General features: G+C 40.4%; 1 protein-coding gene across 2 annotated transcripts; it reads left to right on the top strand.

The window, feature by feature from the left end:
- The first annotated feature begins 16,321 nt into the window (after positions 1-16,321).
- ptbp1a (polypyrimidine tract binding protein 1a) lies at positions 16,322-65,203 on the top strand. Of its 2 annotated transcripts, none has more exons than XM_061969211.1 (16): positions 16,322-16,388; positions 32,491-32,544; positions 35,306-35,336; positions 47,981-48,041; positions 48,227-48,399; positions 48,520-48,666; positions 49,820-49,993; positions 50,104-50,214; positions 52,517-52,697; positions 53,840-53,914; positions 54,037-54,194; positions 55,380-55,413; positions 56,332-56,424; positions 60,051-60,267; positions 62,998-63,075; positions 63,156-65,203. In XM_061969211.1, exons 1-16 carry the CDS (start codon positions 16,381-16,383, stop codon positions 63,286-63,288), a joined length of 1,728 nt encoding a protein of 575 aa, XP_061825195.1. In that variant the 5' UTR covers positions 16,322-16,380; the 3' UTR covers positions 63,289-65,203. The 2 variants fall into 2 exon arrangements, with proteins under 2 accessions (XP_061825195.1, XP_061825194.1); XM_061969210.1 differs by having other exon boundaries at positions 53,840-53,932.
- Positions 65,204-72,089: the final 6,886 nt, after the last annotated feature.

Raw genomic sequence — 72,089 nt, 5'->3', positions numbered from 1 at the left:
AGTCCCGAGTGGATCTAACATAATAGTGAGAGTCCAGTCCATAGTGGATCTAACATAATAGTGAGAGTCCAGTCCATAGTGGGGCCAGCAGGAGACCATCTCGAGTGGAGACAGGTCAGCAGCGCAGAGATGTCCCCAACTGATGCACAGATGAGCGGTTCACCCCGGGTCCCAACTTTGGACAGCCAGTGCCTCATCCGTGGCCACCGAACCTGTGCCCCCCACCCCCCCTCCACGAAGGAGAGGGGGGCAGAGCAGAGAAGAAACGGCAGATCAACTGGTCTAAAAGGGGGGCTATTTAAAGGCTAGAGTATACAAATGAGTTTTAAGATGGGGCTTCTACTGAGGTAGGTCTTAAGGTAGGTCTTAAGAAAGGTTTTGAAGACCCCCAGGCTCTGGGCTGACCTAATGTGGAGGGGAAAGGCTGTTCCAGAGCTTAGGGGTGGCAACGGAGAAGACTCTGTCCTCTCTGGTCTTTAGCCTGGATCTGGGGACCACCAACAGCAGTTGGTCAGCTGACCTTAGGGCTCTAGATGAGGTATGATGGTGCAGGAGCTCGGTCAGGTATTGTGGGGCCAGGCCATGTAGGGATTTAAAAACAATTAAAAGTAATTTAAAATCAATGCGGTGACGGACAGGGAGCCAGTGGAGCGAGGCCAGGACTGGGGTGATGTGCTCGCGTTTTTTGGTACTGGTGAGGAGACGGGCAGCCGGGTTTTGCACAAGCTGCAGACGGCGGAGGGATGCCTGATCAATGCCAGCGTGCAGTGAGTTGTTGTTGTGTGACGAAGGTGTGGATAGCAGTCTCCAGGTTGCTCTGGGAGAGATAGGCCTTGGTCTTTGCTAGGGTTCTGAGATGGTAAAAGCTGGTACTAACCACTGAGCACCATCGAAGATCACTCCGAGATTTATCACGGAGGACCGGATGTTTTCACCCAGAGGACCTAGAGCACTGACAAACGAGACTGGAGATGTTTCGCCGAAGACGATGATCTCGGTCTTGCTCTCGTTGAGGTTGAGGAAGTTAGCACTCATCCATGCTTTGTCAGTCAAGATATTGGCTGAAGTGCGAGCTGTCCTGTGGCCTCGAGAGGTAAGATCTGAACATCATCGGCGTAATAATGGAATGAGACATACGCCAAGCGCTGTCTGTGTGTATGTGTGTGTGTGTGTGTGTGTGTGGGAGGGGGCGTGTCTGTGTTTACTAACAAGACATTGTGGCGAAGCCCGAAGCCGAGTTTCTTAACATGGAGATATTCTCAATACTTTACTTTTGTCGACCACAAAGAAAAGAACATTTTAGTTGAATGTAAGTTGTGTCTTGGATCAAAGATCCTATCCCAGCAATTCAAATCTGCTGAAACAGCTACAAAAGCAACATGCTTCGATGAAGCTAGTAAAGAGAGACACACTTCACCTCCACCTCCAACAGCGGCTGGATTTTAACGAGGCACTGCGCACTGAAGGTACACACACTCTGTCAATTCTCTTATACAGGTAAAAGCCAGTAAATTAGAATATTTTGAAAAACTTGATTTATTTCAGTAATTGCATTCAAATCTCCATCTCCATAGAGCAGGTCAGCAGCAGGAAGCATGAAGTGCTCTAAAACTTGCTGGTAGACGGCTGCGTTGACCCTGGATCTCAGGAAACAGAGTGGACCGACACCAGCAGATGACATGGCACCCCAAACCATCACTGATGGTGGAAACTTTACACTAGACTTCAGGCAACGTGGATCCTGTGCCTCTCCTGTCTTCCTCCAGACTCTGGGACCTCGATTTCCAAAGGAAATGCAAAATTTGCATGGTTGGGTGATGGTTTGGGGTGCCATGTCATCTGCTGGTGTCGGTCCACTCTGTTTCCTGAGATCCAGGGTCAACGCAGCAAGTTTTAGAGCACTTCATGCTTCCTGCTGCTGACCTGCTCTATGGAGATGGAGATTTCAAGTTCCAACAGGACTTGGCGCCTGCACACAGCGCAAAATCTACCCGTGCCTGGTTTACGGACCATGGTATTTCTGTTCTAAATTGGCCCGCCAACTCCCCTGACCTTAGCCCCATAGAAAATCTGTGGGGTATTGTGAAAAGGAAGATGCAGAATGCCAGACCCAAAAACGCAGAAGAGTTGAAGGCCACTATCAGAGCAACCTGGGCTCTCATAACACCTGAGCAGTGCCAGAAACTCATCGACTCCATGCCACGCCGCATTAACGCAGTAATTGAGGCAAAAGGAGCTCCAACCAAGTATTGAGTATTGTACATGCTCATATTTTTCATTTTCATACTTTTCAGGTGGCCAACATTTCTAAAAATCCCTTTTTTGTATTAGCCTTAAGTAATATTCTAATTTTGTGACACACGGAATTTTGGATTTTCATTTGTTGCCACTTCAAATCATCAAAATTAAATGAAATAAACATTTGAATGCATCAGTCTGTGTGCAATGAATAAATATAATGTACAAGTTACACCTTTTGAATGCAATTACTGAAATAAATCAAGTTTTTCAAAATATTCTAATTTACTGGCTTTTACCTGTAGTGCTTGACCAGGATTGGGCAGTGAGACCTTCAAGGCATCAGATGTTTTTCTGTACCCTTCCCCAGATTTGTGCCCTGAGACAATCCTGTGTCGCAGGTCTACATACAGTTCCTTTGACTTCATACGTGGTTTGTCATTCCAAATCATGTCCAACCAACTGAATTTGGATTTTTGATTTTTTTTTATTGGATTTGAAAAAAAATCTCTTAAAAAAAGGGCTAGGGGCTCACATTGTATTTATGTGGAATTTTCAGAAGAATTGTAAGGAGAAAAAAATGACTATTTTCTCAAGTTTGAGCCTCTTTAGGGAGCAATTTTGAAGTAAATAAGGTAACCTGAGGGTTGCAGTTGCACACACATGCCACTAGAGGGCGGACTTAAACCAGGTTAGAAAAATACCATTACAGAAAAATCAACACCTAGTTTTGTCAAAATGTACACACACTTCCCCATTCCAGTGATTAAAAAAAAAAAACTTTTTAGACTTTTATATGACATATGTAAGTGTCATATAATACAAATATTACAACTATACAGAGCATTTGCACATCACTGCAAAAATGTCATGAAAATGAAACGATAGTGTTAAGCATTGGTGTTGTTAGACCTATTTTAGGGGGGCTCAAGCCCCCCTAAAATATTCTTAAGCCCCCCTAAATAATTTGGTGTTAAAAAAAATAAAAACATTTTTTTTTTATTTTTTTTTTTTACAAATACATGCCGACATATTTATTATAAAGTGGCCCGAATATGAGTTTAAATCAATAACCATATAACCTGTCATTATTCACTCAGTTTCCCCTCACTTCATAGCGTAAGGTAGAGAGCCCCTTTAGTGCGTCAGTATCCAATCCATTCCACTTGTTCACATAGAAAATGCCCACATCACTCAAAATCCATCCATCCATCCATCCATCCATCTTCTTCCGCTTATCCGAGGTCGGGTCGCGGGGGCAGCAGCTTAAGCAGGGAAGCCCAGACTTCCCTCTCCCCAGCCACTTCGTCCAGCTCTTCCTGTGGGACCCCGAGGAGTTCCCAGGCCAGCCGGGAGACATAGTCTTCCCAACGTGTCCTGGGTCTTCCCCGTGGCCTCCTACCGGTCGGACATGCCCTAAACACCTCCCGAGGGAGGCGATCGGGTGGCATCCTGACCAGATGCCCGAACCACCTCATCTGGCTCCTCTCCATGTGGAGGAGCAGCGGTTTTACTTTGAGCTCCCCCCGGATGACAGAGCTTCTCACCCTATCTCTAAGGGAGAGACCCGCCACCCGGCGGAGGAAACTCATTTCGGCCGCTTGTACCCGTGATCTTGTCCTTTCGGTCATAACCCAAAGCTCATGACCATAGGTGAGGATGGGAACGTAGATCGACCGGTAAATTGAGAGCTTTGCCTTCCGGCTCAGCTCCTTCTTCACCACAACGGATCGATACAGCGTCCGCATTACTGAAGACGCCGCACCGATCCGCCTGTCGATCTCACGATCCACTCTTCCCCCACTCGTGAACAAGACTCCGAGGTACTTGAACTCCTCCACTTGGGGCAAGATCTCCTCCCCAACCCGGAGATGGCACTCCACCCTTTTCCGGGAGAGAACCATGGACTCGGACTTGGAGGTGCTGATTCTCATCCCAGTCGCTTCACACTCAGCTGCGAACCGATCCAGTGAGAGCTGAAGATCCTGGCCAGATGAAGCCATCAGGACCACATCATCTGCAAAAAGCAGAGACCTAATCCTGCAGCCACCAAACCAGATCCCCTCAACGCCTTGACTGCGCCTAGAAATTCTGTCCATAAAAGTTATGAACAGAATCGGTGACAAAGGGCAGCCTTGGCGGAGTCCAACCCTCACTGGAAACGTGTCCGACTTACTACCGGCAATGCGGACCAAGCTCTGGCACTGATCATACAGGGAGCGAACTGCCACAATCAGACAGTCCGATACCCCGTACTCTCTGAGCACTCCCCACAGGACTTCCCGAGGGACACGGTCGAATGCCTTCTCCAAGTCCACAAAACACATGTAGACTGGTTGGGCAAACTCCCATGCACCCTCAAGGACCCTGCCGAGAGTATAGAGCTGGTCCACAGTTCCACGACCAGGACGAAAACCACACTGTTCCTCCTGAATCCGAGGTTCGACTATCCGGCGTAGCCTCCTCTCCAGTACACCTGAATAGACCTTACCGGGAAGGCTGAGGAGTGTGATCCCACGATAGTTAGAACACACCCTCCGGTTCCCCTTCTTAAAGAGAGGAACCACCACCCCGGTCTGCCAATCCAGAGGTACCGCCCCCGATGTCCACGCGATGCTGCAGAGTCTTGTCAACCAAGACAGCCCCACAGCATCCAGAGCCTTAAGGAACTCCGGGCGGATCTCATCTACCCCCGGGGCCTTGCCACCGAGGAGTTTTTTAACTACCTCAGCAACCTCAGCCCCAGAAATAGGAGAGCCCACCACAGACTCCCCAGGCACTGCTTCCTCATAGGAAGACATGTTGGTGGGATTGAGGAGGTCTTCGAAGTATTCCCTCCACCGATCCACAACATCCGCAGTCGAGGTCAGCAGAACACCATCCTCACCATACACGGTGTTGATAGTGCACTGCTTCCCCTTCCTGAGGCGGCGGATGGTGGACCAGCATTGCTTGGAGAGTGGATCGAAGCAATTCTGGTCCACTCAAAATCCAGTCCGCATTTTCTCTGCGACCGTGCTTGCGGTCCTGCAGGTGTACGAAGCACATTAGCACACAGCACTGCAGAACAAGAACGTGAACGGATGCAAAATGGACATAAGAAACTTTTTCAAGAAAGTATCATCACTGCTTGTAGTAAAATGTATTAGCTCCACTTTACACCAGGTCTGTGTTTGACAAAAAGTTACATTCCCGCTCTAAAACAATGCTGCTACTTAGTTAGCCTGAAATGCACCATGAAGGTCCTGGTTTTTATAAAGTTAAATGTGCACTCTTTTTTTACCATTTGCTATCTTTGGGGTTACTTCCTTCTGGAGCATCAGCTGTGTTCCTCACTTTACACATGGAGGAGAACAGGAGCTGAGCTCATTCACGTATGACTATCATCAGTAGATAATAATAATAATCACTCCACAACCCCTATTGGCCTGTAGGAGTCAGGGCAGAGGAGCACAGAAAGTGAGAGGGGAGAGGCCTCTACTGGAAAGGTGAGTAGGAGAATAATGATACATATAAATAAATACTAAAACATTTTTTTTTAAATGGCATTTCGATAAGCCATTTGTTTTATTTATTTATGGGTGGATCAGGTTGACTATTGGTCCTCCTAATTGTCAATCATTCTGGTGATGTTACGTAATATTATTTATATAATAGATTGTATTTGTAATCTACTTTACATTTGATTCCAAATCTCAAAGTGCAACAGAATTCCAACCATTGGCGTTGTTAGGCCTATTTTGGTGTTGTAATAAATAAATAAATAAATAATGGCTTATCGATAAGCCATTTGTTTTATTTGATATATATATATATATGTATATATATGTCCTTACGTAACATCATCAGAATGATTGATAATTAGGAGGACCAATAGTCAACATGATCCACAACATCCTCTAGTATACCTTTATGTCTTTCATACATATATATATATATATATATGTATGTGTGGGAAAAAAAATCACAAGACTATTTCATCTCTACAGGCCTGTTTCATGAGGGGGGGTACCCTCAATCATCAGGAGATTTTAATGGGAGCATTCGCATACCATGGTTTATATAGGGCACAGAGTGGGTGGGTACAGGCTGGCCTAGGGGCGTGGTGATTGGTTCATGTGTTACCTAGGAGGTGTTTCCGTCTATGGCGGCATGTTGTTACAATTTCGCTGCGCTTGTTGAGGGATGACAGGTCTGGACGGTAGATAATAAACAGTTTCTCTTTCAAGCATAGGTTGCATCTTTTATTACCACTATTGTAAGGTGTGCTGGATGCAAGAATTTGCCATGTTATTGAATATTCAACATTATTGTCTTTGAGGTCCCAAATGTGTTTGCTGAGTTCTGTGGTATTTCGCAGGTTTTTGTTCCTGAAAGAAGCCTTGTGGTTGTTCCATCTGGTTTTGAATTCACCCTCGGTTAATCCTACATATGTGTCGGATGTGTTAATGTCCTTGCGTATTACCTTAGATTGGTAGACAACTGATGTTTGTAAGCACCCCCCGTTGAGGGGGCAATCAGGTTTCTTTCGACAGTTACATGCTTTGTTGGTTTTGGAGTCGCTCTGACTGGGGGTCGACGGCTCATTTGCAATTGTTTTGTTGTGGTTTGAGATGATTTGTCGTATATTGTTCATGCAGCTGTAGCTCAATTTAATGTTGTTCTTGTTGAATACTTTTCTTAGGTTGTTGTCTTTGGGAAGTGTTTGTCAATCAGATTGAGGAATTTGTGTCCAATGTTCGTTGAGACGTTTTTGCTGTATGGGGGGTTGTACCAGATGATGTCGTTTCGTTTTCTGTTCTTTTTTGGCTGGTTTCCTGGCGTGGGTTCATAGGTGAGGGTGAAATTGTATCCGCTTTCATCAAGGGCTTTTTGGTACGGGGGGGTTGCTTGGTCAAATTCAGCTTTGCTAGATGACAGCATCGATAGCCTTTTATTGATTCCGGTAGGTATTCTTTTCGTGGTGGTGGGTGGGTGGTTGCTGTCATGGTGCACGTATTGGAGTGTTGTGTTGGGTTTCGTGAATGGTTGGTAGCTGTTATTTCTCAGGTTGAAAGTGACGTCAAGGAAGTTGACGGTTTGCTTGTTGGCTTCAATCGTGATCCGTAGGCCGTTCTCTTTGAAAATTTGGCATATGCGCTTCTTGGTATTCTCGCTGCTCCTTGGCGAGGCGCGACACACTGCCAGTCCGTCATCACGGTAAATACCAAGGTTCAGATTGAGGCTATATATATATATATATATATATATGTATGTATGTATGAAAGACTTAATATGTATATATATATATATATATATATATACATATAAGAAAAACCCAGACACCATCTTTGTAGTCACTTTTCTCCTGCGCACAATGAGTGAAGCTGCACGGAACCTTGTGTGTGCAATTGTAAATAATTTAGTTTTTAAGTTTTGTGTTTCTTGTAGAATCCATATGAAGTAATATACATTAGCCTATTGTTAAAATAATGGGGAAAAAAAACATTATTAAATATATTAGTTTTATTGTATTGTTACATTAATAGCTGTTTTATTATTATAGGATGGCTTGTTAAACATTTCATAGGATTTTCAGAGGGAGGAAAAACCAAGACATTTAATATAAAATGTAAAATGAATAAATACATAAAAAGAAAAAGAAAAAAAAATGGTTAAAAGCCATCGTCCAGGGGAGCATTTAATTTCGTCCCGTGCATTTTTTTTTACCGTCCCCGGGACGACGGGACTACGTTAATCTCAAGCCCTGGAAGTTACATTTTATTGTTTGCATTATTTGTTTCAGCATTGCACTTTGAAGATGGTCCCTCAGCTCTTTGACAGCTTTGACAGATCAGCAGACGGACTCTAAGTCTTTCTTATTTACAGTATATATAAACGTTTCTCATTTCTATTCAGACTTCCATATATACTTCCATATTTTCCAAAACTTCTTTGGGTGTTTGAGATTTTCAGTTGTTGTGGAGAAATAAAATTCTCAATTTACCTCTCTCCTTCGGAAAGTCAAATCAGAATTTTATTTCTCCACAACAACTGAAAATCTCAAACACCCAAAGAAGTTTTGGAAAATCATCAAATCTTTGTCCAGCTGCTGTAATTCAGTCAATCTCCCACCTAGTATACTTGTTGATGGTGTCAGAGTAAGTGACAGAAGAGAAATGGGTAGTCATTTTAATAATCATTTTATTTCCTCTGGTTTTCTCTACAATTCTGACAACTCTACTGAAGCTCCGCTAACTCCGGAAAGAACCGTTGAAAATACCCAGGTTTTTAACTTTACGCCCTTTACCACAACAGAGGTTACAAGGGCTCTAAAACAACTTAAACCTAGAAAGCCAGCTGGCTCAGATAAGTTGGAGCCGCTCTTTTTAAAGTTAGCAGCTGAAATTATAGCTGAACCACTGACTCACATTTTTAACCTTACTCTAATTTCAAATGAAATCCCTTTGGATTGGAAATCTGCCCTTGTAATCCCCCTATTAAAAGGAGGTGACCCTAGTAATTTAAATAATTACAGACCGATCTCTAAACTCTCTGTTCTGGCAAAAGTGCTTGAATCCCTTATCAGTGAACAGATAAAAGACTTTTTGGACACCAATTTTATTCTGTCACCATTTCAGTCAGGTTTTCGTAGAAATCACAGTACTGTTACTGCTGCTATGAAGTTTATAAATTATGTAACTGAAGCTCTTGACAAGAAGCAGTGCTGTCTGTCCCTCTTTATTGACTTTTCAAAGGCATTTGATACTGTTGATCATGTCATTTTAATCAAACGTCTTTCAGCTATTGGTTTTTCTCAGCAAGCAGTTGGATAGTTTGCAAATTACCTCACAAGTAGAACTCAGGCTGTTCAGATAGAAGGTTCCTCCTCGGACGTACTAAAAGTGAAAAAGGGTGTCCCTCAAGGTTCTGTGTTGAGCCCCTTATTATTCACTATTTACATAAATAATCTTGGACAGAATATTCCGAACTCAACTTTCCATTTCTATGCTGATGATACTGTCATATACTGCACAGCACCCACTCTTGCTGAGGCTTTTAAATATCTACAACATGCATTTGACAGAGTACAAGAACAACTTTGCTATCTTCAACTGCTTTTAAATGCAGAGAAAACAAAGTGTATGCTCTTTACCACATCAAAAACTGTAAGATCATCACTGTGTGAGAACATTTTAACAAGAAATGGGCAACAAATTATGTTAGTATCTGCTTTTAAATATTTAGGATTTTTAATTGATGACCACTTGAGTTTCAAGGAGCACATTCAGTATGTTGTAAAAAAACTGAAACTTTTACTGGGATTTTATTATAGAAACAAGTCTTGCTTTTCTTTTACTGTGAAACAGAAATTGGTGGAAACAACCTTTTTACCTGTTATTAACTATGGAGATGTGTTGTACATGAATGCTACTGCTGCTTGTCTCCACAAGCTGGATAGTGTGTACCACGGGGCACTGAGATTCATCACCAACTGCGCTCCCCTTACTCACCATTGTGTGTTATACTCAATGGTTAACTGGACATCTTTATGTGCTCGACGCCTCAATCATTGGTATGTTTTCATCTACAAAACCATTCTGGGTATCACTCCATCTTATCTGTCTTGTCTTTTAACAAAGAAACAAGGAAGTCACAATCTTCGTTCAATGGATGTTCTGCAATTTGTCGTCCCCAAAGTAAGAACTGAACTGGGCAAGAAAGCATTTAGGTTTTCAGCACCGAAGGCTTGGAATAACCTACAATCGAACATTAAACTTCAAACCCTAGTTACGTTGAATGAGTTTAAAGCTTCTGTGAAAGGATTGCAGTCTACCTTGTCTGTATGCACATGTGTCATGTGAGCAAGTTTTAATGTTGTAAATGTGATGTTTTATGTATTTGTTTACTGTTTTTAATGTAACCTTGCTGCTGCCCTCTTGGCCAGGTCTCCCTTGGAAAAGAGATCTTTGATCTCAATGGGATTTTACCTGGTTAAATAAAGGCTAATAATAATAATAAATATATATATATATATATTTAATTTCCTTAACGGCTTGCCATAATATATATATATATATATATATATATATATATATATATATATATATATATATATATATATATATATATATATATATATATAAAATATATAAGCCAAATTATCCTGATCCAGATATTACTTTAATTCAAGTAATTAAGTAATATTTCCAGGGCTTGAATTTACAACCATTTTAGTCACATATGTGCCCAAAATGTAATCTGTGCAACTTCAAAATATTTGGGAACAAACAATTATTGTATTGTGAGCGAAAGTGGTGGCATTAGCCTCTATAACATAGAGGCTAATGCCATGACTTTCATTGTGTTTCAGTGTATCTTGAAGGATCATGCAAGTCATTGTTTCTTGTTGATGCTGTAAACAAAATGTCACCATGTTTGTTGTTGTACTGCACACAGATTGAAAATTAACCGACTGAAATTATAATAATAACAATGAATCATTTCTAAGTCTTTGTTAGCCGTTTGTGAAGTTTTGTGCTCTTGCGCTACGTTCGCTCGCATCCTGTGCATCTCCTGGGGGCTAAGCCCCCCCCTGTCCTTAAAAGCTAGTGACGCCCCTGGTGTTAAGCCACCCTTAAGATTCACTCGAAACCATCCTTGCCCAGGCACACCCTCCTGGTTTGTGGAGTATACAGTTACTATTTTGGGTTTTGGCACCAGCCGCTACACTCTTAGAAATAAAAGTGCTAAGTAGAACCATATATGGTTCTTCGGCTCGTCCTCATAGGAGAACCCTTTTTGGCTCCAGGTAGAACCTTTTTATAAAGGTTCCACCTGGAACCCTTTTGGAGGGTTCTACCTAGAACTGTGTGTGTAAGGTTCCACCCAGAACCCCCCATGAGAGGTTCTACAAAGAACCCACGCAGGGAGTTCCACTAAGAACCCTTTCGTATTTCAAGGGTTTCATCTAGAACCCACACAGGGAGTTCCACTAAGAACCCTTTTGTATTTCAAGACTTTCATCTAGAACCCACGCAGGGAGTTCCACTAAGAACCCTTTCGTATTTCAAGGGTTTCATCTAGAACCCACACAGGGAGTTCCACTAAGAACCCTTTTGTATTTCAAGACTTTCATCTAGAACCCACGCAGGGAGTTCCACTAAGAACCCTTTCGTATTTCAAGGGTTTCATCTAGAACCCACACAGGGAGTTCCACTAAGAACCCTTTTGTATGTCAAGGGTTTCATCTAGAACCCACGCAGGGAGTTCCACTAAGAACCCTTTCGTATTTCAAGGGTTTCATCTAGAACCCACACAGGGAGTTTCACTAAGAACCCTTTCGTTTGTCAAGGGTTTCATCTAGAACCTATGCCGGGAGTTCCACTAAAAACCCTTTCATGTTTCAAGGGTTTCATCTAGAACCCACACAGGGAGTTCCACAAAGAACTCTTTCATGTTTCAAGGGTTTCATCTAGACCTGACACAGGGGGTTCTAAAAACATCCCTTTTCAAAGGTTTTCACCGATAACCGTCTTGTCTTCTGAGGGTTCTATAAAGAACCATATTGTATTCTACAGATCAGTTTAGTTCATATTATATTGTGGTCATTTATCATGTTGACATTGAACAAACATTTTAATGAGAAAAACATTTATTTAAAGATAGGCACCATTATTGGCAAATGTTATCAGGAAGTGACACAGGATCTTACCCATGCTTTCAACAATCCCTGAAGAACTCTTTCTTCCAAAAACGGTTCTCTGGATCAAAATAGTTCTTACTGGAACCCTTAGTGTTAGTGAGAACCCTTTTAAAACCAATTATTCAGAAAAGGGGTTTTAAAGGGTTCTCTGGATCAAAATGGTTCTTACTGGAACCATTAGCGTTACCAAGAACCCTTGAAAAACCCTTTCTTTGGGAAAGGGTTTTTCAGAAGCAAATGGTTCCAGTTAGAACCTCAGCCCTTGTAGAAGAACCCTTTTAGAACCCTTATTTCTAAGAGTGTAGACCGGATCTGACCAATCTAAGTTCATGTGTACGAACTGATGAAGTTTACTTGGATTAGAGGCCAAACAAACGTCTTCTAAGACAAACCAAACAGTCCATTTGCGATCGGTTGAATGACCTGGATAACCTGGATGAATGAAAACCTTCATATTTCACTTCCACTGTGACTTGGGTTTGAAACCCATCTGCTTTGTAGTCCCACGCAACACCATGGACACAGTGGGGAGACATTTCTGTGAATAGGATCAGGTGATGTTTAGAGTAAAAGTAGACTTCATTGTGTAACCCAGCTGTGCATGACCAAAGATGGTATATTGGGAGATATTGTGATGTACACTATTTGCAGTCAGTTATATCATATATATATATACATATATATATATATATATATATATATATATATATATATATATACAGTACAGGCCAAAAGTTTGGACACACCTTCTCATTCAATGCGCTTTCTTTATTTTCACGACTATTTACATTGTAGGTCAGACCTGGGCAAATGAAGGCCCGGGGGCCACATGCGGCCCGTTAAGCTTTTCAATCTGGCCCGCCAGGCATTCCCAAATAATGTTTTTATATCTTTAAGATGGAAAGTGTAGCTGCCATTATGATGTGCAGTGATGTTTTGTAATGACCGTAAGTCATACTTGCCAACCCTCCCGGATTTTCCGGGAGACTCCCGAAATTTAGCGCCTCTCCCGAAAACCTACCGGGACAAATTTTTTCCCGAAAATCTCCCGAAATTCAGGCGGACTCAGGTCCTCATCCGCTAACCCACAATATAACCAGCATACCTGCCCAATCACGTTATAACTGTAGAATGATGGAGGGCGAGTTCTTGGTTTCTTATGTGGGTTTATTGTTATGCAGTTTCATTAAAGTCCGAGTCCATGGTTCTCTCCCGGAAAAGGGTGGAGTGCCATCTCCGGGTTGGGGAGGAGATCTTGCCCCAAGTGGAGGAGTTCAAGTACCTGGGAGTCTTGTTCACGAGTGGGGGAAGAGTGGATGGTGAGATCGACAGGCGGATCGGTGCGGCGTCTTCAGTAATGCGGACGCTGTATCGATCCGTTGTGGTGAAGAAGGAGCTGAGCCGGAAGGCAAAGCTCTCGATTTAGCGGTCGATCTACGTTCCCATCCTCACCTATGGTCATGAGCTTTGGGTTATGACCAAAAGGACAAGATCACGGGTACAAGCGGCCCAAATGAGTTTCCTCCGCCGAGTGGCGGGGCTCTCCCTTAGAGATAGGGTGAGAAGCTCTGTCATCCGGGGGGAGCTCAAAGTAAAGCCGCTGCTCCTCCACATGGAGAGGAGCCAGATGAGGTGGTTCGGGCATCTGGTCAGGATGCCACCCGATCGCCTCCCTCGGGAGGTGTTTCGGGCACGTCCGACCGGTAGGAGGCCACGGGGAAGACCCAGGACACGCTGGGAAGACTATGTCTCCCGGCTGGCCTGGGAACGCCTCGGGATCCCCCGGAAGGAGCTGGACGAAGTGGCTGGGGAGAGGGAAGTCTGGGCTTCCCTGCTTAAGCTGCTGCCCCCGCGACCCGACCTCGGATAAGCGGAAGAAGATGGATGGATGGATGGAGTTTCATTAAAGTCCTCCCAGCGCGGCAACAACACACAACAACAGCAGTCACGTTTTTTTATATACCGTAAAGCAGTTCGTCTGCCGTAAACAGCAATGTTGTGACACTCTTAAACAGGACAATACTGCCATCTAGTGCATTTGATGAAAGCACTTTTGTGCGTGCCACACAGCAATGCATCATCAGAGTTCAGCATGGTTAGAAAAATAGTGACAGAGAATAGAACAAGGATGCACAATTCAACCCTTAACTCAACAATGAGTAGATGAGTGTTATGTGTGTGTATATGTGTAAATAAATGAACACTGAAATTTAAGTATTTATTTTATATATATATATATATATATATATATATATATATATATATATATATATATATAATAAAATTAATATATATATGTACGTATATATATATATATATATATATATATAATAAAATTAATATATATATGTACGTATATATATATATATATATATATATATATATATATATATATATATATATATATATATATATATATATATATATATATATATATATATGTCTTAATAAGGTTATCCAAAAAATAGTGCTCGATACCGTAGTAGAGCGCAATATATGTATGTGTGGGGAAAAAAAATCACAAGACTATTTCATCTCTACAGGCCTGTTTCATGAGGGGGGGTACCCTCAATCGTCAGGAGATTTTAATGGGAGCATTCGCATACCATGGTTTATATAGGGCACAGAGTGGGTGGGTACAGGCTGGCCTAGGGGCGTGGTGATTGGCTCATGTGTTACCTAGGAGGTGTTTCCGTCTATGGCGGCATGTTGTTACAATTTCGCTGCGCTTGTTGAGGGATGACAGGTCTGGACGGTAAATAATAAACAGTTTCTCTTTCAAGCATAGGTTGCATCTTTTATTACCACTATTGTAAGGTGTGCTGGATGCAAGAATTTGCCATGTTATTGAATATTCAACATTATTGTCTTTGAGGTCCCAAATGTGTTTGCTGAGTTCTGTGGTATTTCGCAGGTTTTTGTTCCTGAAAGAAGCCTTGTGGTTGTTCCATCTGGTTTTGAATTCACCCTCGGTTAATCCTACATATGTGTCGGATGTGTTAATGTCCTTGCGTATTACCTTAGATTGGTAGACAACTGATGTTTGTAAGCACCCCCCGTTGAGAGGGCAATCAGGTTTCTTTCGACAGTTACATGCTTTGTTGGTTTTGGAGTCGTTCTGACTGGGGGTCGACGGCTCATTTGCAATTGTTTTGTTGTGGTTTGAGATGATTTGTCGTATATTGTTCTTGCAGCTGTAGCTCAATTTGATGTTGTTCTTGTTGAATACTTTTCTTAGGTTGTTGTCTTTGGGAAAGTGTTTGTCAATCAGATTGAGGAATTTGTGTCCAATGTTCGTTGAGACGTTTTTGCTGTATGGGGGGTTGTACCAGATGATGCCGCTTCGTTTTCTGTTCTTTTTTGGCTGGTTTCCTGGCGTGGGTTCATAGGTGAGGGTGAAATTGTATCCGCTTTCATCAAGGGCTTTTTGGTACGGGGGGGTTGCTTGGTCAAATTCAGCTTTGCTAGATGACAGCATCGATAGTCTTTTATTGATTCCGGTAGGTATTCTTTTCGTGGTGGTGGGTGGATGGTTGCTGTCATGGTGCACGTATTGGAGTGTTGTGTTGGGTTTCGTGAATGGTTGGTAGCTGTTATTTCTCAGGTTGATTATTTACCGTCCAGACCTGTCATCCCTCAACAAGCGCAGCGAAATTGTAACAACATGCCGCCATAGACGGAAACACCTCCTAGGTAACACATGAGCCAATCACCACGCCCCTAGGCCAGCCTGTACCCACCCACTCTGTGCCCTATATAAACCATGGTATGCGAATGCTCCCATTAAAATCTCCTGACGATTGAGGGTACCCCCCCCTCATGAAACAGGCCTGTAGAGATGAAATAGTCTTGTGATTTTTTTTCCCCACACATACATATATATATATATATATATATATATACATATAAATATATATATGTAATATATAAATAGTACATATTTATCTCTCCCGGCTGGCCTGGGAACGTCTCGGGATCCCCCGGGAAGAGCTGGACGAAGTAGCTGGAGAGAGGGAAGTCTGGGCTTCCCTGCTTAGGCTGCTGCCCCCACGACCCGACCTCGGATAAGCGGAAGAAGATGGATGGATGGATGGATTTTCTACCTGTCAACTGTCAGTTTAGGCTGCTCGCCGGCTCCTCATTACCACTTCAAGATGGCGGCCCAATTTCTCGCGTCACAGCAGCCAATGCTGCGTCTACTTATCACGTGTCTATGTGCCTAATGTTTTGGCTGGTGAATGGCCTTGTTATTTTTTATGAAGCTCCGCCTCCTCCACAAATGACGGCCGTCTTGACCAATGGCGTACCGACGAGCCCTCAAGCCCCGCCCACGCCAGGCCCGGGGAGGCGAGTGGACCAATCAGCGGTCGCCTCCGCGCGTTCAGCCATTTTGTAAGAAAATCAAGCAAGTGTGCCGCCCAACCTTCGCCTCAGACCTGCAGTTTTTTTCTTGTGCAATGGACGGGTAAGTTAAGAAAGAGCCACTCTCCAGACTCCATTTTACCCCCTAAATTACACCGCAAACTCACTTTTGTGTCGGCAATTCGTCGCCGTTTGCATGTCGCCCGCGTGTTTGACCGCGAAAGTTGGACTTGAATTACTTTTTTGTTTTTTCTTGTCGAGCGCGCGTATCTGTTGAACATGCAACAGTTAGCACGGCCGAGCTAGCCTGTTAGCATCCGTCAAGTTTACGCCGAGGGACGCTTTTTTTTTTTTTGGAAAGTACATTTATTGTAAAAGACGCTATTCAAAGTCGGCGGATGTGTGGTAATGTGAGTTAAAGGAGGTTGCGGCGGAGTAAGTAGTGTTAACTAGTAAGTGGCGCTAAAGCAACGTGTCTCATTTCCGCCTTCATGTTTGTCACTGAGGGCCATGTTGCACCATCGTGTCTGCAACTTGCATTAATCACCGTATTTCTACTACTCGTTGGAATATCAAAGCCCAGTTAAGATTACTTTATGACGAAGACACACTTTTTAAAGGGGAACTTGCACTTTTGGGGAATTTTTGCCTATCATTCGCGATCCTTTTGAGGGACAGGAAGACAAAAGGTTGTTTTTTTGTTGCCATTCTAACATGTACAAATCGTTTAAAAATGCGTTCAAAAACCGTCAACAATACTTTATTTACGCTCCGTAAACTGTATAATAACCAAACTGCAGCGGCATTATTGTAAGCGCGCACGCCGAGGAACTATTTTTTTTCTAGCGTTGTTGCACATCGACGGCATACCTGCCAACTACTCCGGTTTTCCCGTAATTAGTACGGTTTTCATCAACCTATTCCGGGTTACGGTTGCAGTGATGAAAAATAAGATTTTTCATTAATTAAAACATTTTTTTAGTTTTATTCACGAAATCGCGTAACAACAATGACAATCGACACTGCTTCCCGTAACTTCCTATCGAGCCATTCCGAATGCCATGCGCGAGGCTATTTATAGCACCGCTGCCAAGCTCGAGGCACCTGTTGCCATTGTTTCCAAACGAGCGAACGATCATGGAATCAGCCGGAGAAAAATCGCATACGAGTCTTAAACCGAAATGAAAACTGCAGTCATTCCGTGAAGAATATTCAAAAGCCTATCCAGGAATAATTATCCGTTCCAAAAAAGGGTGAAAACTACGCGAATTGCACCTTGTGCAGACAAGATTTTTCGATCGGACACGGAGGAATTAGCGATGTAAAAGACCACGTTGGGACAAAAAAACACAAGTCTAATGCCGTTGCTAGCGATACAAGTGGAAAACTTTCAACGTTTTTCGTCGCCCAAACAGATTTTTTGGATATGATAAATGCCGAAGTTTTATTTACGGAGGCAATAATTGAGCAAACAAAAAGGTAATGACACCAATGTTAAATGTTAAAAAATATTCTGTGCCTAAAATTCACATTTCTATCACAATTATCATACTGTAAACATGGTAAGCTAACTTCATTAAAATTAATAGTCCTGTCAATAGCATGGAATTACAATTCAAATGTAGTTTTTTTGTAAGCCTTTCAAAAGAATTCAAAATGTGAAAAATTAATGAAAATTAATTTAAGCCATCAGACACTTGAAAAGTGGCACATCACATCTCTAATGTAATCATTTGAACTTTTCAACAGAAATAGCACTGCAAAAATATTAAGGACATACTTCTGTATTTTGGTAGTTATGCTGTCAACATTTAACAAGATTTCTTCAACTTGGACTTGAAAGCATAAATAGTATAAACACTTTTAACAGTATAACAGTACTAAACAATTCCAATAGATAACATTGGTGTCATTACCTTTTTGTGGCTAAAATCTAAATTTATTCTAGTCCATGCTCAATTATTGCCTCCGTAAATAAAACTTCGGCATTTATCACATCCAAAGAATCTGTTTGGGCGACGAAAAACGTTGAAAGTTTTCCACTTGTATCGCTAGCAACGGCATTAGACTTGTGTTTTTTTGTCCCAACGTGGTCTTTTACATCGCTAATTCCTCCGTGTCCGATCAAAAAATCTTGTCTGCACAAGGTGCAATTCGCGTAGTTTTCACCCTTTTTTGGAATGGATAATTATTCCCAGATAGGCTTTTGAATATTCTTCACGGAATGACTGCAGTTTTCTTTTCGGTTTAAGACTCGTATGCGATTTTTCTCCGGCTGATTCCATGATCGTTCGCTCGTTTGGAAACAATGGCAACTGCTTGGCAGCGGTGCCATAAATAGCCTCGCGCATGGCATTCGGAATGGCTCGATAGGAAGTTACGGGAAGCAGTGTCGATTGTCATTGTTGTTACGCGATTTCGTGAATAAAAGTAAAAAAAAAATTATTTTTTTTAATTAATGAAAAAACATATTTTTTATCACTGCAACCGTAACCCGGAATAGGTTGATGAAAACCGTACTAATTACGGGAAAACCGGAGTAGTTGGCAGGTATGAGATTGGTGTCCTATCGCGGTGTTGTGCGTTACAAACTCAAAACGCGGTTTTTGTACTGACTGAAATACATAAACAATCGTTACGGGTAAGCTATCCATTTATGTTGGGGAATTTTGCCTATCATTCGCGATCCTTTTGAGGGACAGGAAGACAAAAGGTTGTTTTTTTGTTGCCATTCTAACATGTACAAATCGTTTAAAAATGCGTTCGCAAACCGTCAACAATACTTTATTTACGCTCCGTAAACTGTATAATAACCAAACTGCAGCGGCATTATTGTAAGCGCGCACGCCGAGGAACTATTTTTTTTCTAGCGTTGTTGCACATCGACGGTATTAGCCGTAAAACTACCTACGGAAAGCGATAAGCTAGCTTCTACATCAACAAAAACCGCGTTTTGAGTTTGTAACGCACAACACAGCGATAGGACACCGATCTGTACTGACTGAAATACATAAACAATCGTTACGGGTAAGCTATCCATTTATGTTGGGGAATTTTGCCTATCATTCGCGATCCTTTTGAGGGGACAGGAAGACAAAAGGTTGTTTTTTTTGTTGCCATTCTAATGTACAAATCGTTTAAAAATGCGTTCGCAAACCGTCAACAATACTTTATTTACGCTCCGTAAACTGTATAATAACCAAACTGCAGCGACATTATTGTAAGCGCGCACGCCGAGGAACTATTTTTTTTTTTCTAGCGTTGTTGCACATCGACGGTATTAGCCGTAAAACTACCTACGGAAAGCGATAAGCGAGTTTTGACAAAAAGGGCATAAAACAAAATAAACAGGGAAAAAAACTATAAAAACGTATAATCGACAGATAAATTAAGCTTGAGATTAATGTGTTGAAAGTAAAAAAAAGACTTATTTGATACTTTTGGATCCCTAAGAATTTTCATGGAATTGGTTTTAAAATGTCATAACTCAAAATATAATAATGAATCAAAATCAATGTTTATATGAATTATTGCTCCAAAGACCTCACATCAAATATTGCATTTTGAAATATTTTTTGGGTAAAATATTGCATATTTTGCATGTTTGCCATATAAAAAACAAAGTTTTATTTGACAAAAAAGGCATAAAACAAACAAAATAAAAAGGGGGAAAAAATCGTTAAAACTTATAATCGACAGATAAATTAAGCTTGAGATTAATGTGTTGAAAGTAAAAAGAAGAAAAAAAAAAGACTTATTTGATACTTTTGGATCCCTAAGAATTTTCATGGAATTAGTTTTAAAATGTCATAACTCAAAATATAATAATGAATCAAAATCAATGTTTATATGAATTATTGCTCCAAAGACCTCACATCAAATATTGCATTTTGAAATATTTTTTGGGTAACAAATATTGCATATTTTGCGTGTTTGCCATATAAAAAAACAAAGTTTTATTTGACAAAAACGGCATAAAACATGTACAAATCGTTTAAAAATGCGTTCAAAAACCGTCAACAATACTTTATTTACGCTCCGTAAACTGTATAATAACCAAACTGCAGCGACATTATTGTAAGCGCGCACGCCGAGGAACTATTTTTTTTTTCTAGCGTTGTTGCACATCGACGGTATTAGCCGTAAAACTACCTACGGAAAGCGATAAGCGAGTTTTGACAAAAAGGGCATAAAACAAAATAAACAGGGAAAAAAACTATAAAAACGTATAATCGACAGATAAATTAAGCTTGAGATTAATGTGTTGAAAGTAAAAAGAAGAAAGAAAAAAAAGACTTATTTGATACTTTTGGATCCCTAAGAATTTTCATGGAATTAGTTTTAAAATGTCATAACTCAAAATATAATAATGAATCAAAATCAATGTTTGTATGAATTATTGCTCCAAAGACCTCACATCAAATATTGCATTTTGAAATATTTTTTGGGTAAAAAATATTGCATATTTTGCGTGTTTGCCATATAAAAAAACAAAGTTTTACTTGACAAAAAAGGCATAAAACAAACAAAATAAAAAGGAGAGAAAAATCGTTAAAACTTATAATCGACGGATAAATTAAGCTTGAGATTAATGTGTTGAAAGTAAAAAGAAGAAAAAAAAAGACTTATTTGATACTTTTGGATCCCTAAGAATTTTCATGGAATTAGTTTTAAAATGTCATAACTCAAAATATAATAATGAATCAAAATCAATGTTTATATGAATTATTGCTCCAAAGACCTCACATCAAATATTGCATTTTGAAATATTTTTTGGGTAAAAAATATTGCATATTTTGCGTGTTTGCCATATAAAAAAACTAAAGTTTTATTTGACAAAAAAGGCATAAAACAAACAAAATAAAAAGGGGGAAAAAAATCGTTAAAACTTATAATCGACAGATAAATTAAGCTTGAGATTTATGTGTTGGAAGTAAAAAGAAGAAAAAAAAAGACTTATTTGATACTTTTGGATCCCTAAGAATTTTCGTGGAATTAGTTTTAAAATGTCATAACTCAAAATATAATAATGAATCAAAATCAATGTTTATATGAATTATTGCTCCAAAGACCTCACATCAAATATTGCATTTTGAAATATTTTTTGGGTAAAAAATATTGCATATTTTGCGTGTTTGCCATATAAAAAAACAAAGTTTTATTTGACAAAAAAGGCATAAAACAAACAAAATAAAAAGGGGGGAAAAAATCATTAAAACTTATAATCGACAGATAAATTAAGCTTGAGATTTATGTGTTGGAAGTAAAAAAAAAAAAAAAAAAAAAAAATACTCATGGATCCCTAATTTTAGTATAATTTGTTTTAAAATGTCATTGCTCAAATCAAGATCTCAGCGTCGCTAGTGGATAAAATAGAACGAATTTTAGCGATATTACGGAGATGAAAGAAGGCCGTTTTAGTAACACTCTTAATGTGTGACTCAAAGGAGAGAGTTGGGTCGAAAATAATACCCAGATTCTTTACTGATTCGCCGAAGAATTTTCATGGAATTAGTTTTAAAATGTCATAACTCAAAATATAATAATGAATCAAAATCAATGTTTATATGAATTATTGCTCCAAAGACCTCACATCAAATATTGCATTTTGAAATATTTTTTGGGTAAAAAATATTGCATATTTTGCGTGTTTGCCATATAAAAAAACAAAGTTTTATTTGACAAAAAAGGCATAAAACAAACAAACAAAATAAAAAGGGGGAAAAAAATCATTAAAACTTATAATCGACAGATAAATTAAGCTTGAGATTTATGTGTTGGAAGTAAAAAAAAAATTAAAAAAAAAGATACTCATGGATCCCTAATTTTAGTATAATTTGTTTTAAAATGTCATTGCTCAAATCAAGATCTCAGCGTCGCTAGTGGATAAAATAGAACGAATTTTAGCGATATTACGGAGATGAAAGAAGGCCGTTTTAGTAACACTCTTAATGTGTGACTCAAAGGAGAGAGTTGGGTTGAAAATAATACCCAGATTCTTTACTGATTCGCCTAAGAATTTTCATGGAATTAGTTTTAAAATGTCATAACTCAAAATATAATAATGAATCAAAATCAATGTTTATATGAATTATTGCTCCAAAGACCTCACATCAAATATTGCATTTTGAAATATTTTTTGGGTAAAAAATATTGCATATTTTGCGTGTTTGCCATATAAAAAAACAAAGTTTTATTTGACAAAAAAGGCATAAAACAAACAAAATAAAAAGGGGGGAAAAAATCATTAAAACTTATAATCAACAGATAAATTAAGCTTGAGATTTATGTGTTGGAAGTAAAAAAAAAAAAAAGATACTCATGGATCCCTAATTTTAGTATAATTTGTTTTAAAATGTCTTTGCTCAAATCAAGATCTCAGCGTCGCTAGTGGATAAAATAGAACGAATTTTAGCGATATTACGGAGATGAAAGAAGGCCGTTTTAGTAACACTCTTAATGTGTGACTCAAAGGAGAGAGTTGGGTCGAAAATAATACCCAGATTCTTTACTGATTCGCCTAAGAATTTTCATGGAATTAGTTTTAAAATGTCATAACTCAAAATATAATAATGAATCAAAATCAATGTTTATATGAATTATTGCTCCAAAGACCTCACATCAAATATTGCATTTTGAAATATTTTTTGGGTAAAAAATATTGCATATTTTGCGTGTTTGCCATATAAAAAACAAAGTTTTATTTGACAAAAAAGGCATAAAACAAACAAACAAAAAAAAAAAGGGGGAAAAAATCATTAAAACTTATAATCGACAGATAAATTAAGCTTGAGATTTATGTGTTGGAAGTAAAAAAAAATTTAAAAAAAGATACTCATGGATCCCTAATTTTAGTATAATTTGTTTTAAAATGTCATTGCTCAAATCAAGATCTCAGCGTCCCTAGTGGATAAAATAGAACGAATTTTAGCGATATTACGGAGATGAAAGAAGGCCGTTTTAGTAACACTCTTAATGTGTGACTCAAAGGAGAGAGTTGGGTCGAAAATAATACCCAGATTCTTTACTGATTCGCCTAAGAATTTTCATGGAATTAGTTTTAAAATGTCATAACTCAAAATATAATAATGAATCAAAATCAATGTTTATATGAATTATTGCTCCAAAGACCTCACATCAAATACTGCATTTTGAAATATTTTTTGGGTAAAAAATATTGCTTTTTTGCGTGTTTGCCATATAAAAAAACAAAGTTTTATTTGACAAAAAAGGCATAAAACAAACAAACAAAATAAAAAGGGGGAAAAAAATCATTAAAACTTATAATCGACAGATAAATTAAGCTTGAGATTTATGTGTTGGAAGTAAAAAAAAAAAAAAAGATACTCATGGATCCCTCATTTTAGTATAATTTGTTTTAAAATGTCATTGCTCAAATCAAGATCTCAGCGTCCCTAGTGGATAAAATAGAACGAATTTTAGCGATATTACGGAGATGAAAGAAGGCCGTTTTAGTAACACTCTTAATGTGTGACTCAAAGGAGAGAGTTGGGTCGAAAATAATACCCAGATTCTTTACTGATTCGCCTAAGAATTTTCATGGAATTAGTTTTAAAATGTCATAACTCAAAATATAATAATGAATCAAAATCAATGTTTATATGAATTATTGCTCCAAAGACCTCACATCAAATATTGCATTTTGAAATATTTTTTGGGTAAAAAATATTGCATATTTTGCGTGTTTGCCATATAAAAAAACAAAGTTTTATTTGACAAAAAAGGCATAAAACAAACAAACAAAATAAAAAGGGGGAAAAAAATCATTAAAACTTATAATCGACAGATAAATTAAGCTTGAGATTTATGTGTTGGAAGTAAAAAAAAAATTAAAAAAAAAGATACTCATGGATCCCTAATTTTAGTATAATTTGTTTTAAAATGTCATTGCTCAAATCAAGATCTCAGCGTCGCTAGTGGATAAAATAGAACGAATTTTAGCGATATTACGGAGATGAAAGAAGGCCGTTTTAGTAACACTCTTAATGTGTGACTCAAAGGAGAGAGTTGGGTCGAAAATAATACCCAGATTCTTTACTGATTCGCCGAAGAATTTTCATGGAATTAGTTTTAAAATGTCATAACTCAAAATATAATAATGAATCAAAATCAATGTTTATATGAATTATTGCTCCAAAGACCTCACATCAAATATTGCATTTTGAAATATTTTTTGGGTAAAAAATATTGCATATTTTGCGTGTTTGCCATATAAAAAAACAAAGTTTTATTTGACAAAAAAGGCATAAAACAAACAAAATAAAAAGGGGGAAAAAATCATTAAAACTTATAATCGACAGATAAATTAAGCTTGAGATTTATGTGTTGGAAGTATAAAAAAAAAAAGATACTCATGGATCCCTAATTTTAGTATAATTTGTTTTAAAATGTCATTGCTCAAATCAAGATCTCAGCGTCGCTAGTGGATAAAATAGAACGAATTTTAGCGATATTACGGAGATGAAAGAAGGCCGTTTTAGTAACACTCTTAATGTGTGACTCAAAGGAGAGAGTTGGGTTGAAAATAATACCCAGATTCTTTACTGATTCGCCTAAGAATTTTCATGGAATTAGTTTTAAAATGTCATAACTCAAAATATAATAATGAATCAAAATCAATGTTTGTATGAATTATTGCTCCAAAAACCTCACATCAAATATTGCATTTTGAAATATTTTCTGGGTAAAATATTGCATATTTTGCGTGTTTGCCATATAAAAAAGAAAGTTTTATTTGACAAAAAAGGCATAAAACAAACAAACAAAATAAAAAGGGGGAAAAAAATAATTAAAACTTATAATCGACAGATATATTAAGCTTGAGATTTATGTGTTGGAAGTAAAAAAAAAAAAAAAATACTCATGGATCCCTAATTTTAGTATAATTTGTTTTAAAATGTCATTGCTCAAATCAAGATCTCAGCGTCGCTAGTGGATAAAATAGAACGAATTTTAGCGATATTACGGAGATGAAAGAAGGCCGTTTTAGTAACACTCTTAATGTGTGACTCAAAGGAGAGAGTTGGGTCGAAAATAATACCCAGATTCTTTACTGATTCGCCTAAGAATTTTCATGGAATTAGTTTTAAAATGTCATAACTCAAAATATAATAATGAATCAAAATCAATGTTTATATGAATTATTGCTCCAAAGACCTCACATCAAATACTGCATTTTGAAATATTTTTTGGGTAAAAAATATTGCTTTTTTGCGTGTTTGCCATATAAAAAAACAAAGTTTTATTTGACAAAAAAGGCATAAAACAAACAAACAAAATAAAAAGGGGGAAAAAAATCATTAAAACTTATAATCGACAGATAAATTAAGCTTGAGATTTATGTGTTGGAAGTAAAAAAAAAAAAAAAGATACTCATGGATCCCTCATTTTAGTATAATTTGTTTTAAAATGTCATTGCTCAAATCAAGATCTCAGCGTCCCTAGTGGATAAAATAGAACGAATTTTAGCGATATTACGGAGATGAAAGAAGGCCGTTTTAGTAACACTCTTAATGTGTGACTCAAAGGAGAGAGTTGGGTCGAAAATAATACCCAGATTCTTTACTGATTCGCCTAAGAATTTTCATGGAATTAGTTTTAAAATGTCATAACTCAAAATATAATAATGAATCAAAATCAATGTTTATATGAATTATTGCTCCAAAGACCTCACATCAAATATTGCATTTTGAAATATTTTTTGGGTAAAAAATATTGCATATTTTGCGTGTTTGCCATATAAAAAAACAAAGTTTTATTTGACAAAAAAGGCATAAAACAAACAAACAAAATAAAAAGGGGGAAAAAAATCATTAAAACTTATAATCGACAGATAAATTAAGCTTGAGATTTATGTGTTGGAAGTAAAAAAAAAATTTAAAAAAAAAGATACTCATGGATCCCTAATTTTAGTATAATTTGTTTTAAAATGTCATTGCTCAAATCAAGATCTCAGCGTCGCTAGTGGATAAAATAGAACGAATTTTAGCGATATTACGGAGATGAAAGAAGGCCGTTTTAGTAACACTCTTAATGTGTGACTCAAAGGAGAGAGTTGGGTCGAAAATAATACCCAGATTCTTTACTGATTCGCCGAAGAATTTTCATGGAATTAGTTTTAAAATGTCATAACTCAAAATATAATAATGAATCAAAATCAATGTTTATATGAATTATTGCTCCAAAGACCTCACATCAAATATTGCATTTTGAAATATTTTTTGGGTAAAAAATATTGCATATTTTGCGTGTTTGCCATATAAAAAAACAAAGTTTTATTTGACAAAAAAGGCATAAAACAAACAAAATAAAAAGGGGGAAAAAATCATTAAAACTTATAATCGACAGATAAATTAAGCTTGAGATTTATGTGTTGGAAGTATAAAAAAAAAAAGATACTCATGGATCCCTAATTTTAGTATAATTTGTTTTAAAATGTCATTGCTCAAATCAAGATCTCAGCGTCGCTAGTGGATAAAATAGAACGAATTTTAGCGATATTACGGAGATGAAAGAAGGCCGTTTTAGTAACACTCTTAATGTGTGACTCAAAGGAGAGAGTTGGGTTGAAAATAATACCCAGATTCTTTACTGATTCGCCTAAGAATTTTCATGGAATTAGTTTTAAAATGTCATAACTCAAAATATAATAATGAATCAAAATCAATGTTTGTATGAATTATTGCTCCAAAAACCTCACATCAAATATTGCATTTTGAAATATTTTCTGGGTAAAATATTGCATATTTTGCGTGTTTGCCATATAAAAAAGAAAGTTTTATTTGACAAAAAAGGCATAAAACAAACAAACAAAATAAAAAGGGGGAAAAAAATAATTAAAACTTATAATCGACAGATATATTAAGCTTGAGATTTATGTGTTGGAAGTAAAAAAAAAAAAAAAATACTCATGGATCCCTAATTTTAGTATAATTTGTTTTAAAATGTCATTGCTCAAATCAAGATCTCAGCGTCGCTAGTGGATAAAATAGAACGAATTTTAGCGATATTACGGAGATGAAAGAAGGCCGTTTTAGTAACACTCTTAATGTGTGACTCAAAGGAGAGAGTTGGGTCGAAAATAATACCCAGATTCTTTACTGATTCGCCTTGTGTAATTGTTTGGTTGTCAAATGTTAAGGTGGTATTTTTAAATAAATGTCGGTATTTAGCAGGACCGATAATCAGCATTTCCGTTTTCTTGGCGTTGAGTTGCAAGAAGTTAGCGGACATCCATTGTTTAATTTCATTAAGACACGCCTCCAGCTGACTACAATCCGGCGTGTTGGTCAGCTTTAGGGGCATGTAGAGTTGGCTGTCATCAGCATAACAATGAAAGCTAACACCGTATTTGCGTATAATGTCGCCTAGCGGCAGCATGTAAGTACTAAAGAGTGCAGGGCCAAGAACCGCACAACACCGCGATAGGACACCGATCTGTACTGACTGAAATACATAAACAATCGTTACGGTATCTGTAGTCATGACGTGTTGCATGAATCATGGTCAATATAAAGCGTAACTCACTCCAGCTAGCTGGGGATGTTTTATTCCTATCTGGGTAAGCTATCCATTTATGTTGGGGAATTTTGCCTATCATTCGCGATCCTTTTGAGGGACAGGAAGACAAAAGGTTGTTTTTTTGTTGCCATTCTAACATGTACAAATCGTTTAAAAATGCGTTCAAAAACCGTCAACAATACTTTATTTACGCTCCGTAAACTGTATAATAACCAAACTGCAGCGGCATTATTGTAAGCGCGCACGCCGAGGAACTATTTTTTTTCTAGCGTTGTAGCAAATCGACGGTATTAGCCCGAAAACTACCTACGGAAAGCGATAAGCAAGCTTCTACATCAACAAAAAACGCGTTTGAGTTAGGGCTGGGCGATGTGGCCTTTTTTAATATCGCGATATTTTAAGGCCATATCGCGATACACGATAGATATCTCGATATTTTGCCTTATCCTTGAATTAACACTTCATGCATATAATCACAGCAGTATAATGATTCTATGTGTCTACATCAGGGGTGCTCACACTTTTTCTGCAGGCAAGCTACTTTTCAATTGATCAAGTCGTGGGGATCTACCTCATTCATATATATAATTTACATTTAATTATTTATGAAATATATGTTTTTGTTAACAAGTTAAAGGTGTTTAATGATAATGCAAGCATGTTTAACACATATAGTTAATATTGTTAATACATTAAAGGTGTTTAATGATAATACAAGTATGTTTAATACATATAGTTAATATTGTTAACAAGTAAAAGGTGTTTAAAGATAATGCAAGCATGTTTAACACATATAGTTAATATTGTTAACAAGTTAAAGGTGTTTAATGATAATACAAGCATGTTTAACACATAGTTAATATTGTTAAAAAATTAAAGGTGTTTAATGATAATACAAGCATGTTTAACACATATAGTTAATATTGTTAATAAGTTAAAAGTGTTTAAAGATAATACAAGCATGTTTAACACATATAGTTAATATTGTTAACAAGTTAAAGGTGTTTAAAGATAATACAAGCATTTTCAACACATATAGTTAATATTGTTAATAAGTTAAAGGTGTTTAAAGATAATACAAGCATGTTTAACACATATAGATTCCTTTCTTTCATGAAGACAAGAATATAAGTTGGTGTATTACCTGATTCTGATGACTTGCATCGATAGGAATCAGACTGTGGTGATAATGTCCGCATTTTCGAAAGGAGGAGAAAAAAAGTCCTCCTGTCTGTCCAATACCACATGAAAGTGGTTGGTTTTTGGCATCTTATTTGTCCAGCTTCCGTACTCCTTTGTATACACTTTACAAGAAATATATTGTCAGCAAACTCCGTAGCTTGCTAGCTTGTGCACGCCAGCTTTCTGAGACTCTTACTTTGTTAGCGCAACTGTGCAGTCGGTCTTTAGAGTTTTGACGACAGGTACGGCACCAGAGTCTGTTGAAATAAAGTGTTTCTCGCCTTCCAGTCGGTAATTTTAATGAGCTGGCAGCAGCCAGCGTCATCTCAGAAGACCCTCGGGTGCCGTGAATGTCAATCAAGTGACGAAAGTGACGTCATAGTGAAGATTTTTGATCGCTCATTTTTAGGACTATTTTTTTAATGCCTGGCTGGTGATCGACTGACACACCCTCCGAGATCGACCGGTAGCTTGCAATCGACGTAATGAGCACCCCTGGTCTACATTAAAACATTATTCTTCATACTGCATTAATATATGCTACTTTAAAACTTTCATGCAGAGGGGGAAATCACAACTAAAAAAATCACTGTTTTTTATACGGTGTTGATCTGGAAATGTTTGCCTCGGCATTTTGATGGTGTGGGCGTGTGGCACCGATTGGAGATGTTGACATGCGGAGTAAGCACTCTTTATTCTCTAGCGGGTGACTTTTCAAATGATGCTATATATTAGCAGTAATGCTACTTTTTATAGCAACACTTTCGCCCCACACTTGACAAATTACGGTTGTCTGTTCGACATATTCCCACTTGAAGCCAAACCACCGCCAGACGATGGACCCCCCGCTGTTTTTTGGGGGGAATTAATTATTCTTTCATTTGTTACCAGATTCGCACCTTCTTCCTCTCGTATTACCGCAAGCATCACAGCTAACGTTAGCCATGCTGCTTTATCGCCCAGCCCTAGTTTGAGTTTGTAACTCACAAACACCGCTATAGGACACCGATCTGTACTGACTGAAATACATAAACAATCGTTACGGTATCTGTAGTCATGACGTGTTGCATGAATCATGGTCAATATAAAGTGTAACTCACTCGATGGACAGTTGTCTGTTTGGTCCAGCTAGCCGGGGACGTTTTTTTCCCCCTATCTGGGTAAGCACTCCATTTATGTCGAAATACCATGGCTTCAAATTCCACATTTTGCAGTTTCGAGTCATTGTCTCGGCTTCTGTCTGCTCCAACGTCTCACTCTTCCTTCGTGCTGGCTTCTGTAAGCAGCAGTTCATTGTCCATGTGGGATTCCAAAAGGTTTTGAAATGTCTTAATTTGTCGTCTTTGTTGTTTGTTGGCGAATCTGTCATGACATATTTGTTGCCAGAAGTCGGAAGTGTGCTGCTATGGAAATGGAAATAAATGTGCCGAGGAATTAGTTCCGGCATTGATTCAAATTACCAAAATATTGTAAACATTGTGCATATTACATATTGTTTTAACGTGTCTTACTACAATATATATACAGGTAAAAGCCAGTAAATTAGAATATTTTGAAAAACTTGATTTATTTCAGTAATTGCATTCAAAAGGTGTAACTTGTACATTATATTTATTCATTGCACACAGACTGATGCATTCAAATGTTTATTTCATTTAATTTTGATGATTTGAAGTGGCAACAAATGAAAATCCAAAATTCCGTGTGTCACAAAATTAGAATATTACTTAAGGCTAATACAAAAAAGGGATTTTTAGAAATGTTGGCCAACTGAAAAGTATGAAAAATATGAGCATGTGCAATACTCAATACTTGGTTGGAGCTCCTTTTGCCTCAATTACTGCGTTAATGCGGCGTGGCATGGAGTCGATGAGTTTCTGGCACTGCTCAGGTGTTATGAGAGCCAAGGTTTCTCTGATAGTGGCCTTCAACTCTTCTGCGTTTTTGGGTCTGGCATTCTGCATCTTCCTTTTCACAATACCCCACAGATTTTCTATGGGGCTAAGGTCAGGGGAGTTGGCGGGCCAATTTAGAACAGAAATACCATGGTCCGTAAACCAGGCACGGGTAGATTTTGCGCTGTGTGCAGGCGCCAAGTCCTGTTGGAACTTGAAATCTCCATCTCCATAGAGCAGGTCAGCAGCAGGAAGCATGAAGTGCTCTAAAACTTGCTGGTAGACGGCTGCGTTGACCCTGGATCTCAGGAAACAGAGTTGACCGACACCAGCTGGACTGCTGCTGAGTGGTCCAAAGTCATGTTTTCTGACGAAAGCAAATTTTGCATTTCCTTTGGAAATCGAGGTCCCAGAGTCTGGAGGAAGACAGGAGAGGCACAGGATCCACGTTGCCTGAAGTCTAGTGTAAAGTTTCCACCATCAGTGATGGTTTGGGGTGCCATGTCATCTGCTGGTGTCGGTCCACTCTGTTTCCTGAGATCCAGGGTCAACGCAGCCGTCTACCAGCAAGTTTTAGAGCACTTCATGCTTCCTGCTGCTGACCTGCTCTATGGAGATGGAGATTTCAAGTTCCAACAGGACTTGGCTTCTGCACACAGCGCAAAATCTACCCGTGCCTGGTTTACGGACCATGGTATTTCTGTTCTAAATTGGCCCGCCAACTCCCCTGACCTTAGCCCCATAGAAAATCTGTGGGGTATTGTGAAAAGGAAGATGCAGAATGCCAGACCCAAAAACGCAGAAGAGTTGAAGGCCACTATCAGAGCAACCTGGGCTCTCATAACACCTGAGCAGTGCCAGAAACTCATCGACTCCATGCCACGCCGCATTAACGCAGTAATTGAGGCAAAAGGAGCTCCAACCAAGTATTGAGTATTGTACATGCTCATATTTTTCATTTTCATACTTTTCAGTTGGCCAACATTTCTAAAAATCCCTTTTTTGTATTAGCCTTAAGTAATATTCTAATTTTGTGACACACGGAATTTTGGATTTTCATTTGTTGCCACTTCAAATCATCAAAATTAAATGAAATAAACATTTGAATGCATCAGTCTGTGTGCAATGAATAAATATAATGTACAAGTTACACCTTTTGAATGCAATTACTGAAATAAATCAAGTTTTTCAAAATATTCTAATTTACTGGCTTTTACCTGTGTATATATAGTTGCAGTGTGTATACAAAACGTTGGAGGGCTTTGAAGGCTACAACAGTGACTCCCATTAGCCGCATCATCAAAGAATTTATTTTTATAATCTTTGGACCCCCCCCACACACACACACACAAAAAAGACATGTTTTTGTTTCTCATGATGATTGTGAATGATCCCAAAAAATTCCCGAATGCTCCTTGTTTTCACCTCGTCTCCCCCTCTGTTTGGTCGACAGTGTGAATGATTTCCGTAGTTTGAGACGTTTTAATTTCCTTGCTGACCAATTTTATTTTTTCGGTGTGGATTTGATGTCAAAGTTTGCCCAAAGCCTCTCTAATCATTTTCTCTTTTAATTTTCCAACCTTACAGCCGCCTAGACGCTGACTTGTACCCTCTGGGATCCGGCTACGTCCCTGAAATTGAGTAAGGATTTGTTTTATTACCAAATATCATGTGAAAATAACTAAAGTTTCCCCCCCCCGTTGTAGGGCTGCACGATTTTGAGGAAAATACTTAATTGCGATTTTTGTATTTTATACATTTAAATGCATAAAACTGAAATTAACGAGTGAAGGAAGACGTGTCACTTTTAGGCTGTCAACATATTCTTGTCCCAATGTGCCACAAAGGATAATATGCAATAATTTACTTTAAAATATTTGCTTTTTACACAGACAAACTCGGGGCTTTTGTCTGCTCTTAAACTGAATAAATAAATGATAAAAACTATACAGTTATTTATAATGTAATTATGATAGACTACAAGTAAGTAACCGAGTCATACCAAAGACTATAAAAAAAATGGGACCCATTACCTCCCTGCTTGGCACTCAGCATCAAGGGTTGGAATTGGGGGTTAAATCACCAAAATGATTCCCGGGCGCGGCCACCGCTGCTGCCCACTGCTCCCCTCACCTCCCAGGGGGTGATCAAGGGTGATGGGTCAAATGCAGAGAATAATCTCGCCACACCTAGTGTGTGTGTGACAATCATTGGTACTTTAACTTTAACTAAGTAACCATTTAAAAGGATTTTCCCTTATTACTGTAGAATTGTTTACCGTTTTACTGTAACCGGAAGGTAAATACAAATAGCTTAAACAAAAAAATAAAATGGGCTCTCATTTCTGTTAGCAAAAAAGTTACTTAAATATTGAAATGGATGGATCTTAAAGTGCAACTTTTTTCCCAGTTGAAAAATGGAGGTCGGCTGTTTGTTGCCATCGCAGCATTCTCGCTTGTTTATTTTTGTTGATGGTCGTATATTGCCCATCCGATTTGAAGCTGACATATTCCCACAATGGGTAATGCTTGGTAATCATATTTATTTTCGCCCAATATTTGGTTACTTTGCAGCACCTCTCACTGGCGAGTTGGGAAGTTGTCCGTACGTGCTTCCTATGTGTGTGTGTGTATAAAGTAGGCGGTCTCGCTCTCCGCCCACCAACAAAGATTGTGAATGACTGAAAAGTGGGCCCACTGCGTTCAGTTAATTCTACTGTTAGATAAACATGCCTCAGCCCATCCATCCATCCATCTTCTTCCGCTTATCCGAGGTCGGGTCGCGGGGGCAGCAGCTTAAGCAGGGAAGCCCAGACTTCCCTCTCCCCAGCCACTTCGTCCAGCTCCTCCCGGGGGATCCCGAGGCGTTCCCAGGCCAGCCGGGAGAGATAGTCTTCCCAGCGTGTCCCGGGTCTTCCCCGTGGCCTCCTACCGGTCGGACGTGCCCGAAACACCTTCCTAGGGAGGTTTTCGGGTGGCATCCTGACCAGATGCCCGAACCACCTCATCTGGCTCCTCTCGATGTGGAGGAGCAGCGGCTTTACTTTGAGCTCCCCCCGAATGACAGAGCTTCTCACCCTATCTCTAAGGGAGAGCCCCGCCACTCGGCGGAGGAAACTCATTTCGGCCGCTTGTACCCGTGATCTTGTCCTTTCGGTCATGACCCAAAGCTCATGACCATAGGTGAGGATGGGAACGTAGATCGACCGGCAAATGGAGAGCTTTGCCTTCCGGCTGAGCTCCTTCTTCACCACAACGGATCGATACAGTGTCCGCATTGCTGAAGACGCCGCACCGATCCGCCTGTCGATTTCACGATCCACTCTGCCCCCACTTGTGAACAAGACTCCGAGGTACTTGAACTCCTCTACTTGGGGCAAGATCTCCTCCCCAACCCGGAGATGGCACTCCACCCTTTTCCGGGAGAGAACCATGGACTCGGACTTGGAGGTGCTGATTCCCATCCCAGTCGCTTCACACTCGCCTGCGAACCGATCCAGTGAGAGCTGAAGATCTTGGCCGGAGGAAGCCATCAGGACCACATCATCTGCAAATAGCAGTGACCTAATCCTGCAGCCACCAAACCAGATCCCCTCAACGCCTTGACTGCGCCTAGAAATTCTGTCCTTAAAGGTTATGAACAGAATCGGTGACAAAGGGCAGCCTTGGCGGAGTCCAACCCTCACTGGAAACGTGTCCGACTTACTGCCGGCAATGCGGACCAAGCTCTGACACTGATCATACAGGGAGCGGACTGCCACAATAAGACAGTCCGTTACCCCATACTCTCTGAGCACTCCCCACAGGACTTCCCGGGGTACACGGTCGAATGCCTTCTCCAAGTCCACAAAGCACATGTAGACTGGTTGGGCAAACTCCCATGCACCCTCAAGGACCCTGCCCAGAGTATAGAGCTGGTCCACAGTTCCACGAACAGGACGAAAACCACACTGTTCCTCCTGAATCCGAGGTTCGACTATCCGGCGTAGCCTCCTCTCCAGTACACCTGAATAGACCTTACCGGGAAGGCTGAGGAGTGTGATCCCACGCCGGGCCCCATGGCGCTCGCCATCGTGCCCCACCTCCGGGCCTGGCTCCAGAGGGGGGCCCCGGTGACCCGCGTCCGGGCGAGGGAAATCTGGGTCCTTTGTTTGTGTTCTTCATCGAGGTCTTCGAGCCTCAGCCTCTGCCTCAGCCTCTTACGGTTATTTATCGAAAAAAGAAAAACATTCTCTTATGGCTATTTATCACACTAATTAAAACCTCGATGTCGATTAATGGTGCGGCCCCCACACAGTTGTGTTTGTAAAGACTTTAGCAGCCTTGGACGGGGAACTGATGTACCTTTTATACACTTTGATAGATTTGCAATTTTAACTGAAACCATTGTGCTTCTTTCCCAGGAGTGTCCATGACATAGCAGTTGGCACAAAGGTAAGCATTCCATTTTGAGTGTTTTTTTGTCTTTGTACCCCTTCACACTACAGGCACTGATTTCATTAAAATGCAGGCATGGGAAGTTAATCTGCATTTTTAAACATTAATTTCCCGTCAAAATAGCACTTTCGCTTATAAATGCTCCTCTTTTTTCGTCAAAGTCTTTGTATACTACGGCTGGGCAACACGACCGAAAACTGTTATCACGATATCAGTGTCTGATTTCGGTCTCTTTTGATAATTATTGATATTTTATGTTGATGGAAAATAAGGACCAGGAGAAAAATACATGATTGTAAACATTTTTATTTCTAATGTAACCTTTCTCTGATTATAAACCGTAAGAAAATGGTGCAAAGTGTGAAAATGTAAACAGAGAATCTGTGTTTAGTGCATACCTGCCAACTACTCCGGTTTTCCCGTAATTAGTACGGTTTTCATCAACCTATTCTGGGTTACGGTTGCAGTGATAAAAAATACGGTTTTTCATTAATTAAAAAAAATTTTTTTTTTAAATGCGCGAGGCTATTTATAGCACCGCTGCCAAGCGTTTCCAAACGAGCGAACGATCATGGAATCAGCCGGAGAAAAATCGCAAACGAGTCTTAAACCGAAAAGAAAACTGCAGTCATTCCGTGAAGAATATTCAAAAGCCTATCCGGGAATAATTATCCGTTCCAAAAAGGGTGAAAACTACGCGAATTGCACCTTGTGCAGACAAGATTTTTCGATCGGACACGGAGGAATTAGCGATGTAAAAGACCACGTTGGGACAAAAGAACACAAGTCTAATGCCGTTGCTAGCGATACAAGTGGAAAACTTTCAACGTTTTTCAGATTTTAGCCACAAAAAGGTAATGACACCAATGTTATCTATTGGAATTGTTTAGTACTGTTATACTGTTAAAAGTGTTTATACTATTTATGCTTTCAAGTCCAAGTTGAAGAAATCTTGTTAAATGTTGACAGCATAACTACCAAAATACAGAAGTATGTCCTTAATATTTTTGCAGTGCTATTTCTGTTGAAAAGTTAAAATGATTACATTAGAGATGTGATGTGCCACTTTTCAAGTGTCTGATGGCTTCAATTAATTTTCATTAATTTTTCATATTTTGAATTATTTTGAAAGGCTTACAAAAAAACTACATTTGAATTGTAATTCCATGCTATTGACAGGACTATTAATTTTAATGAAGTTAGCTTACCATGTTTACAGTATGATAATTGTGATAGAAATGTGAATTTTAGGCACAGAATATTTTTTACAATTGAACAAGGCAGTAGATTATACAAGCTTGGACAGAAAGTTAATGACACCAATTTTTTTTTAATGGAATTGTTTAGTACTGTTTTACCATTTGTTTACTGTAAAAAGTGTTTATACTTTCAATTAACAAATTGAAGTCTTGTGAAAGGTTGACAGGATAACTGGCATTAACTGTCAAAATAATTTCAAACTATTGAAGTTAGCTTACAGAATCAACATGTCAATCAACCCATATGATTTTTGCTGTAATATTTTTGTTTTGAAAAGTCACTGTGACTGATATTAAAGTGATGGTTTTAGCAACATTTTAACCTGTCTGAATGCTAATAATCATTTTGCCTCGGGGGGCGAAGCCTGAACCCCCCACCAGAACTTTGTCCTGGACCTACCGGGGCCTGTGGCCCTTGGACCCTGGCTACTAGGTTTTTCTGATTTCAAAAGTTGGCAGGTATGTTAGTGTCAGGAAGTTACATTTGTGGTCTAAGGTGAGCACGCCAAGGTGGTGTGGGATTACCGTTCTTGGTGGGATGGGCGCTTTGCATAATTTACAGACCCCATTGGTCTGACTACGATACTTTGGAGAAAATTCAAAAAGGGTGACTTTTCCGGTTTCATCGACAATTTCTTAGCTCTCTACAGCACTCATTCTCAGTTTCTCTTCTCAGTCCATGCAAAGAATCAACCACAAGACAAGAAAATGGCGCAACCAAACTCTTCGTTGCTCGGTTACCATAGAGCGAGTGCCTTTGTTCATGCAACCAACCTTGCCTTGACACTTCCAGTTTCTTCCGACGAAGAAATTTATTATTTATATAGACATATATGTTTTATGTGATATATGGTATTGTTTATCGCCCAGCCCTATTATATGTGTAAAAAATATTTTAGTCAGAATTTGCCTTGAAGATTTTTAATTTTTTTGCTAACTTGACATTGTTGAAGTTCTGCAAGCATGGAACAATTCACGACTCGAAGTGTCATCTTCAGACATTGACTTGTACGAGTGTAAACTTAGAATGTGGCTTTATTAAAAGCATGTTAGAAGTAACTATACTAACACCACACTATAATTACTGACTAAACCTAGGTTAATGTCTTTAATGGGATAGTTGGTTTGAAGATTGTACGGCGTAAGCAGCCACATCATGATGATTTTCTACCGTGCCATTGTAGAGAGCATCATTAGATACGGGATCACCTCATGGTTTGGCAACCTAACCGTTAAGCTAAAAAGCAAACTGGCCGGCATGCATAAAACGGCAATGAAAATCATAGGGAGGAAAGAATATGAGCCTATACAGAGCATCTATGAGCAGGCAGTTAGGAAAAAAGCTAAGAAAATTATTTCCAACTCACAACACCCACTCTTTCCTGAACATGGAACCCTGCCATCAGGGAGAAGACTCCGGGTCCCACTATGCAAATCTAACCGCCTTAAATTATCATTTGTCCCAGCCTCCATTAAGCTGACCAACAATGTGCAATAGAATTTTAATACATAGGTTAGCACTTTTTTAGCACATAGCACTTTAGAACTAAGCACTTTAGCACACAGCACTTTATCCATGAGCTCTAGTGCAATGCACATTGGTACTTTATCTTTATCTCCATACTGTAGATATGTCTATCAAGCTCCATGTTCTGATGTTTAAATGTTAGTTGTATGGTTGTGGTTGTGTCTGTGCTTGTGTTTTTGTTCTGTTGTTTTTGGGTATGTTAAGAAAGCAATGATGCACTGTGCCCAAGACAAATTTCCCCGCGGGGACAATAAAGTTGAACCTTGAACCTTGAAGACAAAATATTTGCCCTGGTATGTTGTAAATCCTGCTACCATAAATTAGGACATGATTATTTTTGCTCTGACCCTTCAAAATAACTTTCTTAAGCATATCCTAAAGGAAGTTGTGCCTCGGGTTACAAGTGCCCCAGCTTGACCTTTTTCATGATACACGCTATCTCTTGGCCAATTTGTTATGCTTTAGGTTGCGAGCAAAACTTATGAGTTACGAGCCTTTCCACCAATAGTTGGCGTAGCGAATGCCACAGTAAACCCCGTGAGAGCCAACCAAAAAAAGCATCCAGTCTTACTTGCTAGAGATGGACATAACTTTTTTTTCCAACCAAAGGAATGATAAAAGGAAATGTGAAGGACAGTGCTGAGAAGAAGTGGATGATATTCATTGAATTGATTATAGAAGCACCCCCCGCGACCCCGAGAGGGACAAGCGGTACAAAATGGATGGATGGATGGATAATCAAAAATATGACAGAGCGTGGAGCTAGCTAAATGGGTGACGCAGTTGGAGTGTAGCACTTTGAATCTGCACCATACTGAAGTACCGTATTTTCCGCACCATAAGCCGCCCTGGGTTATAAGCCGCGCCTTCAATGAACGGCATATTTCAAAACTTTGTCCACCTATAAGCCGCCCCGTGTTATAAGCCGCATCTAACTGCGCTAAAGGAATGTCAAAAAAACAGTCAGATAGGTCAGTCAAACTTTAATAATATATTAAAAACCAGCGTGATGTGGGCGCGCATGGAGTCGTATATCAACATGGACGGAGCTGCGTGAAAAAAGCCACCCGGCCTCTTCGCGTAAACTTACCTTAACCACTCGCTCATCTTTTCTTCATCCATCCATCCCTTCGAGTTAGCTTTTATGATGACGCCGGCTGGAAAGGTCTCTTTTGGCAAGGTCTTCCTTTTGAATATCACCATGGGTGGAAGTTTCTGGCCATTAGCATGGCAAGCTAGAACCACAGTGAAGGATGACTTCTCATTCCCTGTGGTGCGAATATTCACCGTACGTGCTCCCGTTGTATCCACAGTGCGGTTCACAGGAATATCAAAAGTCAGCGGAACCTCGTCCATGTTGATAATGTTCTCTGGCCGGATCTTTTTTTCAGCTATCTTGTTTTTACAATATGCACGGAAAGTAGCCAGCTTTTCTTGAAAGTCTTTAGGCAGTTGCTGTGAAATAGTAGTCCGTGTGCGGATGGAGAGATTGTGTCTTTTCATGAACCGGAAACCTGTCGCTTAGTAGGAGCCATTTTGTGGTCTTTACAGATGTAAACACACAAAGGAAATGAAACGTAATATCCGCGCGCTTCTTCTTCTACCGGGGCGGGTGGTTGCTTACAGTAGAAGAAGAAGCGCTTCCTGTTCTATGGGGGCGGGTGCTTACCTTGGCGGTTGCTTGCGTAGAAGAAGAAGCACTTCCTCTTCTACGGGGAAAAAAGATGGCGGCTGTTTACCGTAGTTGCGAGACCGAAACTTTATGAAAATGAATCTTAATATTAATCCATATATAAAGCGCACCGGGTTATAAGCCGCACTGTCAGCTTTTGAGTAAATGTGTGGTTTGTAGGTGCGGCTAATAGTGCGGAAAATACGGTAGACTGCGTCTATAATGCCGGGCCAAAGATGTTAAGGTAACATCCAAACGTTGTCTAAAAAATAGAGGCTGCTAATGGTGGGTTTGACAAAGAACAAACTGAAAGGACATACAGTAGAAGTCCACTCTAGTCACTAAAACAACTGTAGTCGTATGTTACATGTTGAAATTGTTTTAGGGTACGAGCTGCGTCACAGAACCAATTAAAGTCGTATGCTGAGGTACCACTATGAACCAAAGCCGTAAATAAAATTGCCGTTTGTAGCTAAAGGGTAAGGTTTGCTTGATCTTTAACTAAGTACACCATTTTTGTCAAATTGATTACTAGGCAAACATGGTTTAAACATGTTTTTAAGTTGACTTGACCTGTTTCAAATCTGCATACATGATTTATGATGCTCAAATAACTGTCCCATAAATATCTATATCTAACCCTCATTTTCCAATATGCACTCATTACTGTGAACCATTCAGTCAGTGAAATATTTTGAGTTTGAGTTTATTTCGAACATGCAATCATACAACATGATACATCACAATCTCCAGTTTCTCTATTCAACATGTTCGAAAAGGAGTAGGAAGAAGCAGAGCTTATTTAATCCTACCCCTTTTCTTTTACATAACAGTTGCTAAAACTTTTGTTCACTTCCTGTTCTCAATTTATTCACAATATACTCCATAAGTAATCACAATAAAAATAAGTAAATAAATAATAATTGGTGAAGTAAGTTATATTTCATATGTTGAGATAAGTAAGATTAGTTTGTGAGTGAAAGAATGGATGAGTTAAATAAATACAGAATGTTTATCATGGTTCTTCTTCTTTATACTTTGTAAACACTTTAAGTTTGAAGAGTTTCTTGAAGTGGATCATATTAGTACATTGTTTGATTGCTTTGCTTAATCCATTCCATAATTTAATTCCACATACTGATATACTGAAGGTCTTAAGTGTTGTACGTGCATACAAATGTTTTAAATTACATTTCTCTCTAAGATTATATTTCTCCTCTTTTTTTGAGAAGAATTGTTGTATATTCTTGGGTAGCAGGTTATAGTTTGCTTTGTGTATCATTTTAGCTGTTTGCAAATTCACTATGTCGTAGAATTTCAGTATCTTTGATTCAATAAATAAAGGATTTGTGTGTTCTCTATATCCAACATGATGTATTATTCTAACTGATCTTTTTTGTAACACCGTTAATGAATGAAGTGTACTTTTGTAGTTATTTCTACACAGTAACTCAGATATGGTAACACTAGTGAGCAGTAGAGAATATGAAGTGATTTTTTGTCTAGGACATGTTTTGCTTTATTCATTATTGACGTGTTTCTTGCCACTTTATGTTGTATATTTTTTACGTGAGATTTCCAGTTCAATTTATCATCAATCATTATACCAAGAAATTTGGTTTCATTTACTCTTTCAATTTCTATTCCGTCTATTTGTATTTGTGTTTGACTTTCTCTTCTACTGTTACCAAATAGCATTATTTTAGTTTTACTGAGATTCAACGATAGTCTGTTTTTGTCAAACCATCTTTTTAATTTGTTCATTTCTTCTGTTATTATTTGTAGTATCTTCTGTGTGTTCTCTCCTGAACAAAACGCTGTTGTATCATCCGCAAATAATACTAACTTTAAATCTTTTGTAACTTTACAAATGTCATTTATATATAGATTGAATAATTTAGGTCCTAGTATTGATCCCTGAGGTACACCACAGGATATATTTAGCGTTGTAGAGGTGTGTTCGCCTAGTTTCACGTATTGTTTCCTGTTCATTAGATAACTTCTTATCCAGTTTAAGACTAACCCTCTGATGCCATATCGTTCTAGTTTTTTGATTAAAATATTGTGATTAATTGTGTCAAATGCTTTAGTTAGATCCATAAAAACTGCATGGAAAGTGCAATAACCTGCACTGCCATACTACTCCAAAAATTCACTTATCTACCGTATTTTCCGCACCATAAGGCGCCCTGGGTTATAAGCCGCGCCTTCAATGAACGGCATATTTCAAAACTTTGTCCACCTATAAGCCGCCCCGTGTTGTAAGCCGCATCTAACTGCGCTAAAGGAATGTCAAAAAAACAGTCAGATAGGTCAGTCAAACTTTAATAATATATTAAAAACCAGCGTTCTAACAACTCTGTTCACTCCCAAAATGTACGCAAATGTGCAATCACAAACGTACGTATATCAACATGGACAGAGCTGCGTGAAAAAAGCCACCCGGCCTCTTCGCGTAAACTTAAACTTACCTTAACCACTCGCTCATCTTTTCTTCATCCATCCCTTCGAGTTAGCTTTTATGATGACGCCGGCTGGAAAGGTCTCTTTTGGCAAGGTCTTCCGTGGAAGTTTCTGGCCATTAGCATGGCAAGCTAGAACCACAGTGAAGGATGACTTCTCATTCCCTGTGGTGCGAATATTCACCGTACGTGCTCCCGTTGTATCCACAGTGCGGTTCACAGGAATTTCAGTTGCTGTGAAATAGTAATCCGTGTGCGGATGGAGAGATTGCGTCTTTTCATGAACCGGATCCCTGTCGCTTAGTAGGAGCCATTTTGTGGTCTTTACAGATGTAAACACACAAAGGAAATGAAACGTACGGTAATATCCGCGCGCTTTTTCTTCTTCTACGCGGGCGGGTGGTTGCTTACAGTAGAAGAAGAAGCGCTTCCTGTTCTATGGGGGCGGGTGCTTACCTTGGCGGTTGCTTGCGTAGAAGAAGAAGCGCTTCCTGTTCTACCGGGAAAAAAGATGGCGGCTGTTTACCGAAGTTGCGAGACCGAAACTTTATGAAAATGAATCTTAATATTTATCTATATATAAAGCACACCGGGTTATAAGGCGCACTGTCAGCTTTTGAGAAAATTTGTGGTTTTTAGGTGCGCCTTATAGTGCGGAAAATACGGTAGATTGAATAATTTAGGTCCTAGTATTGATCCCTGAGGTACACCACAGGATATATTTAGCGTTGTAGAGGTGTGTTCGCCTAGTTTCACGTATTGTTTCCTGTTCATTAGATAACTTCTTATCCAGTTTAAGACTAACCCTCTGATGCCATATCGTTCTAGTTTTTTGATTAAAATATTGTGATTAATTGTGTCAAATGCTTTAGTTAGATCCATAAAAACTGCATGGAAAGTGCAATAACCTGCACTGCCATACTACTCCACAAATGCACTTATTTATCTATTTGCACTATTTTTTCTTATCTATTTCCTTATTTTTTTTCTGTTTTCTTTTGCATGTCTGTGCCAGAGAATATAGTGACAGTATAGAAAGCGTTCTATTCTATTGTATTCTATCTATACCAAAGTAAAGTTTCCCATTTTCAGCTCAACATTCAAGCCTCGGAAATGTACAAAAAAAAGGGGTGATTCATTGACTCGGCTTTTTTTTCCCAAGAAAGCAAGTAGTTGGTCTCGTGTCCATGAAGTGTGAGGTGTGGCTCGTCGGCCTTGTGGCTGTTTGGAAACAAAAGCTTGTAGTTAATCTCGGGTGCTCCTGTGTAGAGGAAAGTCCAACATGTAAGTGTTGTCAATTGTATCATTAAAAAACTGACTTGTAGTATCCATTGTTGCTTGGAAGATCACTCGGGGTAGAAATGTGAGTGATTTCAGACATTTTCAGGTCCGACAGCCATTCCTTGGCTAAAGGTCTTTGTCTGTTTAAACAAGCTCCCAGGTACACACCCTTGCAGACACAAGCCGCACCCCCTTTCCTTTCAGCCGAGCCTGTTTTTCAACATGGATTGGTGCTCCAGGTTCAAACTGTATTGTTTGTTAAAGCCACCTTTTTTTACAAGAGGTTTTAGTGTGCATTAAATCTCACTGCTGCAGCTCTCTGCTTTGCTGGAATCTTATAATTATTCGTCTGGGCAGAGCGTCTGGCATTCCGCGGTCACATTCCAGCACCCCCCTATCTCCTCCCACCCCCAGTGAGACACCCTGCCCCCTTTCCCATCCCTCTCAATGGCAGTTCATGGAAAAAAACATGCCCGTACCTGCGTGGTGCTTCTTGTTTTTTTTTACCAACTGCAGCCAAACAGTAAACCATTGTTTGCTAATCAGATTCTGATGTTTTTTGTGTATTTAAACACAAGCCAGGTGTTGTTTATGAAGCAGTAAAAAAAACAAAAAACATCTCGTGTACATTCCATTTTGAGTTGCTTTTTGCTGTGAGAGGAAGCTGCACATGTTGAGGAAGTGAGCCGATCATGCGTCATGATTACTGAAGGTGGTCATTATTCTGTCAGCGCTCTGAGCTTTAAGAACAATCAAATAAGTACATACAAATTTAGTACATGCAGTATATCTGTCTGAAATCTTACCCTCCATAATGCATTTACTCAAATTGAAAGTGCCATTTTGTTAGTTTTTATTTTATTTTTTAAACATGCCCTGTGGCTATTATTAGAATGAGGAAGAAGAAGAGGAGGAGGAGGGGAAACTAACTATGAAGCAGTAATCATCAAGTCCCATGGAGGGAGTTAACGGAGCCCAGGAAGCAGGCTTGGTCTTGCTCTCTTCCTGTCTTCTGTTCCTGTTGAGCGATTGACCGCCAGGTCCTCAATTTATCATGACCAGTTCTCAGTGTTTTGACCAACGCCTTTGTTGATATCGCCTTCAATTTACAATGTTCCAATGAGTCCCTGAGTGGTGGCCTCACAGCCTTTGGTTTGTTTGCTATTATTTACACTGTAAGGGTTGGACTGTTGTTTGTCTTGTTGTAGAGATAATGTATAATACAAGAGTTGCACGGATCCAAAACTCTCAGTCAGCTTCACAAGTTTGGGGAGGAATCAGAGGTGGGTAGAGTAGCCAGAAATTGTACTCAAGTAAGAGTACTGTTACTTTAGAGATTTATTACTCAAGTAAAAGTAAGGAGTAGTCACCCAAATATTTACTTGAGTAAAAGTAAAAAGTATGTTGTGAAAAAACTACTCAAGTACTGAGTAACTGATGAGTAACATACACACACACACACATATATATATATATATATATATATATATATATATATATATATATATATATATATATATATATATACTAAGGCTGCAGCTAACGATTATTTTTCTATCGATTAATCTATAGATTATTTTTTTCGATTAATCGGTTAATCTATAGATTATTTTTCCTTTTACCGATTATTTTTTTTATTTAAAATGAAGATGAAAAAATAAATGTAGGCCAGTTTTTTCAAAAGGCATGGCTTTTATTTACAAAAAAAAAAGTATGGCCACTCAGTCAACATTGACAACAACATGACAAAATATTCTGTAACAATGTAAACATTTAACAAAATTAAAAGTAGCTTATTTGCTTTTAATGTGCAAATATAAAAGTAAACATCCAGTGCAAATCTTAATATTCTGCAATAGTATAAGCATTTCAAAAGTAAAAGTATTGCTTATTTTGCTTTAAAATGTGCAAAAATAAAGATAAACATCCAATTCAAAAAAGTGCAAAACGGAAATATTCTGTAACAACAGTGTAAACATTTCAACAAAAGTAAAAGTATTGCTTATTTGCTAAAATGTGCAAAAATAAAGATAAACATCCAATACAAAAAAGTGCAAAACGAAATATTCTGTAACAGTGTAAACATTTCAACAAAAGTAAAACTTTTTCTTATTTTGCTTAATAACACAACAATGATAGTATGATTAAAGTGAAAGTTAATTGTTCGTTTGTACATAGTATACGTAATTGTTAATGTTGTAAAAGGTATTTGCACAACTAATTAACGTCAGCGTTAAAGAGGAGCGCGTCTTTGTAAACACTGCACAGGCACGCCAAACGCTCCTCTCAGAGCGAAACGGTGCTTTAGTTTATGAATTTACAACGCAGATACAAATGACACATTCATGTTTTTGTGTAATGATGACAACGTATACTCACGCGGACGATTGACTAGTTGATGGTGATGGCAAGAACGCTGCCGTTGTGCTGCTATGATAGGCCATTTCCGCTCGACACAGTGTGCATACAACAACATTATTAGCAGAGGTGGGTAGAGTAGCCAGAAATTGTACTCAAGTAAGAGTACTGTTACTTTAGAGATTTATTACTCAAGTAAAAGTAAGGAGTAGTCACCCAAATATTTACTTGAGTAAAAGTAAAAAGTATGTTGTGAAAAAACTACTCAAGTACTGAGTAACATACACACACATATCATATATATATATATATATATATATATATACACACACACACACATATATATATATATATATATATATATATATATATATATATATATATATATACATACATACATTGATATATACAGTATATAATTTATATTTATTTATTTTGCCGTCTTTGTTTACATGTTAAAGGTGTTTTAATAATTATACATGCATGTTTAACATATAGATTCCTTTCTTTCATGAAGACAAGAATATAAGTTGGTGTATTACCTGATTCTGATGACTTGCATTGATTGTAATCAGACAGTAGTGCTGGTAACGTCCACGTTTTCAAATGGAGGAGAAAAAAAGTTCCTCCTTTCTGTCTAATACCACATGAAAGTGGTTGTTATTTGGCATCTTATTTGTCCACCTTCCATATTCGTTTTTATACCCTTTACAAGAAATACATTGGCGGCAAACTCCGTAGCTTGCTAGCTTGTTTGCGCTGGCTTTCGGAGACTCTTATTTTGAAAGCGCAGGCGCGATGGAGCGGGACTTTTATTGTGAAGACAGGAACTGTGCAGTCAGTCTTTAGGCTTTTGACGGGATGTACGGTTGAAATTAAAAAGTATCTTTTTTCCTTCACACTTTTGATTGATTGATTGGAACTTTTATTAGTAGATTGCAGAGTACAGTACATATTCCGTACGATTGACCACTAAATGGTAACACCCCAATAAGTTTTTCAACTTGTTTAAGTCAGGTCATGTGACCGCCTGGCTCTGTTTGATTGGTCCAACGTCACCAGTGACTACATCTGATTGGTGGAACGAAGTGAAACGTCACCAGTAAGGCAGGCACTTTGAAGGTCTGTCTGACAGACCAAAACAAACAAAGCGTGCATTAACAGATCGATAAAAATTAGTAGCGAGTAGCGAGCTGAATGTAGATAAAAGTAGCGTTCCTTCTCTATAAATATACTTAAGTAAAAGTAAAAGTATGTTGCATTAAAACTACTCTTAGAAGTACAATTTATCCCAAAAGTTACTCAAGTAGATGTAACGGAGTAAATGTAGCGCGTTACTACCCACCTCTGGGAGGAATGCTCATAAACCTGCACGACAGGTTCTTTTTAAAACTCTTGCATGGCTCTTCAAATCCCAGAGAGTCCTAAGGGGTTCCATATGTTTGCGCTCTGCCGTGCAACAATGGCCCTAGTTTTATCCGGAACAGGACCTTCATTGTGCCCCCCGCCCGTTGTAGAGCTTATAGTCCACTGAGCCACTTCTTGTGACTGCTGTACTTCATTAAAGCCCAGCCATGTGGACGCCATTGTATGGCGGCGGGGGGGGGGATCTCCACTATCCTTCCAGTCCAGATGGTCCCACTGTTTATGTTATCTACCTGAGTGGGTGCTTTTGAGTGACTGATGGTGCTTCTTAAGCTAAGGCGTTACTGTTGACTTAAATGCTGTAGTTTATGTAAATATGCTCTGGACAAACTGCATTCTCCACTCTTTGGTGGTGGTTTTCAAAATTGTCATCTGTGGTATTCATCGGCATTCTCGTCTCCTGTCGCTGGTGTAGCTTCCTGTTGGAACACACAAACTGTAGTAACCTAGTATCTGATGACAAGCAGAAGCCTTCTCATTATTACCGGTTGGGGGGGTCGTGTTTCCTTCTAAAGCATGTTTTCAAGACTTGTGTTACGCCCTGCTTCACCTCACAATGCTGGCCGTAACATGAGCACTATGCTCCCCACCTGCCCTTCGCTGCATTCATTGGCTGATCCATTTAAAGTGAGCCTTTTTGTTTTCTTTCTCTGCAGAGGGGATCTGACGAACTCTTTTCTTCCTGCATGACCAACGGGCCCTATATCATGAACTCAGGTAGGGAGGTGCCATGGAAGGATGGTTCTTTTTTTCTCTCTCTCTCTCTCTTCCCCCACTGCCTCATTTGAGCGCTCGTCTTGCCTGTGTTATGTGTTGCCATGACGATCAATCCATTATTCAGGAACGGGTAAGCAATGCCTTTCACTCCCCTGATTGTATCTTCCTCTTGTTTTCCCTCGCAGCCAATGGCAACGACAGCAAAAAATTCAAGGGTGAGGTTCGCAGCCCCAGTGTTCCGTCGCGCGTGGTGCACGTACGCAAGCTGCCCAGTGACATAAACGAGGCCGAGGTCATTGGGCTGGGGTTACCCTTTGGTAAAGTCACCAATCTGCTGATGCTGAAAGGGAAAAACCAGGTATAGACCAGGAGAATCTTAATCTTTTTTTCTTTCAGTTGAATTTAATGTTACTGGCTTATATTAAAGTAGATTTTAGTGTAAGATAGGATCTTCTTTTTTTTGTGTTCTGCCTCACAGGCTTTCTTGGAGCTGAACAGTGAGGAGTGTGCTCAAACCATGGTGAGCTACTACTCATCTGTCACCCCTATCATCAGAAACCACCCCGTTTATATGCAGTACTCCACCCACAAAGAGCTCAAGACTGACAACTCCCCCAACCAAGTGGTGAGGCCTTAGAAATGCTCCTTGCTTTTCATGTTTACCGTATTTTCCGCACCATAAGCCGCCCTGGGTTATAAGCCGCGCCTTCAATGAACGGCATATTTCAAAACTTTGTCCACCTATAAGCCGCCCCGTGTTATAAGCCGCATCTAACTGCGCTAAAGGAATGTCAAAAAAACAGTCAGATAGGTCAGTCAAACTTTAATAATATATTAAAAACCAGCGTCATGTGGGCGCGCATGGAGTCGTATATCAACATGGACGGAGCTGCGTGAAAAAAGCCACCCGGCCTCTTCGCGTAAACTTACCTTAACCACTCGCTCATCTTTTCTTCATCCATCCATCCCTTCGAGTTAGCTTTTATGATGACGCCGGCTGGAAAGGTCTCTTTTGGCAAGGTCTTCCTTTTGAATATCACCATGGGTGGAAGTTTCTGGCCATTAGCATGGCAAGCTAGAACCACAGTGAAGGATGACTTCTCATTCCCTGTGGTGCGAATATTCACCGTACGTGCTCCCGTTGTATCCACAGTGCGGTTCACAGGAATATCAAAAGTCAGTGGAACCTCGTCCATGTTGATAATGTTCTCTGGCCGGATCTTTTTTTCAGCTATCTTGTTTTTACAATATGCACGGAAAGTAGCCAGCTTTTCTTGAAAGTCTTTAGGCAGTTGCTGTGAAATAGTAGTCCGTGTGCGGATGGAGAGATTGCGTCTTTTCATGAACCGGAAACCTGTCGCTTAGTAGTAGCCATTTTGTGGTCTTTACAGATGTTAACACACAAAGGAAATATCCGCGCGCTTCTTCTACGCGGGCGGGTGGTTGCTTACAGTAGAAGAAGAAGCGCTTCCTGTTCTATGGGGGCGGGTGCTTACCTTGGCGGTTGCTTGCGTAGAAGAAGAAGCACTTCCTCTTCTACGGGGAAAAAAGATGGCGGCTGTTTACCGTAGTTGCGAGACCGAAACTTTATGAAAATGAATCTTAATATTAATCCATATATAAAGCGCACCGGGTTATAAGCCGCACTGTCAGCTTTTGAGTAAATTTGTGGTTTTTAGGTGCGGCTAATAGTGCGGAAAATAGGGTAATTTAGAACTTGTTTGGGCCTGAAAGTACGCTAAGAAGTTTTTGTCTGTCGGCCTTGTCTCCCTCCCCAGCGTGCCCAGGCAGCTCTGCAGGCGGTCAACGCACTACATGGAGGCGCGATTGGAGGCGGCATGGCCATATCTTCAGATGCAGGCGGCCTCGCAGGCGCTACAGCTCAAAGCCCCGTTCTCAGAGTTATTGTAGAGAACCTCTTCTACCCAGTCACCCTGGAGGTTCTGCACCAGGTACAGTCTGTCCTACATTTCCAATCAAGTCTGCTTTCGACGGAAGGTTCAACATGACCCATAAATGCATGTCGGTCTTTAACCCGCTGTCCTACTTTGCACTGCCTCAGATATTTTCCAAGTTTGGCACGGTGCTGAAGATCATCACTTTCACAAAGAACAACCAGTTTCAGGCTCTCATCCAGTATGCTGACGCCATGACGGCCTATCACGCTAAATTGGTAAGAGTGATGTGACCGAAGCTTGGTTTATGCTTGTGTAATCACTACCAAGTCGCTTCTGACGTTGGTGTGATTATTTCTGAGTTCCGTGTCCAGGCTCAGCGCGTAGCATGCATCGAGCTACAATGACTCACTTAAGCTTTTTCAACGAACAATGGCAATTGCAGAGATACAATGTTATTACATACCTGCCAACTACTCCGGTTTTCCCGTAATTTGTACGGTTTTCATCAACCTATTCCGGGTTACGGTTGCAGTGATAAAAAATACGGTTTTTCATTAATTTAAAAAAAAAAGGGTGAAAACTACGCGAATTGCACCTTGTGCAGACAAGATTTTTCGATCGGACACGGAGGAATTAGCGATGTAAAAGACCACGTTGGGACAAAAAAACACAAGTCTAATGCCGTTGCTAGCGATACAAGTGGAAAACTTTCAACGTTTTTCGTCGCCCAAACAGATTCTTTGGATGTGATAAATGCCGAAGTTTTATTCACGGAGGCAATAATTGAGCATGGACTTCCAATCGCACTGGCTGATCACATGGGACAGTTAAATGTTTGTAATGCAACCTTTAAAAATCATTACGCGGTGATCGCGGTCCCAAAAATAAACTTTTCTTGCATGATAATGTCCAGAAAAACTCGCTTTATATTACTATAGAGTCCTTTTAACGAATGAGTTTGATGGTTTATCACAAACCTTAAATGAAAGAAGTCCTTTGTTCTCCTGCACCATGCATGCGCTTTGGCCTTGCTTCGTGTTTGGTGCGCAATCCTGTCGGCTGTATTTCACAGCACGTCTTTGACAACTTGAAGTGGCATAAAACATTTAAAACAAAGGGGTTATAGGAACAATCACTTTCAGTGTTTTATGCCACTTAAAGTTGTCAAAGACGGTATGCTGGTGCCCGACTGCCACAAGTGGAACAAACATTTGAAACAAAGGGGTTATAGGAACAATCACTTTCAGTGTTTTATGCCACTTCAAGTAAACTTATCATAAAGTTACCATATCATTTTTGCAGTATGATCAATCTGATAGAATAAATTTGGATTTTAGCCACAAAAAGGTAATGACACCAATGTTATCTATTGGAATTGTTTAGTACTGTTATACTGTTAAAAGTGTTTATACTATTTATGCTTTCAAGTCCAAGTTGAAGAAATCGTGTTAAATGTTGACAGCATAACTACCAAAATACAGAAGTATGTCCTTAATATTTTTGCAGTGCTATTTCTGTTGAAAAGTTCAAATGATTACATTAGAGATGTGATGTGCCACTTTTCAAGTGTCTGATGGCTTAAATTCATTTTCATTAATTTTTCATATTTTGAATTCTTTTGAAAGGCTTACAAAAAAACTACATTTGAATTGTAATTCCATGCTATTAATTTTAATGAAGTTAGCTTACCATGTTTACAGTATGATAATTGTGATAGAAATGTGAATTTTAGGCACAGAATATTTTATACAATTGAACAAGGCAGTAGATTATACAAGCTTGGACAGAAAGTTAATAATGACACCAATTTTTTTTTTTAATGGAATTGTTTAGTACTGTTTTACCATTTGTTTACTGTAAAAAGTGTTTATACTGTTTATACTTTCAATCAACAAATTGAAGTCTTGTGAAAGGTTGACAGGATAACTGGCATTAACTGTCAAAATAATTTCAAACTATTGAAGTTAGCTTACAGAATAAACATGTCAATCAACCCATATGATTTTTGCTGTAATATTTTTGTTTTGAAAAGTCACTGTGACTGATAGAAAAGTGATGGTTTTAGCAACATTTTAACCTGTCTGAATGCTAATAATCATTTTGCGTCGGGGGGGCGAAGCCTGAACCCCCCCACCAGGACTTTGTCCTGGACCCTGGCTACTAGGTTTTTCTGATTTCAAAAGTTGGCAGGTATGCAACTCCGTGAGCTACAATGACACACTTAAGCTTTTTTACGAACAATGGCAATTGCAGAGATACAATGTTATTAGCGCTAATCCATGTGTAACCGTCACTTATTACAAATGTTGATCAAAAATCCAGAGAGAAGGCGTTCACTACGGTGGGCTATAAACACACAGGAAATGTGCTTAAAGCCTACCAATCACAACATTGACAGATGTTCGGTCGTTGAGATCGCAATAGGGGTTAATGGGCCAAGGGCTATCCTACGTAACATACAGAAGCGCCTCAACACAGAAGCCTGAACCAGGTCTAAGGCGGATGTAGTCGAGAAAAAATGTGCAGCACAACATACTTGTTTCTAGTTTTCATGCAAAACCCTCTGCTTTTTGTCAGTCTCTGGATGGTCAGAACATCTACAACGCTTGTTGCACCCTGAGAATCAGCTATTCCAAGCTCACCAGCCTGAACGTGAAGTACAACAACGACAAAAGCCGGGACTACACACGCCCAGACCTCCCCACTGCAGATTCTCAGCCCACCCTTGACCACCAAACCATGGCAGCTGCTGCATTTGGTAAGATTGTGTACCGTATTTTCCACACCATAAGCCGCCCTGGGTTAAAAGCCGCGCCTTCAATGAACGGCATATTTCAAAACTTTGTCCACCTATAAGCCGCCCCGTGTTATAAGCCGCATCTAACTGCGCTAAAGGAATGTCAAAAAACAGTCGGATAGGTCAGTCAAACTTTAATAATATATTAAAAACCAGCGTGATGTGGGCGCGCATGGAGTCGTATATCAACATGGACGGAGCTGCGTGAAAAAAGCCACCCGGCCTCTTTGCGTAAACTTCCCTTAACCACTCGCTCATCTTTTCTTCATCCATCCATCCCTTCGAGTTAGCTTTTATGATGACGCCGGCTGGAAAGGTCTCTTTTGGCAAGGTCTTCCTTTTGAATATCACCATGGGTGGAAGTTTCTGGCCATTAGCATGGCAAGCTAGAACCACAGTGAAGGATGACTTCTCATTCCCTGTGGTGCGAATATTCACCGTACGTGCTCCCGTTGTATCCACAGTGCGGTTCACAGGAATATCAAAAGTCAGTGGAACCTCGTCCATGTTAATAATGTTCTCTGGCCGGATCTTTTTTTCAGCTATCTTGTTTTTACAATATGCACGGAAAGTAGCCAGCTTTTCTTGAAAGTCTTTAGGCAGTTGCTGTGAAATAGTAGTCCGTGTGTGGATGGAGAGATTGCGTCTTTTCATGAACCGGAAACCTGTCGCTTAGTAGGAGCCATTTTGTGGTCTTTACAGATGTAAACACACAAAGGAAATGAAACGTACGGTATTATCCGCGCGCTTCTTCTTCTTCTACGCGGGCGGGTGGTTGCTTACAGTAGAAGAAGAAGCGCTTCCTGTTCTATGGGGGCGGGTGCTTACCTTGGCGGTTGCTTGCGTAGAAGAAGAAGCACTTCCTCTTCTACGGGGAAAAAAGATGGCGGCTGTTTACCGTAGTTGCGAGACCGAAACTTTATGAAAATGAATCTGAATATTAATCCATATATAAAGCGCACCGGGTTATAAGCCGCACTGTCAGCTTTTGAGTAAATTTGTGGTTTTTAGGTGCGGCTAATAGTGCGGAAAATACGGTATGTTTTTAGTGTGTTACTCAAATCATGTAAACACTTACCGGTCCTTCCTTTTCACGACCACAGCACCAGGTTTAATATCTGCATCTCCATATGGTGGCGCTCATGCATTCCCCCCAGCCTTTGCCATCCAGCACGCAGGTCTGTGCCCTTCATTCCGTAAGGAGAATCTATTCAGATGTGTAACACAACATGGTTGGCTCTGTATAAAGTGACACTTGCAGTGATAATTTGTGTGAAAAAATCTATAATTGCTCTTTTAGGTCTTGCAATGCCCGGTATTCCCGGCGCCCTGGCATCTCTGGGTGTTGGGCACGGAGGCATGGCAGCAGCAGCGGCCGCCGCCAGTCGCCTCAGCCTGGCCGGCCTCGCTGCTGCAGGGGGGCACAGCGTTCTGTTGGTCAGCAATCTGAACCCTGAGGTCAGTAACACTGGCTAGGCTCTCTAAAAGCAGTACAGCTGTTTGCACAGGTTAGAAAGTAGTATTTAGACAGGTCCAGTGTCGCCCCCACGTGGCCGTGATGAGACTGGCTGAAGAATGCCATGACTGTTTAGGTTGTTTTTTTTATTTGTATTTGTGTGCCATCTAGTCCAAAGCACTTCTTTCAGGACCTCTGTTTGACCAAACCTGCTGCATTTTCTGACCTGCCACTTTGCTCACTGTGAATTTTTAAGTTTATTCAATACACTAACTTCTTTTTTTTTTTTTAATACACTTACCATTCCATGTCTTCATTTTTTTGTCCATAAGTATGAAATCATTCTTGAGTTGTTTGGAGAGACAATATGACTTTTTTTCTTATTCTAATTTGTAGCAATGTTATCAGTCACTGGTGTTTACTCTTTGTCATTACTTTACGGGGGTTGGGACATGAATAATTGAAGGGTAACTTGATTGCATAGTTCAAAACATGTAATTTTAACCTTTTAACGTAGTTTGTAACTCCAAAGTCCATATTGTCTCTGCCTTTTTCTGTATTTCATTGTTAATCTTTTTTTCTCTTCTGTTTCTTCTAGTGTTCCCATAGTGACAGTGCATTTTAATTTAGCCAGTTCTACTGTCTGAAGCACTACATTTCTTTGTGTATACTGACCTTGTTTTTTTTTTTACTTCCTTTTTCTCTCTCTCTCCCTCCTTCCCCCCTCCTCCTTTTTTGTTTTTGTTTTAAACCCCCACCCCGCCCCACCTGTACTCTTGCCAACTGACCGCACGCCCCACGACCAATTGTTCCCTCTGTCCTCCCCTGTTTTTTCTGCTACAACCACCCGCCCTTTGTCTCCCATGGCCATTGTCCCCCAATTTGGAAACCACCCACAAAAATGACTAATTGACACCTCCCTATTTTTTTATTTTTTTTGCCCCAACGTCCACAATCACTGCTCACCACCACAACCACATCAACTCCCTCCTCCTTGTCCTCCATTATTCTCTCCGTGCCTCATGCCTCTCCTTCCACCATGGTACTGTGGCCTTCCTGTGGACCTCGCTGCCTGTGGCCTGCGGACATGTCCCGACTCCACTCCACTGTCCTCCACTCCGCCTATTTTCCCCTGTTACCTCTACCTCCCCCTTTTGGCCCGCTGCTCCCCCCTGCTGTCTCTAAAGAGCGTTACGCCACACTGCCTCTTTATTCTTTTCGGTACGTTATCATCCTTTCATCTCCTTTTTTTATTACTACTGTTACCTGGCAAGGTGGGCATGTCTTGTCTCATGTTGTTGGCTTTGTTTATTTAGATGGCTTAGCATCAGGCTAGGTGGGCATAAAAGGGGTTGCTAGCTTTATTTTGGAGATTTGTGTGTGTGTGTTTGCGTGTATGCTCGTGAGATCTGTTTTGGTTGATGGAGGCTAAGAGCGCCGCACAGAGCAGCAGCATTTTACTTAATTTTTCAGTATTTGAGAAATATGTTCTCGTTTATCTTCAAAAGAGCAGCTCTCCATGGTGGTAAAACTCCCACTTAAGAAGTGTGGCACCACGTACTGTCAGTCAAGTTGATGATTTTCGTTAAATGGTTTCCGCATTGTTTTGATTTGTAAAAAAAAAAATGGGCGATGTGTAGAATTTCCCAAGGTGGCAATGAAACAACACAGACAAAATCAAATGCTGCAGCTTTCTATTTTTGTGCAGTGACTTACCCCCTTCTTTTTGTGTTGGTTTATGCATGTGGAGTTGATTCCTGCATGATTTTACCCAATTATACACAAATCAACTTTATGCTAGCAAACAATTAAACTACCGCTTTTTTCATTATCCTTTTTCCCTTTTGATCTGAACTTTTCAAAGCATAACTATTTGTATTTTTGCAACTATCCTTTCTTAACAAAAAAAAAGATGACTTACTACTCGCATACTCTTTGGAGTTAGTCTTTGAGATTCAACACCAGCACCAATTTAGAATCGCCTCAATCAAGCTCGGGTTTATTCGCTAGCGGATTTGATAGAAAGGCCCTGAGATCTGAATAGTTTTCTGCTGTGATTGGTTGTGTGAGAGACTTATTAGTTAAAAAAAATTAAACCCTGCACTCCTCCGCATCTGACACCATGCTCTTTTCCTCCAGGTGTGTATGGCGACGTGATGAGAGTCAAGATCCTGTTCAATAAAAAGGAAAATGCGCTGATCCAGATGTCTGATGGCACCCAGGCTCAGCTAGGTAGCTAACACTTTTTCGTCTCAGAACTATTTCAGCGGGACTGTCTAAACCGCAGAACAAGGCGGTTTTACTATGCCCCCAGAAACCCCCCTTAGAAAAATGGATTTATAGTCGAAGGCATCATTTCTGGATTGGCAGACCGGGGGTGGTGGTTCCTCTCTTTAAGAAGGGGAACCGGAGGGTGTGTTCTAACTATCGTGGGATCACACTACTCAGCCTTCCTGGTAAGGTCTATTCAGGTGTACTGGAGAGGAGGCTACGCCGGATAGTCGAACCTCGGATTTCAGGAGGAACAGTGTGGTTTTCGTCCTGGTCGTGGAACTGTGGACCAGCTCTATACTCTGGGCAGGGTCCTTGAGGGTGCATGGGAGTTTGCCCAACCAGTCTACATGTGCTTTGTGGACTTGGAGAAGGCATTCGACCGTGTACCCCGGGAAGTCCTGTGGGGAGTGCTCGGAGAGTATGGGGTATCGGACTGTCTGATTGTGGCAGTCCGCTCCCTGTATGATCAGTGTCAGAGCTTGGTCCACATTGCCGGCAGTAAGTCGGACACGTTTCCAGTGAGGGTTGGACTCCGCCAAGGCTGCCCTTTGTCACCGATTCTGTTCATAACTTTTATGGACAGAATTTCTAGGCGCAGTCAAGGCGTTGAGGGGATCTGGTTTGGTGGCTGCAGGATTAGGTCTCTGCTTTTTGCAGATGATGTGGTCCTGATGGCTTCATCTGGCCAGGATCTTCAGCTCTCACTGGATCGGTTCGCAGCCGAGTGTGAAGCGACTGGGATGAGAATCAGCACCTCCAAGTCCGAGTCCATGGTTCTCGCCCGGAAAAGGGTGGAGTGCCATCTCCGGGTTGGGGAGGAGATTTTGCCCCAAGTGGAGGAGTTCAAGTACCTCGTAGTCTTGTTCACGAGTGGGGGAAGAGTGGATCGTGAGATCGACAGGCGGATCGGTGCGGCGTCTTCAGTAATGCGGACGCTGTATCGATCCGTTGTGGTGAAGAAGGAGCTGAGCCGGAAGGCAAAGCTCTCAATTTACCGGTCGATCTACGTTCCCATCCTCACCTATGGTCATGAGCTTTGGGTTATGACCGAAAGGACAAGATCACGGGTGCAAGCGGCCGAAATGAGTTTCCTCCGCCGGGTGGCGGGGCTCTCCCTTAGAGATAGGGTGAGAAGCTCTGCCATCCGGGGGGAGCTCAAAGTAAAGCCGCTGCTCCTCCACACGGAGAGGAGCCAGATGAGGTGGTTCGGGCATCTGGTCAGGATGCCACCCGAACGCCTCCCTAGGGAGGTGTTTAGGGCACATCCGACCGGTAGGAGGCCGCGGGGAAGACCCAGGACACGTTGGGAAGACTATGTCTCCCGGCTGGCCTGGGAACGCCTCGGGGTCCCCCGGGAGGAGCTGGACGAAGTGGCTGGGGAGAGGAAAGTCTGGGCTTCCCTGCTTAGGCTGCTGCCCCCGCGACCCGACCTCGGATAAGCGGAAGAAGATGGATGGATGGCATCATTTCATGCGAAAAAGCTGGAAGAGTTAAATAACTAATAATGAATATAAAAAGATTTGTATATATTTTCCTAGCCTTTTTATTAGCATATTTTATCCCGTCTTTCTGAGGTTGGGCGTTCACTCCTTGCATAGCCGCAGATTCCTGTTCAAATTAGAGATCGACCGATTATCGGCCGGGTCGATTACTGCCGCTATTTGGCATTGTGACGTATATCATATTGGCCCTATTTTATTTATTTATTTATTTTTAATACAACTACATCAGCAGATAAAATGGATACACATGATATGAGTGTTAAGCATTTAAAAAGTTTGTAGATAGCATACCTGCCAACTACTCCGGTTTTCTCGTAATTAGTACGGTTTTCATCAACCTATTCCGGGTTACGGTTGCAGTGATAAAAAATACGGTTTTTCATTAATTAAAAACATTTTTTTTTTTTTTTAAGTTTTATTCACGAAATCGCGTAACAACTGCTTCCCATAAATTCCTATCGAGCCATTCCGAATGCCATGCGCGAGGCTATTTATAGCACCGCTGCCAAGCACGAGGCACCTGTTGCCATTGTTTCCAAACGAGCGAACGATCATGGAATCAGCCGGAGAAAAATCGCAAACGAGTCTTAAACCGAAAAGAAAACTGCAGTCATTCCGTGAAGAATATTCAAAAGCCTATCCGGGAATAATTATCCGTTCCAAAAAGGGTAAAAACTACGCGAATTGCACCTTGTGCAGACAAGATTTTTCGATCGGACACGGAGGAATTAGCGATGTAAAAGACCACGTTGGGACAAAAAAACACAAGTCTAATGACGTTGCTAGCGATACAAGTGGAAAACTTTCAACGTTTTTCGTCGCCCAAACAGATTCTTTGGATGTGATAAATGCCGAAGTTTTATTTACGGAGGCAATAATTGAGCAAACAAAAAGGTAATGACACCAATGTTATCTATTGGAATTGTTTAGTACTGTTATACTGTTAAAAGTGTTTATACTATTTATGCTTTTAAGTCCAAGTTGAAGAAATCTTGTTAAATGTTGACAGCATAACTACCAAAATACAGAAGTATGTCCTTAATATTTTTGCAGTGCTATTTCTGTTGAAAAGTCAAAATGATTACACTTTTCAAGTGTCTGATGGCTTCAATTAATTTTCATTAATTTTTCATATTTTGAATTCTTTTGAAAGGCTTACAAAAAAAACTACATTTGAATTGTAATTCCATGCTATTGACAGGACTATTAATTTTAATGAAGTTAGCTTACCATGTTTACAGTATGATAATTGTGATAGAAATGTGAATTTTAGGCACAGAATATTTTATACAATTGAACAAGGCAGTAGATTATACAAGCTTGGACAGAAAGTTAATAATGACACCAATTTTTTTTTTTATGGAATTGTTTAGTACTGTTTTACCATTTGTTTACTGTAAAAAGTGTTTATACTGTTTATACTTTCAATTAACAAATTGAAGTCTTGTGAAAGGTTGACAGGATAACTGGCATTAACTGTCAAAATAATTTCAAACTATTGAAGTTAGCTTACAGAATAAACATGTCAATCAACCCATATGATTTTTGCTGTAATATTTTTGTTCTGAAAAGTCACTGTGACTGATAGAAAAGTGATGGTTTTAGCAACATTTTAACCTGTCGGAATGCTAATAATCATTTTGCGTCGGGGGGCGAAGTGAACCCCCCACCAGGACTTTTGTCCTGGACCTATGGGGGCCTGCCGTCCTTGGACCCTGGCTACTAGGTTTTTCTGATTTCAAAAGTTGGCAGGTATGTATACATACTACAACGTACATTTCGACATATCTAGCAACAGAGGGAAGGGAGTGCGGGGTAATGATGGTGGGCCGCAGCTCTCGGCGCTGACCATCCTTTCATCGCCTCTATGGGATTTGCGTACTAGGCATTTTATAGCGTTTGGGGTTTAAAAAAATTAACACTTTGTTCATTGTGTGTTCGCTGTGGGTCTTGGACTGAAACACAACTGGATTGTTGATTATAAAACTGCAATCCAGCAACTTTCCCACTAGGTAACGCCGTCTCGCTCGCAACGTGTAAAGCTCCAAACACTCAACCAACATGCTCGTGTCGTTTCCTTAGCCATAAACTACCTCAACGGCCAGCGGCTTCACGGCAGGGCCATCCGTGTGACGGTGTCCAAACACACCACGGTCCAGCTGCCGCGAGAGGGCCAAGAGGACCAGGGCCTGACCAAGGACTTCAGCAACTCCTCACTGCATCGCTTCAAGAAGCCCGGCTCCAAGAATTACTCCAATATCTTCCCGCCCTCCGCGACGCTCCACCTCTCCAACATACCGTGAGTTTTCTTGTTTTTATTCCACAAATGTGGATGTTTCATTTATTGCGTAGATGACGACAAATACCACATAACTCGTCATGAGCTACGTCCGGATGCTCTCTGTGGACTATAGCTCTGCCTTCAATACAATAATCCCGGACAGACTCTGCAATAAACTGGACACTCTTGGCCTCCCCCCTCTCACAAACGCCTGGATAAGGGACTTCCTAACGGACCGACCCCAGAATGTGAGACTTGGCCCGCACCTCTCATCCTCCCGCACGCTGAGCATCGGCTCCCCACAGGGCTGTGTGCTGAGCCCCCTCCTCTACTGCCTTTACACCCATGACTGCAGTCCGGCCCACAGTGACAACCTTACCGTCAAGTTCGCCGACGATACCACAGTGGTCGGGCTCATCTACAGGGGTGACGAGGCTGCCTACAGAGAGGAGGTCCTGAAGCTGACGGCCTGGTCTTCGGAGAACAACCTCGCTCTCAACACCAGCAAGACCAGAGAGATCATCGTCGACTTCAGGAGGAGCAGCACCGACCCTGCCCCCCTCTACATCAACGGCGAGCGTGTAGAGAGGGTCCACACCTTCAGGTACCTTGGAGTCCACATCTCTAATGACTTCTCCTGGACAGTCAACACCACATCAATCATCAAGAAGGCTTAGCAGCGGCTACACTTCCTTAGAGTCCTCGGGAAGTACAACCTGAAGCCTGACCTGCTGCTGACCTTCTACCGCTCGTCCATCGAGAGCCTGCTGACCTACCGTATTTTCCGCACTATAAGGCGCACCGGATTATTAGGCGCACCTTCAATGAATGGCATATTTCATAACTTTGTCCACCAATAAGCCGCCCCGGACTATAAGCCGCGCCTACGCTGCGCTAAAGGGAATGTCAAAAAAACAGTCAGATAGGTCAGTCAAACTTTAATAATATATTAAAAACCAGCGTTCTAACAACTCTGTCCCAAAATGTACGCAAATGTGCAATCACAAACATAGTAAAATTCAAAATAGTGCAGAGCAATAGCAACATAATGTTGCTCGAACGTTAATGTCACAACACACAAAATAAACATAACGCTCACTTTCTGAAGTTATTCTTCATTCATAAATCCCTCGAATTTTTCTCCTTCGGTGTCCGAATTGAAAAGTTGGGCGAATGTCGTCCGGCGCTGCCTCTGTCTTAGTGAAGGTGTGTTCGCCTTCGGTCATCCATTGTTCCCACGCAGTTAGCAGTCTAGCTTCGAATGCCCTGTTGACACCAATATCTAGCGGCTGGAGGTCTTTTGTCAATCCACCCGGAATGACGGCGAGTATTGAATTAAGCGCGTAAGCGTGTCTCTCAATGTGAAGTTATGAGCTAGCAAATATAACAACTACACTACCCAGCATGCAACGATAGTGACGAGCATGCGCGGTAGCCCTGAGAAGCGTTGTTGTATGCTGGCAGTTAGAATGTGGTTATGAGCACGCTGTGAGTAAACGTTGAGAACTCAGTTAACACGCCTCGTCTGCATTATTTATAATTAGACAGACAACACACTTAATAGGAGCCATTTTGGGGTCTTTACATAAACACACAAATGGAAATGAAACGTCACATATCCCAGCATGCACCGCGCGCTTCTTCGTCATCCACTGTTCCTACGCAGTTAGCAGTCTAGCTTCGAATGCCCTGTTGACACCAATATCTAGCGGCTGGAGGTCTTTTGTCAATCCACCCGGAATGACGGCGAGTATTGAATTAAGCGCGTAAGCGTGTCTCTCAATGTGCTGTTATGAGCAAGCAAATATAACAACTACACTACCCAGCATGCAACGATAGTGACGAGCATGCGCGGTAGCCCTGAGAAGCGTTGTTGTATGCTGGCAGTTAGAATGTGGTTATGAGCACGCTGTGAGTAAACGTTGAGAACTCAGTTAACACGCCTCGTCTGCATTATTTATAATTAGACAGACAACACACTTAATAGGAGCCATTTTGGGGTCTTTACATAAACACACAAATGGAAATGAAACGTCACATATCCCAGCATGCACCGCGTGCTTCTTCTTCTTCCGGGGCGGGTGGTTGCTTACAGTAGAAGAAGAAGCGCTTCCTGTTCTATGGGGACGGGTGCTTACCTTGGCGGTTGCTTGCGTAGAAGAAGAAGCGCTTCCTGTTCTACCGGGAAAAAAGATGGCGGCTGTTTACCGAAGTTGCGAGATCGAAACTTTATGAAAATGAATCGTAATATTAATCCATATATAAAGCGCACCGGGTTAAAAGCCGCACTGTCAGCTTTTGAGTAAATTTGTGGTTTTTAGGTGCGGCTAATGGTGCGGAAAATACGGTACTGTATTACGGTATGGTACGGCAGCTGCACTGCAGCAGACAGGGAGAGGCTGCAAAGAGTGGTCAAGACGGCTCAGAAGATCATCGGCCGCCCTCTCCCCTCTCTGACGGACATCTACACCTCCCGCTGCCTCAACAGAGCCAGTGCCATCATCAAGGACAGCACCCACCCTGGCTCTGCCCTCTGGGAAGCGCTACAGGTGCATTAAAACCAAAACAAACAGGCTAAAGAACAGCTTCTTCCCCAGGGCCATAACCATCCTGAACGGACTGCCCCATTGTCCCTCATAACTGCCTTCTCTTCGGTGCAATAACCCATTCCACCAACCACCCTGTTTTTTTTTTGTTTGTTTTCTGATTCTGATTCTGATTCTGATTCTGATTCTGATTCTGATGTAGGCCATCTGTGGTGGAGGAAGACCTCGAGAGGCTTTTTACCAGCTCAGGAGCCACAGTCAAAGCCTTCAAGTTCTTTCAGTAAGTTTTCTTTCCTAGGATTTATTTTTATCTTCCAAGGTTAAGTATCAAGCATCAGCCCTTTTCTCCCCCTCACACAGAAACGATCGCAAGATGGCCTTGATCCAGATGGCCTCCGTCGAGGAGGCCATCGAGTGCCTGATCGAGTTCCACAACCACGATCTGGGGGAGAATCACCACCTTCGCGTGTCCTTCTCCAAGTCCACCATCTGAGTGCCTTTTTTGTCTCCCTCTCGAGGTTTACTGTTTGATTGCGACCATTCTCCCGCTCTCATTCGGTGAAAATTAGACGCTAATGACTTGTTTCCTTGCAGAAAGTTGCTCCTACTTCTACAATGTTTATTTCTCCAGTACGCTCAGTTTTTTTTTAATCACTATTTTATATGGTATAACAAAAACAATCCCAATTTCTTTAGGTGTCAGTCGGGTAGAAGGGTGTTTGGGTGTTAAGGTAACGGACAAACTATATTTTGTATACCAGTCAGAAAACCTGCTAAGTGATTTAGGGACACGCTTCTTTACAAGAAAATGTTTTTAACGCTTTTATGTTTAGAATATATGTCCAACAAACCTGCACAGGCGCTGATGTAAGCACAACCATGAATGAGGAGTTAAACCAGCTCTTTGGTACCCAAACGAGCTGGTGTGAAGGCGGAGCAGCAGTCTGCAATAAAACAAGACACATTTGCGCTAATGAGCTGTCACTTAGAAGACCAAAATGGCCTGAAGACACCATCTATACATACCAGACACACTTCTGCATTCCGTGTGCCTTCGGAGGCTAATTATTATTTTTAATTATTTTATTTTTTCTACCCGGACCACGAAAAAATTTCCCCTTTTACTTTCAAAACAGATATTTCATGTAAGTGCTCACCGATTTGCTTCAAGGGATATGTACCACTATATTGTAGTACTCTTGAGTTGGAGAAGCATAACTATTATCTACTACAGTCTCGTGCCTTACGCCTCCTTTCCCAGCCACAAGCCTTAAGCAATCTGGCTTCTGTCAAAAAATCTTTCTCCCCACCCTTAGTGAAAGTGGTAAAAGATCTAGTCTAAATACGAATAACGTGTATGCAGAAAGTTCTGAATGTAAGTCATGATAGAGGCCTAATATGCTTGCTAGGCAATTGTAGCTCTTAGGCGTAAGAGCCACTCACATTCACAGCGCCCTTTGACCTACTTGTCGGTCTCATTTAACCATCTTTATATTCATTTATATGTGGACACATATATTCATTTATCTTTTTTTATGTTTGCATTTATCTCTTCTGAACGTATCGGTTAGTAGTGGCCTGTTTGGTTAAACCACAGTGCCTTGACCCACCCAGTTTGTTTACCTATTTCGTCAGGTGTTGTCCCCCACACACACACACCTAAGATTTAGTTTTACCACCAAGCTCAGGTAAATCCTACCTGTGAGAGGGCAGCTGGGAGGCATTTGTCAGTTCGAATCATTTATTTGTTTAGTTTAATTTCTCGTGCACTTTGTCCCCTTCCTTTTGCGAACCCCTCAAGTGTCACGCGAGTCTTAAAAAAAAAACGTCACATTCCTCTCAGTGCCTCCCGCACGCTTCTCCACAGCCTCGGACCACTGTATAGTCCCGGAGCAGGCGGGTGTCCGCTCCCTATTTTTCTAAAAAGACAATTATTATGCATGGTTTAAGAAAAAGCTTCATGTAGCTACAGACGGTTATTGATGTTGTTGTTGTTGTTGTTGAGGACCAAAGGACCTTCTGCGGTTTTGTAGTGTTGGGATTTCTTAAGTTTGTTTCCTCCCCCGCTTACACACATTCCACAACCTGAACGCGTCGTCCTCGATTGCCTCAAAGACACGTACACTGTGTTGCCAGGAAAAAAAAACCCGACGCTAGATCCGGAGCCCGCTCACCATTCCCCACACAGTGAAGTCGCTTACATTGTTTAGTTTGTTTAGAGCTTTTAGGTTTCTCCTTTTTATACGGGGCTTGTTGTACAACGCGGGGGCTGCTGGTTGTATATATTCATGTTTTTGTACCACACAATCATTTGGATTATAAAGACTTTACGTTCAAACATGTATATTTTGATAAAACAATACAATATTAAAAAAAGATAAAAAGCTCCACCGGAGCTATGAAAACAAGTCTTTATTTTTTTTCTTTTTTTTTTCTCCTGACACACCGACATTGAGAGTGGTATGAACACAGAAGTGTCTCCGTATGTCGCCCGTACCCCTGCCATCCTGTTCTTGTCTCTGCATCTTCTGCTGCCTTCAATAAATCTTTAGTTTGTTCCTTCTTTTATCTGGCCTTATTTGGTTCCTCTGTCTCTCCTTTTTCCTGTGGACCTGACACTGGTTAACATCTTGTAACATTTCCCATCCCGTTTACTACCTTTTTTATTTTTGTTAAATCTTGCTACATTTCTGGCTCTACTCATCTTTTAAACAGGGACTGCAGGTTTCCCGCGCGTCATGACAAAGTCACTTTATGGATTTTGCAAAAATTAAGGCCTTAAGTCAGAGGTGTCCAAACTTTTTTACCGAGGGCCATTAAAACTACAATATTTAGATATTTTTTAAACCCGTAAGAGTGTTATGGTTTGGTAAACGTTGAAGTTCCTGTGGACCTGAAAAGGTCTCAATTATAAAAATCTTACGTTCATTTTTTTTTTTTTACTTTTCTTAAATCTCCAGATCAACTTCAGATGTTTGTTTGTTTAAACTTACATTTTTTTTTGTTGTATGCCCTCAAACATTTTTATGGCAAAAACACCAAATTATAAGTGGAAAATCTGATTTTGAATAGGTCAATAATTCATAGCATTTCAAACAAAAATTAAAGCTGCAAGCAGCATTGGTCGGGCCCGCGTATTTGGCAGGTGCTAGTCCTAAGTGTCCCAATACTTTTGTCAAGTTTTAGTCCCAAGTGTCCCAATACTTTTGTCAAGTTTTAGTCCCAAGTGTCCCAATACTTTTGTCAAGTTTTAGTCCCAAGTGTCCCAATACTTTTGTCAAGCTTTAGTCCCAAGTATCCCAATACTTTTGTCCAGTTTTCGGCCTAAATGTCCCAATACTTTTGTCCAGTGGTAGTCATAAGTGTCCCAATACTTTTGTCTACTTTTAGTCTGAAGTGTCCCAAGACTTTTGTCCAGTGTACCTACCTTGTCTGCATTGTGTGGGCACGTTGGTGCTTCCTGCTTTTAAGCAGCCATCTTAAAAAAACAGCAGCGCAGCGGGTCTTTGAAGGGTCATAAAATCAAAACCGGAGCAGTTAGAAAAAAAGCGCTTCTGTCATTGTAATCACAAGGTTTCAATCTCTCTCCTGTGTTAGTAGGCGAAACGACAAACGCGCTCAGAGGAGATAGTTTTTGAAGGAAGGTGACCGGTTTTTACAAAAAAATTGTTTTGAAGGGGGAATAGCAAACTTCCTGTTGATTTTTGCTGAGGGTTGTCAATTTATGAAATGTAGGTGTAAGTGAGACCTACATAGAGGTTTTGTTTCATGTCTCTCCGACCTTCCCAGTGGGAGTTACAGGCAGTTTTGTCATTTTTTTCTTCCGAGGAGCAGTTTTTTCTCCGTTTTATAAAAAAATTGCAGTAGAGCGCAATTTTGAGATTTGGGGTTAGGTTGTTTTTTTTTAGATCGCAATGTTTGCCAGTCCTGACGTGTGCGTTCAGTTTGGTGAGTTTTGAAGCATGTTAAGGGGGTCAAAATACAGCTCAGAGGCAAAAGTTACTGATTTTAGTACTTTTTTGTCTTGAAGGGGGAATTGCCAACTTCCTGTTGATTTTTGCCCGAGAACATACTATTATGAAATCTAGGTCTAAGTCACACCTACATAAAGGTTTTTGTTTTATGTCTCTCCGACCTTCCTAGTGGGAGTTACAGGCAGTCTGTTTTTTTTTTCCCTAGGGGGCGCTAGAGCGCAATTTTGATTTTTGCGGTTCGTTTTTTTCATTAAAAGACAATTTTCGCAGGTCCTGATGTGTGGGTCAAATATGGTGAGTTTTGAAGCATGTTAAGTGGGTCAAATTAGTGCTCAAAGAGGTGGCGGAAGAATAATAAAGAATTAAAGCTGCAAACAGCATTGGTTGGGCCCGCGTATTTGGCAGGTGCTAGTCCTAAGTGTCCCAATACTTTTGTCTACTTTTAGTCTGAAGTGTCCCAAGACTTTTGTGTAGTGTACCTACCTTGTCTGCATTGTGTGGGCACGTTGGTGCTTCCTGCTTTTAAGCAGCCATCTTAAAAAAACAGCAGCGCAGCAGCATCAGCGCAGCGGGTCTTTGAAGGGTCATAAAATCAAAACCGGAGCAGTTAGAAAAAAAGCGCTTCTGTCATTGTAATCACAAGGGTTCAATCTCTCTCCTGTGTTAGGCAAAACGACAAACGCGCTCAGAGGGGATAGTTTTTGAAGGAAGGTGAACGGTTTTTACAAAAAATTTGTTTTGAAGGGGGAATAGCAAACTTCCTGTTGATTTTTGCTGGGGGTTGTCAATTTATGAAATGTAGGTGTAAGTGAGACCTACATAGAGGTTTTTGTTTCATGTCTCTCCGACCTTCCCAGTGGGAGTTACAGGCAGTTTTGTCATTTTTTTCTTCCGAGGAGCAGTTTTTTCTCCGTTTTATTAAAAAATTGCAGTAGAGCGCAATTTTGAGATTTGGGGTTAGGTTTTTTTTTTTAGATCGCAATGTTTGCCAGTCCTGACGTGTGCGTTCAGTTTGGTGGGTTTTGAAGCATGTTAAGGGGGTCAAAATACAGCTCAGAGGCAAAAGTTACTGATTTTAGTACTTTTTTGTCTTGAAGGGGGAATTGCCAACTTCCTGTTGATTTTTGCCCGAGAACATACTATTATGAAATCTAGGTCTAAGTCACACCTACATAAAGGTTTTTGTTTCATGTCTCTCCGACCTTCCTAGTGGGAGTTACAGGTAGTCTGTTTTTTTTTTCCCTAGGGGGCGCTAGAGCGCAATTTTGATTTTTGCGGTTCGTTTTTTTCATTAATAGACAATTTTCGCAGGTCCTGATGTGTGGGTCAAATATGGTGAGTTTTGAAGCATGTTAAGTGGGTCAAATTAGTGCTCAAAGAGGCGGCGGAAGAATAATAAAGAATTAAAGCTGCAAGCAGCATTGGTCGGGCCCGCGTATTTGGCAGGTGCTAGTCCTAAGTGTCCCAATACTTTTGTCTACTTTTAGTCTGAAGTGTCCCAAGACTTTTGTCTAGTGTACCTACCTTGTCTGCATTGTGTGGGCACGTTGGTGCTTCCTGCTTTTAAGCAGCCATCTTAAAAAAAACAGCAGCGCAGCGGGTCTTTGAAGGGTCATAAAATCAAAACCGGAGCAGTTAGAAAAAAAGCGCTTCTGTCATTGTAATCACAAGGGTTCAATCTCTCTCCTGTGTTAGGCGAAACAACAAACGCGCTCAGAGGAGATAGTTTTTGAAGGAAGGTGACCGGTTTTTACAAAAAATTTGTTTTGAAGGGGGAATAGCAAACTTCCTGTTGATTTTTGCTGGGGGTTGTCAATTTATGAAATGTAGGTGTAAATGAGACCTACATAGAGGTTTTTGTTTCATGTCTCTCCGACCTTCCCAGTGGGAGTTACAGGCAGTTTTGTCATTTTTTTCTTCCGAGGAGCAGTTTTTTCTCCGTTTTATTAAAAAATTGCAGTAGAGCGCAATTTTGAGATTTGGGGTTAGGTTTTTTTTTTTAGATCGCAATGTTTGCCAGTCCTGACGTGTGCGTTCAGTTTGGTGAGTTTTGAAGCATGTTAAGGGGGTCAAAATACAGCTCAGAGGCAAAAGTTACTGATTTTAGTACTTTTTTGTCTTGAAGGGGGAATTGCCAACTTCCTGTTGATTTTTGCCCGAGAACATACTATTATGAAATCTAGGTCTAAGTCACACCTACATAAAGGTTTTTGTTTCATGTCTCTCCGACCTTCCTAGTGGGAGTTACAGGTAGTCTGTTTTTTTTTTCCCTAGGGGGCGCTAGAGCGCAATTTTGATTTTTGCGGTTCGTTTTTTTCATTAATAGACAATTTTCGCAGGTCCTGATGTGTGGGTCAAATATGGTGAGTTTTGAAGCATGTTAAGTGGGTCAAATTAGTGCTCAAAGAGGCGGCGGAAGAATAATAAAGAATTAAAGCTGCAAGCAGCATTGGTCGGGCCCGCGTATTTGGCAGGTGCTAGTCCTAAGTGTCCCAATACTTTTGTCTACTTTTAGTCTGAAGTGTCCCAAGACTTTTGTCTAGTGTACCTACCTTGTCTGCATTGTGTGGGCACGTTGGTGCTTCCTGCTTTTAAGCAGCCATCTTAAAAGAAACAGCACTGCATCAGCATCAGCGCAGCGGGTCTTTGAAGGGTCATAAAATCAAAACCGGAGCAGTTAGGAAAAAAGCGCTTCTGTCATTGTAATCACAAGGGTTCAATCTCTCTCCGGTGTTAGGCGAAACGACAAACGCGCTCAGAGGAGATAGTTTTTGAAGGAAGGTGACCGGTTTTTACAAAAAAATTGTTTTGAAGGGGGAATAGCAAACTTCCTGTTGATTTTTGCTGGGGGTTGTCAATTTATGAAATAAAGGTGTAAATGAGACCTACATAGAGGTTTTTGTTTCATGTCTCTCCGACCTTCCCAGTGGGAGTTACAGGCAGTTTTGTCATTTTTTTTCTTCAGAGGAGCAGTTTTTTTTGCGTTTTATTAAAAAATTGCAGTAGAGCGCAATTTTGAGATTTGGGGTTAGGTTTTTTTTTTGATCGCAATGTTTGCCAGTCCTGACGTGTGCGTTCAGTTTGGTGAGTTTTGAAGCATGTTAAGGGGGTCAAAATACAGCTCAAAGAGGCAAAAGTTACTGATTTTAGTACTTTTTTGTCTTGAAGGGGGAATTGCCAACTTCCTGTTGATTTTTGCCCAAGGATATACAATTATAAAATGTAGGTGTAAGTCAGACCTACATAGGGGTTTTTGTTTCATGTCTCCGACCTTCCTAGTGGGAGTTACAGGCAGCTTAGTTTTTTTTGTCTTCCTAGGGGGCGCTAGAGCGCAATTTTGAGTTTTGGGGTTCGGTTTTTATATTAAAAGGCAATTTTCGCAGGTCCTGATGTGTGGTGAGTTTTGAAGCATGTTAAGTGGGTCAAATTACAGCTCAAAGAGGCGGCGGAAGAAAAAAGAAAGAATAATAATAAAACCTTACAAATTCAATAGGTCCTTATGTCCCATTGCATAAGGACTCCCTTTGGGAGTCCTTATGCAATGGGCCATGCGGGCCCTAAAAATGGGGGCCCCACTCGTATGCTATATTTAATTTTTTTCCACTTCTAATTTTTGAATTCCTACATATGACAGATGAATCTGTCAATTATATTAACTTTTTTAATGGGTTTTGTTTTTGTTTCTATGCACTTTTGTCAAATAAAACCTTCATTTTGATCGAGCAAACACACTAAACCATGCAATATTTTGAAGTAATTGGAGCCTTGAATAGGTAAAAAATTAATACCATTGATTTTGATTCCATTAGTTTTTGAGCAATGACCGTTAAAAACCCAACAGCCTGCCTGGCGGCTTTGTGTTACTGTAAACAAGTTTTTGTTACAGTACAACTGTTTGCACTTTTATTCCACTTATGTTTGTTTAGTGATGGTATTACTAGGTGTCGCAGGTATTATCCCGAATTTCTCCCAATTTCCACCCGGACAACAATATTGGGGGCGTGCCTTAAAGGCACTGCCTTTAGCGCCCTCTACAACCTGTCGTCACGTCCGCTTTTCCTCCATACAAACAGCGTGCCGGCCCAGTCACATAATATATGCGGCTTTAACACACACATAATTGAATGCAACGCATACTTGATCAACAGACATACAGGTTACACTGAGGGTGGCCGTATAAACAACTTTAACACTGTTACAAATATGCGCCACACTGTGAACCCACACCAAACAAGAATGACTTAACACATTTCGGAAGAACCTCCGCACCGTAACACAACAGAACAAGTACCCAGAACCCCTTTGCAGCACTAACTCTTCTGGGACGCTACAATAAACCCCCCCAGCCCCCCCCCCCCCCAAGTATGCTTTGCACTTATTACTGCTTTGCACACTCTTGGCATTCTCTCCATGAGCTTCAAGAGGTAGTCACCTGAAATGGTTTCCACTTCACAGGTGTGCCTGAAGCTCATGGAGAGAATGCCAAGAGTGTGCAAAGGGTGGCTATTTTAAGTTAAAGTTAAGATTCAGTACCAATGATAGTCACACACACACTACGTGTGGTGAAATTTGACCCATCACCCTTGATCACCCCCTGGGAGGTGAGGGGAGCAGTGGGCAGCAGCGGTGGTCGCGCCCGGCAATCATTTTTGGTGATTTAACCCTCAATTGTAACCCTTGATGCTGAGTGCCAAGCAGGGAGGTAATGGCTCCCATTTTTATAGTCTTTGGTATGACTCGGCCGGGGTTTTGAACTCACAACCTACCCATCTCAGGGCGGACACTCTAACCACTAAGCGGAATGAACTTCAGGCCTGTACTGTGCGCCTTGATGGCATCGGCCCGTGGCATAGGCCGTATAGGCAAATGCTAAGGGCGCCGTCCATCAGGGGGCGCCACGCCAGTGCCACAAATGTTGGAGAAAAAAAAAAGAAAAAAAAGTTGGTACTATTATTTCTAAATACAAAAAATAATCCCACGTTAATTAAAATGCAAAGTAAAGCCTATTTAATAGAAATATTATTTGTTACAACATTACGCGCCCCCTCCCTTCCCGTATCATGACTCTTTTTGGACGTCACCACATCAAAAAATCAACACAAGATGTCAAAACGGCCAAAACTGTCAGGTGCCCAGGGAAGAAACAAGAGAAAAGAAGAGGAGGAGAAACGAGAAAAGACAGAGGTAGCAGGTAGGTAACGTTAGCCTACATGAAATTATTTGTCTGTTACAGAATGTGATAGTAACCTGGCTTTTTAGCATTAAGCTAATGTTACATGATTCGGCAATTGCTAATAGTTCTGTTTTAACGTCGGGTTAA

The sequence above is a fragment of the Nerophis lumbriciformis genome, linkage group LG08 (genome assembly GCF_033978685.3).
Source record: "Nerophis lumbriciformis linkage group LG08, RoL_Nlum_v2.1, whole genome shotgun sequence".
Lineage (NCBI taxonomy): Eukaryota > Metazoa > Chordata > Actinopteri > Syngnathiformes > Syngnathidae > Nerophis > Nerophis lumbriciformis.
The sequence above is the reverse complement of the archived record's forward strand: the minus strand, read 5'-3'. Positions and strand labels throughout refer to the sequence as shown.

What these genes read in the sequence shown, in the direction of transcription:
- ptbp1a (XM_061969210.1), top strand. An exon ending in ACAACTCCCCCAACCAAGTG is followed by an intron (nt 48,667 to 49,819) that starts GTGAGGCCTTAG and finishes CTCCCTCCCCAG; the next exon opens with CGTGCCCAGGCAGCTCTGCA. An exon ending in CATGGCAGCTGCTGCATTTG is followed by an intron (nt 52,698 to 53,839) that starts GTAAGATTGTGT and finishes TCACGACCACAG; the next exon opens with CACCAGGTTTAATATCTGCA.